General features: G+C 41.6%; 2 protein-coding genes and 2 long non-coding RNA genes across 5 annotated transcripts in view; 3 read left to right on the top strand and 1 right to left on the bottom strand.

The window, feature by feature from the left end:
* Positions 1 to 1,501, bottom strand: part of VSNL1 (visinin like 1) — a 108,621-nt gene extending 107,120 nt beyond the window's left edge. The window contains exon 1 of the mRNA XM_083495777.1: positions 1,215 to 1,501. The gene's annotated coding sequence lies outside the window, so the exon portion shown is untranslated. The remainder of the gene's footprint in view (positions 1 to 1,214) is intronic.
* Positions 1,502 to 3,274: 1,773 nt separating this feature from the next.
* LOC310703470 lies at positions 3,275 to 7,944 on the top strand. The gene is made up of 2 exons (XR_014524162.1): positions 3,275 to 3,986; positions 5,308 to 7,944. It is a non-coding gene; the product is annotated as an uncharacterized lncRNA (long non-coding RNA).
* A 25,544-nt stretch (positions 7,945 to 33,488) lies between these two features.
* Positions 33,489 to 43,141, top strand: RAD51AP2 (RAD51 associated protein 2). The gene is made up of 6 exons (XM_083495548.1): positions 33,489 to 34,874; positions 35,806 to 35,897; positions 37,634 to 40,429; positions 41,020 to 41,121; positions 41,246 to 41,296; positions 42,919 to 43,141. The coding sequence occupies exons 3-6, from the start codon at positions 37,666 to 37,668 to the stop codon at positions 42,966 to 42,968; spliced, it is 2,967 nt and encodes a 988-aa protein (XP_083351674.1). The 5' UTR covers positions 33,489 to 34,874; positions 35,806 to 35,897; positions 37,634 to 37,665; the 3' UTR covers positions 42,969 to 43,141.
* A 9,824-nt stretch (positions 43,142 to 52,965) lies between these two features.
* On the top strand, positions 52,966 to 70,680 carry LOC310703472. Of its 2 annotated transcripts, XR_014524165.1 has the most exons (4): positions 52,966 to 53,172; positions 65,722 to 65,806; positions 68,841 to 68,949; positions 69,402 to 70,680. It is a non-coding gene; the product is annotated as an uncharacterized lncRNA (long non-coding RNA). The 2 variants fall into 2 exon arrangements; XR_014524166.1 differs by lacking the exon at positions 52,966 to 53,172 and having other exon boundaries at positions 64,829 to 65,806.
* Positions 70,681 to 72,089: the final 1,409 nt, after the last annotated feature.

Here is a 72,089-nt window from a genome sequence, read left to right as displayed (position 1 = left end):
CCTCTGTCTCCAACACCCACCAAGCAGTTGCAGCACTGGTGAAGGGCTCCCCGTCTCTCACACCTCTGTTCACGCACAAACACGCGCACGGTCTCTCGCACACATTGAATATATAGATCTACAATGCCAGCCTCGGTTCCTTAAAATATGCTGCACGTGCAGCAGTCGCGTGCCGCTAGGAAGAGGCGATCGATCACTTCAAAAGCAAGAATGCCAAGGAAGCAACCTCACTAAACAGTGTGTGTGTGTGTGTGTGTGTGTGTTTAAACAAATAATCACAACGAGTTGGATGACCTTGCGGAGAATGATCTTTTCATGCAAACTCTTTCTACTGGAAAACAACACAGCATTGGCATTTTCTTTGGATGCTTCTCAGGGGGAAAAGTGCCTGGGAATGTCAGAGGCTTTCATCTGACATCAGTGCCTTTAAAAAAAAATATGCAAATTATTAACCTACACTATTTTGATGTCTTTCTTGGGGGGGGGGGTTGGGTTGGTGTTTCGAAATGCCAGATCATTTGGGTGGTACATCTTAAAACAAGCTCAGGGCGATTTGTTGTGGGTACCTGCCCCCCCCACCTCTCAATTTGACACACACACACACACAAGAAAACTCCAAACCACCCAAAAACACAGCACACAAAAGGGGGGGACTTTACAAAGATTATTTCTAAGCACTCCACGAAAAAGGAGTGGGGGCGGCGGAGAGATAACCGAAACACGCTGCTTTAAGCTTCTAAGTACCAACATATGGCACACAAGCCCAGTATCTAGATACGTGTCTCAATCTCGCCCTTCTCATCCAAATGCCTCTGACCATTGGGGGGCTGCGGAAGCCAGAGATAAGGAAGACGAGGAAGGGACCGACAGCTTTGACATCCATTCGACAGTCTCCTTTCACACCCCGGGGTTGCATCGATGCGAGTCTAAACAACTTTGCCAGATCTGCATCTTCTTCCTAGAGATCGGTGTCTACGTGGGGGGGCTAAGCTCCTATTTATAGGGATTTACAAGCCACTGGCAATTACCTCCCGCCTGTTTTCTATTTCTTCCTCTCTCCCTCCCGCGCACTCCTCGCAAGAGCAAAACCAAACACAAAAAAGCAAACCTCAAAACTCCCTTTTGGGTCACCGTTTCCAAGCTGCTTGCCGCCCAAGCCAACAATGTGATGCGCAAAGGAAAAGCCTAAATATTTGAGTACCTGGACCACTTACAGTTTGCGATGTCCTCTGAAGATCGAGACGGAACGGTGCAGGGTTTTTAAAAAATAATTTAAAAATGCTAATAATTAAAGTCTGCTTAAGGGTCTCAAGGAAGAAACGGATCCGTGCTTTTGCCTCTCCGGTTTAAAATCCCGTTTCGGATCGCTTGCGCGAAGCCGGTAGGTTAGCAGCTGCAACACGTTCCTGCGCTTTTTGCTCTGCACTGCAGATCAGCAAATCCCGGAGAAATTCAAGGTTCCCTTGGCTGGAGGGAGCCGCCGTGCGCACGCGCTCGCCGGCAAAGCCACTTCTGGCCTGCCCAGGAGGTGGGGTTGCGGGCTTCACGCCCATCCCCCACGTGAGCGGGGGCTGGTTTCAGCCCCCGCAAGAGCAAGGGAATCCCTGCCGTATCTGCCCTACTTAGGGCCGGGCAGAGGGGGCTCGCCCTCTTTTAGCCGGCTAGCCCCCACGTTTGTTTCCCGCATATCAGCTGTTCCTGTTTGTCGGGGATCTTATCTGCGTTGCCTGGAGCGTTCCTGCCTTGCTTCTTTGTTCTTGAGCTGCAGGGCACCTCGTGGAATTTGCTGTAGCTTCACAGAAAAAGCTCCTTTTCTTTTACAGAGAATTTCCAGCATTCGCGGCTGGTGTTGCTTGATTTCTAAACTGCTTGATGTTCAGGAGTTCTTGTCTCTAGTTTTGGAGCTGAAACCAATTTGGGGCTTTTCTCCTTCTGGGGGTTTCCCCCTTTGCGCTCCATTCCAGCTGCTGCAGTTTAACACCGGAGCTGTAATTGAGCTAAAATCACTGTGTGTGTGTTTGTGTGCTTTCCTTCCAGCATCTCTTTCACGTCTACAGTTTTACAGGGAGCTCTGTGTGTTGCGGTGCAAGTTCCCTGCCCTCAGGAGCTTCTCGTGCCTGCTGCTGCATGCCCCCTTCAGAGGAATTTAATTCATTTTTGTGGAGCTTTTTCTGCTGATCCGTTGCTTGCCCTCGGCTGTTGACTGCCTGTTCTGCAAGGAGCTCCTCTTCGTTATTTCCACGGAGGACGCAGCGCACCCATCCAATCAGGTTTTGCTGTTAGGGCTTCAGGTTTTAGCTAGGGGTTTGTGCAGGGGAGTGTGGTGCAATTATGCAGAACGGCAGCTGCGGGAGGAGAGCGGGCTGCATTTTGTGCCGGTTGTGTTTCATTTTCTTGCCGGGGTGAGGGGCAGAATTTCTTGTTAAATAATCATTTCAGCAGCATTCTTGAGGGGGTGAGTGGCTTCCACAGAGCATCGCTTCCTCTACAGGCTGTTTTATTTTCGCGCGGAAGCTTAGACTTGGAAAGCCTCGGTAGCAGCTGCGCCGTTGCCGGGCAACCAGCGCGCCCCGCCCGCCATTTCATCCGCCCATGTGCCCTTCCGGGCGGCCGCCATTTTACTATAGGCATTCCACGTGGGAAGTAACTTTACAAACCCTCCCTTTTAAGCTTAACCGGCGAGAAAACCAGGGGAATAAATAACGTTCATAAGGGTTACGTGGGGAATGCCTGCAGGTTTTGCTCTTGAGGCTGCGGAATTTTTCAGTGTTAAAGGGCTAGCGTTAAGTGTTTTCGCACGTGTTCATTGTCGCTAGGCAACGGCCGCGATTTTGATTGCCCACGTGGCCTTGTGGCGGCAGCCATTTTATGAGAGGCAAAACCACGTGGGAGCTATCTCCTTTTCGAGTGCCCCTCACTTTCTCGTTGGTTATAAATTCAAAAGCAATATAAGCAAAGGAAATAAACATAAGCAATATAAACAAAGGATGATGGCGCAATTAAGAGCCTAGCTTAAATAAGAGCGCACAAGGGGCTGCAGGGAGCCCTTCCTCTTGGTGCATAAGCTTGTATAGAGCTGGCTACAGCATCTCTGGCTAGGCTGATCTTAGAATTGATATCCTATAATTAATTTGACTGCTTTTGTTTATACTTACACTCTTGAGAATTTCATTAGTCAATTCATAGTTATAAGGAAAAAGATATCCGGGTTTTATATCATTTGATTTATTAAAGGGCTTCTTCGCCTGCAAAATAATCTTTGCATACAGGCCAAACAGGTTTTGCAGGGGGCTTGTGTGCTGTTTTGAATACCTGCGCCAAACATTTGACCAGAGGCAACTGAAATCACAAGAGAAGTATGTGGCAAAGGCGACTGCTTTCAATTCACTGTAAAAATGTGCCTTGTGACTATTTGCATCAGTATATGAACTGACGTTATGCTCTTCATTGGCACCCATCTGTCTTGGGAGACAATGGAAGAGAGAGCCTTTGGGGGCAAAGCCAACATTATGTTATGGTTTTATTTATATTCCGCTTTCTTTTGCCGCCGAAACAGTGGCCATATGAGAGAAAGATGCAATCAAAGTATGGAAATGCAACCAAAGGTAAAAGGTAAAGGACCCCTGGATGGTTAAGTCCCATCAAAGGCGACTATGGGGTTGCGGTGCTCATCTAGATTTCAGGCCGAGGAAGCCGGCGTTTGTCCACAGACAGCTTTCCAGGTCATGTGGCCAGCATGACTCAACTATTTCTGCCGCAAGGGAACACCGTGGTGGAAACCAGAGCACACGGAAGTGCCATTTACCTTCCCGCCGCAGTGGTACCTATTTATCTACTCAAACTGGTGTGCTTTCAAACTGCTAGGTTGGCAGGAGCTGGGACAGCAACAGGAGCTCACACCGTTGTGGGGATTCAAACCGCCGACCTTCTGATCAGCAAGCCCAAGAGGCTCAGTGATTTAGACCACAGCGCCACCCGCATCCCAGGTACAACCCGATCGTCCACTGTATAAATGCTATGAAATAAACCAATAAGCTGCCCACACACCCCGGAAACCACCACCGATATGTGAAAGTTCTTACTTGTCTTCATGGGTAGAGCTAGCTGGCCAAACCTGACACCTCCAGCAGACTGCTATTCTGCAGCAAGATAGTATCCACCTCCCAGCCAGCGATAGTCTTGCTGCTGTTCCTTGCCTCCTGTCAGTTATGGGGTTGTTGGTAAATTTTGCATATGTGTCAGATCATGGAAAGGTAACAGTAAAAGCATACTGTATAGAAGGGATAAAATGCAAAAATGTTTTACAAGTCAATTGCTTCTTTTTTTTGTTTTGCATTTTTTCTTCTATGGTATGTCTAGTATGCTTATTTCAGAGCTTTCCTGGCATGTTTTTTGCCCGTTCCTATCCTTCACCAGCCACGCTTCAACCTTATTTACCTTTGGCTTAATTGTATGTCTGTCCGTTTGTTTACTTGTATTGCCATTTTTACCCTGCCTTTCTGTGGCAAGCATCTGCAAGGCAGTTTACAGTGCAAAAATCACCAATCAAAAAACGGGTTGAAATGCGGTCAAAGCCATAACAGAACAGCAACGTACTCTATGAAACATCATAGGTAAAGGTAAAGGGACCCCTGACCGTTAAGTCCAGTCGTGGCCGACTCTGGGGTTGCGGCGCTCATCTCACTTTACTGGCCGAGGGAGCCGGCGTTTGTCCGCAGACAGTTTTTCCGGGTCATGTGGTCGGTATGACTAAGCCGCTTCTGGCAAAGCAGAGCAGCGCACGGAAACGCCATTTACCTTCCTGCCAGAGTGGTACCTATTTATCTACTTTCACTTTGATGTGCTTTCGAACTGCTAGGTTGGCAAGGAGCTCACCCCGTCGTGGGGATTCAAACCGCCGACCTTATCAGCTAGCCCTAGGCTCTGTGGTTTAGACCACAGCGCCACTCACGTCCCTTAAAACATTATAGTGCACAGCAAAATAAAAGAAAAACTTTTAAGGAAAAGGCGCCTGCCTGAAAAAGTGCAGTAAACCCGCAACTTATGTGCATTTAACTTGTGTGTGTTCAGCTTTATGCTCTTTGCAAATTTTTTAAAAAGAGAGAAAAGGGCTGCGGCAGGTGTCCAGGGAAAAAGACTTTGACCATTCTGCCCACCATTGAACCCAATATGTTCTGACTATACGCAATTTTGGCTTTAGGCATGATACCTGGAATGCTACTCCCACATAAGTTGTGGGCTTACTGTATCTGAAAGATCCCATTTCAAAACAGATTAAAAAAACTCTCCTTGTTGGCTGTTCTACAGTTTGGGTGCCCCGATGGCAAATTCTCTTGCTCGAATCCCCCATACTTGGTGTGGCGAGGGGACCATGCCTTCAGAAACAGAGCACAGATCTCATGGAGGCTCATACAGAAGAAGGTGAGTTGCTCTCGGGAACAAATCCAATTCAATATGCATCATGCCAAATGTATTTCCTGGCCTTACTAAGGGAATCCTGTCCATTTTTTTACTGCCAAACAAGACGGGAAGACAGTTCTTTGAAATGGCAAAGATTCCTTTATGTCTATACTGCAAAGCCACTAATTGAAGAAGAAAAGGGAGAGGCTTGGCTCCAGACCCAGGCATGACGATGACCTGGTTTGAATGTAATGTTAAATCATACTTTTGAGATGGGTATTTAAGCCCATTTTATTCAAGTGGGGCATTAAAAAAAGTTTTGTTTTTTTACTTAAACCTTGGAACTCATTCACTTGGTACTAAATTATGATTTAGTGTTACATCTGAATGCAGCTGTTATGTGGAGAGAGATGGGCTACAAGTTGATATGTACTCATTTAGCCCACAATTACTGGCTGATCCCGTGATTTCATGGGTTCACTTCCTCCCCCTCCCCCCCCCCCCCGTTCCAATATCATAATCTCCCATTCCCTTATTCTTTAGAGAAATGAGAGCATTATTATTTTTCCATATCCAGAAGAATATTGTGTCCTGAATACTGGGGGAATTTGGCGTTTTCGTAACGGCATCAGGAGGAGTTATGTATGTTCAGATCATGTGCGACCAACATGCTGCCATAAACTGTGCAGATCATCCCCAAGAGATGGCCGGACGGAATAATTCCACCATGTTGTTGGCACATATTAACATCAAGGAGACAGCAATAAAAAGGTCTATACTCTGATCCCATGGCAAGAGGTCTGGTTTCACAGCAGCCTCTTTACTGCATAACACTTTTATGACTAAGTAAAAGCTAAAAGTAGCAACTTAAGCATTGGCGAGTAATGGTTAAGGCAAACTTGATTGCTGACTCAGTTATATTCAGGTAAATGACAGGCTGAGTTCTCATCACTTTTGACTCTCCCACTTAGTGCAAACATTTCCTGACTTATTTTAAGATCGGGAGTTATTATGTATGACTTTAGAGATGACTGATGTCCTCCAGTGGTGTCCAAATGTTTTCAATTACCTTTGATCCAGCAGTGGGGATTATCATTTCACTTCTCCTAACCTCGTGTTCTTTCATACTTATGTCAGAACTGGTCTGCAGCTATTCTCTCAACTACACTTTATTAAATCTGCTTCTCCCTCAGAGACATTTCACAAAGCTGTTTTAAAATATACAGGGGGGCAATCCAGATAATGTTAAATACACTTCAGTACCCTTGAAACCAACATTGAATGTATGCTTAGATCCCATTAGTTTCAATTGGAAACAGGAAATCAGGAGCCCAGATTTTACACTTCCTGGGCAATACCCAGCTAAGGAATACTCAAAATAGATGTGCTGAAACCAGTGGACTGGATTTCAATAGGTCTACGGTATGAATAACATTTCAGATATTGATTCCTTCCACAGTTCTATTTTCTAATGACACATACAATACCATCCTAAAGCTGCACTCCTATAATACCTACCTGGGAGTAAATCCCATTGGGAAATACTTCTGAGTAGACATGCATAGGATTTATCTTCCAAATGAGTACTTCTAAGTAGGGTAAATATTTTAAGTAAATATTGGCAATTATCAGAAAGTTAAAAATGACCCTTTTTAAAGTAATTTAAATGCCATTGTTTTCATCAGGACTAAAATGTGACTAACAGTAAAAAAATCTTTGCAAGTTTACTTAGAAGTGAAGTCCACTGAGTTCACCAGGGCTTACTCTCACATGCGTATACATAGAGTATACCTTGAGTCTCTGTTAGGGGAAAAGGTGGGATACAAATAATAATAATAACAACAATAATTAGGATTGAAGAGTAACTTTCTCTAGACTGGGTCCAAAAATGCACCCCAGGCTGCTACTAGAGTTAATTCTCTCTGCTTATCCATCCTGGAAAGTAGCAAAAGTGATTAAGGAACATTATCAAAATGAGAGTGAACGTTAAAGTGGGGCGGGGGGGACAACCTCCAAACCCTCTCAAATAGGAGAAGTGGAAAGAGAGTTAAGAAGGGAGTTTGAAACATAGAATTCTCTATTTCAGGTTTTAAAAACCTTTTTTCTAAGATTTCTCCTACACACACAAAAATAAAACCAGCAGGGGCACAAATGCAATTTCCTGTCCTATCTTTTCCCCCAGTTCATCTTCTGTCTTAGCTATAGTGGTTAAACGCTACAAGAGGTTTTCATCAATAATTAACAATTTGTGAGAAATGTTAAGGCTTTGCTATGATGAACTACCTTAATTGTCAAGAACAGACCTATACTCCACCAACAGCATACAAATCAATATGGCTAACCTGATCCAAAACACCCACCCACCTCACTCACACACGAAAACAAAGATCACCACAGCCAATCACAAGCAAACAATCACACCCTAGGCCAACCCCAACCTCTCTCACCACCAAAGGAACACAAGTGAACAACACAAGCAACGCTGACACCAAACTCTACATACATTAAACATAATAGAAACACCGCCACCCGACCCCACCCCCATCCATCTTCCCTCTCTCCACCCCCCCTTTCTTTTTTCTTTTTTCTTCTCTCCCTAATGCCTCAACAAATGAAACGGATTTGTAAAAATGTTACCTGGAAGAAAAACACACACGAGGCATTACACTTCTGTAAAACAAGAAAATCCTTAATAAAATATTTTTTTTAAAAAAAAGAACAGACCTATACTCCAGACTTTTTTTCAGGGGGAACTCACTGGAACCCAGTTCCAGCCCCTCTTGGGTGGGTGCCATTGCCACTCTAAGAGAAAGAGGGAGATGTTCATAGTGAGTTCCTGCACCTCTTTTTCTAGAAAAATAGCACTGCCCATACATGGATGGCTTGTACACCCCAGGTAGTGTGGTTGCTGACCTTGAGCCAGACATCCTGCAGAGTGAAGTCAAATGGGCCTTAGAAAGCACTGCTGATAACAAGGCCAGTGGAAGTGATGGTATTCCAGCTGAACTATTTAAAATTTTACAAGATGATGCTGTTAAGGTGCTACACTCAATATGCCAGCAAGTTTGGAAAACTCAGCAGTGGCCAGAGGATTGGAGAAGATCAGTCTACATCCCAATCCCAAAGAAGGGCAGTGCCAAAGAATGCTCCAACTACCCCACAATTGGACTCATTTCACACGCTAGCAAGGTTATGCTTAAAATTCTACAAGGCAGGCTCAAGCAGTATGTGGACCGAGAACTCCCAGAAATGCAAGCTGGATTTAGAAGAGGCAGAGGAAGCAGAGACCAAATTACAAACATGCGCTGGATTATGGAGAAAGCTAGAGAGTTCCAGAAAGACATCTACTTCTGCTTCATTGACTATGCAAAAGCCTTTGACTGTGTCGACCACAGCAAACTATGGCAAGTTCTTAAAGAAATGGGAGTGCCTGATCACCTCATCTGTCTCCTGAGAAATCTCTATGTGGGACAAGAAGCTACAGTTAGAACTGGGTATGGAACAACTGATTGGTTCAAAATTGGGAAAGGAGTCCGACAAGGCTGTATATTGTCTCCCTGCTTATTTAACTTATATGCAGAATTCATCATGCGAAAGGCTGGGCTGGATGAATCCCAAGCCGGAATTAAGATTGCCGGAAGAAATATCAACAACCTCACATATGCAGATGACACAACCTTGATGGCAAAAAGTGAGGAGAAATTAAAGAAGCTTTTAATGAGGGTGAAAGAGCGCAAAATATGGTCTGAAGCTTAACATCAAAAAAACGAAGATCATGGCCACTGGTCCCATCACCACCTGGCAAATAGAAGGGGAAGAAATGGAGGCAGTGAGAGATTTTACTTTCTTGGGCTCCATGAATTTGGTGACGGCAGTCACGAAATTAAAAGACGCCTGCTCCTTGGGAGAAAGGTGATGGCAAACCTAGACAGCATCTTAAAAAGCAGAGACATCACCTTGCCAACAAAGGTCCGTATAGTTAAAGCTAGGGTTTTCCCGGTAGTGATATATGGAAGTGAGAGCTGGACCATAAAGAAGGCTGATCGCCGAAGAATTGATGCTTTTGAATTATGGTGCTGGAGGAGACTCTTGAGAGTCCCATGGACTGCAAGAAGATCAAATGTCTCCATTCTGAAGGAAATCAGCCCGGTTGCTCACTGGAAGGACAGATCGTGAAGCTGAGGCTCCAATACTTTGGCCACCTCATGAGAAGAGAAGACTCGCTGGAAAAGACCCTGATGTTGGGAAAGATGGAGGGCACAAGGAGAAGGGGACGACAGAGGATGTGATGGTTGGATAGTGTTCTCGAAGCTACCAGCATGAGTTTGACCAAAATGCAGGAGGCAGTGGAAGACAGGAGTGCCTGGCGTGCTCTGGTCCATGGGGTCACGAAGAGTCGGACACGACTAAACGACTAAACAACAACAGCAGCATACTCGGTGTATTTTCATGGAATGATGCCATCTACCATCCCTTACTGTTAAAAGCATGCTCTACAAAGCTGTTAAATCAGAGAACTTTGATAACTGCCAATTTTATTCTCTTGAAGGAAACAGGACAACAGGACTGAACTGAAGGGTTCCTATATATCTTGGTTCTGGATAACAGCCTAAGTGATTTATTCAATGCGTTTTAGAGAGCCTTGCTTATGACAGGCTCTGTTAACACAAACGTGAAACGCAGTGCCACAATCCAGCCAGGAGTTTCCAGAACACTTACTTTAGTTAACATAAAATAACTTGGTACCCAACGATGAGCAATTAGATGTCCACTCTGATAAACACCTGGACTACAAAAGGTGCTGAATCATTATCTTTTTGTAAACAAAATTTACAAAATAGGGACAACGGAGAGGGGATTATTGCATCTGGATTTTTATTAACGCAACGATTCCACCTCCTTATGCTTTAGCGCTAAATATATCTTTATGGTACTCACACTCCACCTTGGTGATGATAATGCTCTGAATTATTTTATGCGACCAGCTGCTTTTGTTTTTGTACTCCTTATCACTTCTACAAACCAGGGACATATTAACTGTTATCAGGTATCGCAGTACAGTGTGGCACCCCCCTTATTCTCATTAAGGTTTTACATTCTCAAGTGGGGGGCTTGTTTTCTCTTGCTCAGCCACTTTCTGAGACGTGGCAGGAAGCTGTGTGTCAGCAATATTATATTTGGTTTCAAACATCCATGGAGAGAGGGTGATTTTTGAAATGAGCTCAGAGTATAATGGATCCCATGGCAGAATGAAGCTTTCACAATGTACTGTACTGTGGTTGGGAGGAAGTCAGTATTCTGTCACTTATCTAATCAGGTATGATACACATTTTTTAGGATTGCTGTAAGTCTATGCTGACTTGAATGAAGGCATAATATAAGACCAAGAGGTTTGTCTTTTAAACATCTGGGTGTCCCAGGCTAATAAGGTTCTGATCTACTATGGAGGACAAGGCAGTGGGGACCACTTCACATTCAAAACACACACACACTCACACCTCCAGCCACAGCTATTAAGATAAGCTCAGAGAGTCCTTTTCACATGTACAGTACCCAGTCTGAAGGGCTGGAACACACATTTTGTGTGTTCTTGGTGGCTATTTCAGTTGTAGGACTCTTGTCCCTATAAGTCCACAGAAGTCCATATTCAAATGAGTTTAAAGGAATGGGGAAATTCATACAGGAAGTTCAAGGAAGTTAATGTACTGATTGATTAATCAGTTAAAGCCCATATGGATAATCGACTAAGTTTAATAACTAAATCTCATATGGAAGCTGCTTACAAAACCCCAAGAGCCATCTCACATTATGCCTGCAGCAGCAGCCACTGCAGCCCATCTCCTTCCTCCATGACCAGGATTCCTAATTTTTGGCATTTCTTTCCCATCTCCTCCCCAATCTGTATGTACTATTCTGTTCTTAGTTAAAGGCTGCATACACAACTCTCTCCCCTCCCCCCCCAAAAAAAATATATATTCAGGGATTCTTTCTCTGTGGATTTGTTCCAGCTAATTTGTTAGTTTTTACTCTAAACTGCTATTTTTAGGAAACGCGGGTATAATTGCAGATTGCTTGTTTCAAAGGGTGGAATTAATTTCGCTGCATGAAAACATGCTAAATTTTCCTAGTAGCATATTTTCAGTCTATATATAACATGATGCATTCCAAGGAACAAAACATATGATCGATAGCTGGAGGGGAAATTTATGGCATTGCATGTTAAATAAAAACGCTTTCTAATGCAGATTTCCAAAACAGAAGGCAGCATTCATAGGCAAACCGTTCCCTGTGTATTTACCATGCTATTTTGGCATCAGATCTGTAAGGAAAGGGAAATACAACAAACAGCAGCTAGAAAAACTGATGCTCCAGAGGAGAAAACAATGTGGGTTCCTCTTCTTAGGCTACAGTATGTACCCATTTATAGCACAAAAAATAATAATTTTTCCTTACCTGGAGACATTCACACTTGTCTCCAACGTTCTGCTTTCAATCTAGATTGATTCTAGATCCCACTGTACATAATAATAATATTATAATAATTTATTATTTATACCCCGCCCATCTGGCTGGGCTTCCCCAGCCACTCTGGGCGGCTTTCAACAAAATATCAAAATACAGTAATACCTGCAGCCATTCAGTTGTCTTCTCAGTTTTGTGTGCCCGTTCATTTCAGTGAAGGGTGTGCATGCAAAGGAAGGCATGTAAAGCTCAGCTCCTTCAGTTTAAATGAGCTTGAAGGTTCATATACAGGAGGTCCAGGGAACTTCATGTATTCATTCGGTCACCTGCACTCATTACTACTTAATGGACTCTATGGGCATGACCCAACCAAAGTTAAGAAGTTTGAATTTAAGTTGAGGGACTTCGTTGAAATCTCTTCCCCCTGAAACCCATGGCATTTGCAAGGGCTCAATTATGTTTTGTGTTCCACTCACATCACATCAGCTTATCGTGACCAGTGCTTGCTTACTAAATAAATGCTAAACACATTGTGGTTGTTTTCCTGTGGTTGGTTACCTGGGCTGGAGTGCTGAATCCCTTATATCTTGCAAGTGCCACCCCCACCCTCATCTTTGTTTTGTACACAAAAGCCATTCCAGTTGGCAAATACGTGCAGCGCAATGGCCCCGTAACATATTGACACATCAATCTAAAGCATTACTCGACACCAGAAAAGGACAGTCCTCCTAAATCATGGCCCTTAACTTGCTCAATGACTGCTGCAGTGATCTGACTGCCACAGCGCTTGTTACAGATCTAGATCAATACCTTGTGGAGGCTTAGGGTGCGCAAACTGCATTTCCTTAAGCGCATAGTTGCTTAGATCTAGCACAAAAAGCATTTGGCATTAATCACCTTGGCAAGCTGGATATATGTTTCAATCAGACCTTTTGTGTCAAGGCTACAAAGAACGTCAATGCCACCCTTAACTCCCACCACATGCTGGTTATCAGGCAATCTCGGAGAAACAAATCTTTTTATTAATCAAACAACCTCCTGGATCTGACCTGAGAACAACAAAACATTAAACAAAACCCCATAGCCATGCCAGCCAGCATTCTTTATCCTTATTCAGAAAAATAGAAAAATGTATCATCTTTGTTTTCCAACGCATTTGTGAATTCTCAAAACAAAAATATTTTAACATTTTCAATCTAATCAGAACAGGCAAGGGTACATAACATGTAAAATATGCGTCCTAAATCCCAACTATCAAATCCGTTTATCTGAGATGGAGAAGAAAACAAAAAGCATAACAATACCAATCAAACATGCATAAACCCCTCAACAGATTCCCTCAAAATTATCCAGAATTATCCCCGAAAGGGTGGGGGGTCGAATCTCTTACGAGCCTAAGTGCATAATGAAAACCTTATATTCATCTAAATTTTGAATACAGATTAAAAATAATGGAAATGGGGATTCCCTGAAAAAGTCATTAGTTCTGGGGATCACAAATTTTAATGATCTTTATTTATTTGGGTCACTGAGTAACTTCAAATGAAAGCTAAGTTAAAAATTGATGGGAGCACAGTTCCTTATTTCTGAAATAAAAGTTCACTATTATATAATTTTACCAAACCATCCCTTTGGGCTTCTTATTTGAATCTGACCATCCGAAGCCTAAGTTTGTTCAGTAAGTTCAGCCTCAGTTTGTTCTGTGCCCCATCTCTAAAGTGAACTTAATATATTAATACATGATATTAACACTTTCCTTTCTACCCCTTCAGGCACTCCCCTAATAGTTTAGCTTTATTACTATACTGGCCAGAGTCCATAACAGAATCGCAAAAACACAACCCATACATAAAATGGTTAAAAATATTACTCATATCTGAGAAATTGTTTCCCAGAAGAAATGTGAGGTTGTTCTTATTACTGTGATGATGACTGCAGACTCTCTAAATCATGCAAAAGATTTGGCTGGGTAGTTCCATTCAATATCTGAAATTCTTCCCCTTTAGGGTCTGGCCTACTTTTTAAGACATCCTTATCCTTAGCTTCAGAATGCTCCCTTATATTCTGGGTACTTTCAGACTGTTAGCATTTTGCAGGAGGTATTCAAGCACAAGCTGAGAAATATGGCTTTGCGAATTAAAATGTACTAAAGTGCTCTGTTGCCCCTGGTGCAACAAATTCACTTCAAATAAAACTGGACCGTTTGCAGTTTGGAAAGTGACGGGGAATTGCAATGAAAAGTGTGGAGTGAATGAATGATTGACAGGAAGATGTACAAAGACCCTGCCTGCAAGCCCTTGGAGTGACCACAAGCCCTACCTGCTTCCCACACACCTTCTGGCTTCCTCTTTCTTCCCTGTCCTTTGCACCCTGGACTCTCTCACTCTCTGAAGGGATGCAAAGCAGGCAGATGAAGCAGGAATGGAGAGACAATGCACCCTCCCAGTGACCCCACCCTCTCTGACCTACTGGATTGTTGATTGAGAGGCTTCATTGCAACAAGCAAAAGACAAGAGATTTACAGCACCTTTTATTATCTGAATTTCCCAGCTGCTCAGTTAATTTATTAACAAGAGCAACTCCTGAACTTTAATCTCATCCTTGAGTCCAGCGCTGCAAGTTTCCATTTCCTTCTGCACTTTTTCTGTGCAGAAAAGGTGCTTATTTGCAAAAGCCATCACAACGTTACTAATAGCTTTACTTTTTGCAGAAAACTTAGCCAAAGAAAGCAATTTTGTGCTCCGTGAGATTTTAGCTGCCTCGATTCTGCCAAAATGAAACCCTTCCGTTAAGTAAGGGTTAAAGTAAGTTGGGGAACAGATGTTCGTATCTATGGGGATACCCTGGAAAAAGAAGGTGGCATTTAATATATAGTTATTTAAAGGCGCTGTGGTCTAAACCACTGAGCCTAGGGCTTGCCGATCAGAAGGTCGGTTGTTCGAATCCCCGCGACGGGGTGAGCTCCCGTTGCTCGGTCCCTGCTCCTGCCCATCTAGCAGTTCGAAAGCATGTCAAAGTGCAAGTAGATAAATAGGTACCGCTCCGGCGAGAAGGTAAACGGCGTTTCCGTGCGCTGCTCTGGTTCGCCAGAAGCGGCTTAGTCATGCTGGCCACATGACCCGGAAGCTGTACGCCGGCTCCCTCTGCCAATAAAGCGAGATGAGCACCGCAACCCCAGAGTCAGTCACGACTGGACCTAATGGTCAGGGGTCCCTTTACCTTTATTCTGCTCTTTCAGCTGAAAGAAGCTCAGACATCTCAATGATAAGACAGCCCATGCTCTCAGGCTTACAACCTAAATGGCACCACATAAAAATGAGACGTATGGGTCGGGTGAGGGAGCACTAGTTCTTGAAACAATATTGAAAGGAGAAATTTGGAAAGGAGCTACCATACGTTGCTGGTCTTTCAGCAGAGCCCTGGTGGCTGTTTCCCCTTTTCTTATCTCCCCAAAGTATCCAGTCAAACAACTGAGTTCCCTCTGCTACAGGAACTGTCCTGAAACTAATTTTGGGTCTGGTCAGTACCCCTGAAATAGGGTTGCCATATTTCAAAAAGTACAAACCAGGACACTCCTGGGTTTTTTAAAAAGTTGTTTAGCTTAGGCAGCCCTACCCTGTAGTAAACAGCCTAGAAGTTGGTTACAGAATGGGCTTGATCCCCATATCGGCCACCTACTTGCAGGGGGGTGGAATAGATGACCTGCAGAGGTCCTTTCCAACTCACCATACCACACCAAATTCAAAAAACAAAAGGCAGATATAAATGTAATGCAGGCATAAATAAAAAATACTGTATAGCAAATTAATCCAATTGGGTATCTTTCCCACAGACAGATCTAACAGATCCACTGACAAGAGCATTTTGTTTTAAAGGACGCATCTCTTATTAAGAAATGAGTGCCTTACACCTACAAGGTTAGAACCAATCCATAAAATCAATTGTTATTGTTTGTTATATGAAAGCCTTACTTTCCAATGTGTCATCATGCCTTGCAAGACAAAATATCTGAAGCCTTGGCAGTATATGCTATTGTAAAACCTCGGGGTTTTTTGTTTTTACTGTTTATTATTCTGGCAAGGGTGTTTATGGCTCAGTGACTTCGCCCAAACAAGTTTCAAGTTTGCTAACAGTCATTATTTTGTCTTCAGGGTGCAATTTATATACATTACAGGGAAAACAAACTCCAGTTGGACCAACGTTAAATATATTAAAAGGCACTTTTAGAAATGTCCAGCCTTGCAAGCAATCTTATAAGTGGAAAGTAACCAACTCCTGAATCAGCACTCTGCTAATTGCTCTTTGCTGGATATCTTCCCTGTAATAAGGACAGGGTAAAGGGGTGCCATGAACATAACCTCTGTAAAATGACTGGAACTGTATCACGTTACTTGCTCAATCTGCAGGTTCTGTGGTTATTGCCCACCAGCAGTTAGTCACTTTGTTTGTATACAGCTTTTCCGTATACACTACGATGGAAGCAGTTCGCAACAAAGCATGAAAAAATCCAACAGAAATATGCAAAATACAAATAAAGAAACACTACATTATCATTCATATTGTCTCTCTATAAGAGACGAAACAAAACAATCTCATAGTAAGTATGTAACAAAAAAGCACTTCTAAATCAAAATAAACAAATTAAAATTCATGACTAAAAAGAGTAAAGAGTAAATGAGCTTAAAAAATACATTTGTAAATGTTTGTATCTCTCATTCTCTCATGCCAGGCAGCTGGGTGCATCGGCAGAAGCTCATCCTGAACAAAGGCCCCACTGATCTATAAATGTATTTCAGGGTTGTAAAAAAGGGAATTACAGGTTGGGAGCAAAGGTTACTAGGTTACTGACCCTACAGAATACAATCAAGCTGTAAAAGCACTAATTACCATGTGTCTCCCATTAGAAACTTGAGCCAAAGGTTAAAAGGGCAAATAAAAATAGCAGCTGAGGCAAAGAAGCTCTCTGAAACTGCTTTGAAGCTTCAGAGAAAATTCTCTAAATTCTCTAAGTTCTCTAAGTTACTTTTCTACTAAAAATCTATATATGTTCTGTATGAAATATATTGGCTTGAATGTAATTATGCAAAAGATTTAGAAAGTAAGAAATGTTAGATTCTTATGTTAGATTCTTATTTCATAGAATCATAGAGTTGGAAGAGACCACAAGGGCCATTGAGTCCGGCCCCCTGCCAGGCAGGAAACACCATCAGAGCACTCCTGACATATGGTTGTTGCTTAAAAACCTCCAAAGAAGGAGATCTTTCATTGATGATGCGTGAGAATGTGAAGATCTCTGACCTCTGTTTAAGATAAAATTAGAACAATTAGCCATCTGTTTTGCAGTGAATAGGGGCAAGAGGGCAAGAGGTGAAATGTTAATTAAGGTGCCTGGTCAGGCAAATCTAAGATATATGGCTACTTGTTTGCCATTTATAGATAGAAGGAAATATAGCTCTTTGTCTCCCATAAAAGGCAATAGGAAATGGGTGTATCTTTTATGATTGGTTCTAGCAAACAGCCAATAGGAATTTCAACCAGGCTGATTGGACAGAGGCAGCCAAAGGAGGAGCAAGGGGGCTGGGCTGAGGGATTATAAGTGCTGGCCATCAGGGCTGGAAGGGCAGAGCATTGGTAACCATATACCACTGTGTCTCTCATTTATTTGTCTGACAAATAAATTATTATTTTAATTTCTCTATTGCTGCGTTGAATATTTCATTCCAGCTAGGCGTTAACCACAAGCAGGGTGCTACATATGTAACCTGAGGTACCACTGTACAAAGTTGACTGCAAATACCTACAAACAATTTGCACATGTGTTGCTGATCAATATGTTCCGGCTAATTATTGGACTCCAGATGCTGTTGGAGTAGAACTCTCATTATTCCTGATCCTTGCCATACTGGCTGGGGCTGATCCGAGTTGGAGTTCAACAACTGAGTGGCGCAGGTTCCCTACTCCTTTGCCAGGCTGTCATCTGCCAATGATTGATAAAAAAATGTCTCACTAAATGAATCCTACTTCCACAACCAAAACGTTGACTAAGCTGTATTCTTGCTCAGTCCACGAGGGAATAGGAAATTTTTATAGAATAGCAATTATGTAAATCCAAGAAAGCATGTTGTGTTTTCCACTCTGAAAGAGGCATATTTGAATTAATCTTAATAGATAAGTAGGGCTATAAACTATTTTTTATATTTTTTTATTCAAAAGCATAACAAGACATATTATCCAAAAACATATCATCCTTATTTCCCCTCCCCCCATTTTTCCTCCCTCCCCCCCCACAAAACCCACCCCCCCCCGACTTCCCTCAGTTCCAGTCTTTGCTTTGTCTAAGAATGCTGTTTTCTGCATGTTATAAAGTTGTATAGATCCTCAAACTATTTAGCTGATTATTATTTGTAGGGCTATAAAGTATTAAAGAATTTGCTATTGATCGTTTTGCATGCCAAGGAAGTGATTCATCAGTTGATCAAATCATTATATTTAACTAAATCTGCATATTAACCAAATCTCAATGAAAGCACCTTTAGAGATACTGAAGAAGCAAGAATGACCATAACTTAGAATACTCCATGCTACAAAGAGGCAGTGGGGCGGGGGAATCTTTAATGCTTTGTTTGTCACTTTTGGGTTGGAGTGTTGTTTGAGACCTTTTGTTGTGGGGGTTGCTGATGCTGGTTTTTTTGTATCTATTTTAGATCTTTTTGTGATTTATGTGGAAATAGTTTAGTTTCTTTTTGTGTTTTTAATGCTCCGTTTAGTGTTTATGACTACTTTTGTCACGCTATAGTTGTGTATTTTTTTTCATGCTGCAAGCTGCCTTGAGCATGCTTTGAACTAAGGAAAGGTGGCATACAAAAAATATATGTATGTATGTATGTATGTATGTATGTATGTCAATACCTAAAACAGAAACCAGAACCAAAATAATCTAAAACAACCATAAACAAGTGAGCTCTTAAATCACAACCCTCCAATTAAAGTTGAACCTTGCAGATTAAAATTGGTCCATTGGATTGGTTAACTAAAACCTAAAAGATGCACTTAGTTAGAAGGAAGCCCATTGATTTTAATGAGATTTAATTCTGAATAAGCATACATAAGTTTGCTCTGTTAATCTATGAGTCTATTGATCACAATTTGCAGGCCTAATTATTCACTATGACTACATTTGAATGGCGTGCATGGTGCAATGTGAATACGTTGCAGTGAACCTTGGGTTCACATGCTACCCCTCCACTCGTCCTGTGTGGTCAAGTGGGATTCTGGAAACTTTCATTTCTGCTTTTGTTTAACTGTAGCTTGTGTCTGACTCTGAACCAGCATACTGTGGTTAAGAATACATGAACTATGGTTTGTTTGAAACAAACAAACTTGAAACCACAGTTCTTTGTACTTCTGATATATGGCAAATGATTTTCATTACAGCATAGACTCACAGACCATATCATAGAAAGAATGTTGTACTATATTTAAACGTTACAAAGAGTCTTGTGGTACCTTACAAAACTTAACAATTTTTGCTTTAGTCATTAAGGTGCCATGCGGCACTTTGTTGCTTTTGCTATAACAGACTAAGAAAGCACATCCCAGTTCTTGAAGCATGCCATTCTATATTTACAATAAAAATAGTGAATTGTTTGGCAGGTAATATTGTATTCATGATCTTTTACAGTTTCGGGGTGGTGGTGGCAGGGGTATGCATACCCCTAAACATTTTGTGAATCTTTGTACTTTTGTCCATTTACTGTATTTATTTTTCCCGATTTGAACTATAAAATGGTGATTTTCTTAGGTCAAAATGAGAGTGCCCCTAGACATTTTGGCACTGATCCTTTATAAGGAAAATGAAAGGCAGCAAATGAAATTTCTCTGAGCATTCAATGGGTTGAATCTAGATCTTGCCACCCCTAGTGTAGACCTATTGAAATCAACAGAATTCAAATTAGTCATGACTAACTGGTAAAGGTAAAAGGACCCCTGACCAGTAGGTCCAGTCGTGACTGACTCTGGGGTTGCGGCGCTCATCTTGCTTTATTGGCCAAGGGAGCCGGTGTACAGCAGGACTAAGCCGCTTCTGGCGAACCAGAGCAGAGCACGGAAACGCTGTTTACCTTCCCACTGGAGCGGTACCTATTTATCTACTTGCACTTTGACATGCTTTCGAACTGTTAGGTTGCCAGGAGCAGGAACCGAGCAACTGACTAACTGAAGTCCCTTTAATTTCAGTGTGATCCAAGTCTAGCTCCAACCCAACATCTTCCTGCAAAGATTTTTCTTCTATTGATGGTTGGGGTTTTTCTAGAAACAAACATCCAATAATAAGATGAAGAGGTCTTTGAACCAAGGTCATCGCCTTTGCAGAGGCCGGAAGGCTAGAAGGCTTTGAATACCTGCAGAGGACTAAATAAAGCGCAGTATGATTCTATTGCAGCAACACAGGCAGCGGAGTGATATGGTCAAATTCTGTACCAGGCGATGGAAGAACCAGTTGTCAAAGATGCCAGATTCAATCAAGAATATATCTGGCTCAAAGTGACAGGTGTCAAATATACAGAGAACATGGGAAGAGAACCTAATTTCTTCCTGACAGAGAAACAAAAAGGGTCATAAAAGAGAATATTACTACTAGTCTTTCAGCTAAATGGTAGCATTCAGATTCTAGCCAGCACCAGAGAAATTCAGTTGACATTACACCTGAATGCTGTCTCTTTTCCTGCCAGCAAAGATGATGAAAGGAGGAAGATGAACTGTAGAGGAAAATACACTACACATCCAATTTCTTCAACCTTTCCTCATAGGCTGGTTTACAGACCCCTCACCATCTCCACTGCATTCTTCTGAACACATTCCAGTTTCTCGATATCCCTCTAAAATAGCAAAACCCAGAAGGATACAGGGAGGAATTCGACGTCATGCTCTTCGGATTGCTCTGTCAGGGTAAACAGGGGAGCATACCATTTGGGGGTTCTCCTGACCCTCCAGAATGGATTTAGGGGAGGCATAGTGCAGAGAGAGCCATTGCACTATGAGAAGCCCTTGTGCTGGCTTCTACTAGTGTGCCAGATTAGTTGCATCATATAGCCCACACTGTACCAGCTTCCCATGAAGAGTATCACAGGGGATATTGTAAAAAAAAACTTGCTAGTAATTCCATCAAAAAGGGAGAAAAGGTTAGTCTACCACAAGGGTGTCCAGGCTTTTTTCAAAGGGGGCCAGATTTGATGAGGTGAAGGGCTGTGAGGGCTGACCAAAGGGCCAACCGAAGTTGTTGACTTTTTTAGGATTGAAGTTGCTGAGGAGCTTTTTTTAGGATTGAACTGCCACAAGGGCTGGATTAAACTGACCAGCAGGCCGGATTAGGGCCCCAAAACAGACTTTGGACATGCCTGGTATAGCATGACATATTCTTAAGAAACACATACAGTGGTACCTTGGGTTTAGTACTTAATTCGTTCCGGAGGTCCGTACTTAACCTGAAACTGTTCTTAACCTGAAGAACCACTTTAGCTAATGGGGCCTCCCGCTGCCGCTGCGCCGCCACTGCACAATTTCTGTTCTCATCCTGAAGCAAAGGTCTTAACCTGAGGTACTATTTCTGGGTTAGCGGAGTCTGTAACCTGAAGCGTATGTAACCTGAAGCGTAAGTAACCGGAGGTACCACTGTATGAGCTCCTTGTAACCATAGAGGGCTTTCCCCCTAAATATGTAGAGACAATGGGCAATGGATTTTGGGTATAACATCAAGTATGATGCTTGGGTGAAATTGTGGAATGAGAGTTTAAAACTCACAGCATGTAGCACCTTAAAAGAAAATGTACTGAAAATGATGTACCTCTGGTACCTAACACCTGTCAAGCTAGCAAAAATGTATAAGATGAGCAGTAAAATATGTGTAAAATATGATGGGAGAGGAAAAAGAAAAAGTAGACCATTTATGTATGCTACGACTGCTGCTAGAACTTTGTTAGCCCAAAAATGGAAAGTACAGGAATTACCAACAGTGAAGGAGTGGCAGACGAAGATGGTGGATTACGCGGAACTAGCAAAACTGACCTACAGGACCCATAACCAGGAGGAAACAAAGTTCTGAAGAGAGTGGAGTAAATTTGCGGAGTATATAACTAATAACTGTATAAGTCTGAAGACATTAAAGGTAAAGGTAAAGGTACCCCTGACCATTAGGTCCAGTCGTGACCGACTCTGAGGTTGCGGCGCTCATCTTGCTTTATTGGCTGAGGGAGACGGTGTACAGCTTCCGGGTCATGTGGCCAGCATGACTAAGCTGCTTCTAGCAAACCAGAGCAGCGCACAGAAACACCTTTTACCTTCCCGCCGGAGTGGTACCTATTTATCTACTTGCACTTTGACGTGCTAGGTTGGCAGGAGCAGGGATCGAGCAACGGGAGCTCACCCCATCGTGGGGATTCGAACCGTCGACTGTCTGATCGGCAAGTCCTAGGCTTTGTGGTTTAACCCACAGCGCCACCCACGTCCCCTGAAGACATTAGCAGCACTGAAATAAATCTTAGGATGTGGACTGGATATTATTGTGAAACTGTGGAAAGGGGATTGTAGTAAGAAAACCTGCTGAAGGGAGGGAGGGAAGTCAGTGCTCGGCAGAGTGTTGAGAAAGAAAGTGGGTATATGATCATGGAATAGTATTGTATTTGGTTTGTTTATATGAAATGAAAAAATAATAAAAAGCATTTAAACAAATATGTAGAGACTGATCTACATATGATCTATTCTAAAATTATTATTTTTTTAAATTCCAGGTATTGATGTTAAGCTGACTGGTTGATATTTACCTGGACGGACATGTCTGCATCCTTCAAAGATCAAAGGAAGAAAGAGAGGAACAGGGAGTACTATATGCTCCTTTCTCTTCAATATAGGAGGGGAAATGACATCACACAGAGCCCTCTCTACCAATTGCATTTCTATGGTTTGAGTATCTGCCTATCAACAATACAGCTCTGTGGACTTAGCCCCTTCTCATGCTAACTAGTAAGAATATGCATTTGTTAGGTTTGGCTGCTAAACTCCCACAAGGACAACATTTATCCACCTCCACTTTCAATCTCACTGCACTTTGCTCATTCTCCGGTAATTTTTGAAAATGATAGACAGACACTGCAAGATCATAATTCAGAAGTGTCAGATGCAATAGCACTTCGTATTGTGGTGGTAACCCGGAAAATGGGAATTGAATTTAACAAGCCCAACTTGGGACATATGGTTCCCCCTGAGGGTTCTTCCACAGCTTTTGGGTAGCATGAACACCAGGGAATTGCTGCATAACTGCTAGTCTCCCCACAGGAAAAGATGAACCAGCTGGAAAAGCTTTAGCGATCTTATCTATGCCTCGGGGAACCTGTGTTTGTGTTCACAGCCAATAACCTTATGTTAGTTGGGAAGCTTTCCAGTTCCTCCTCACTGTTATTGTTTGGTTTCCCTCATTCCCTAGGAGATTAAATACAGGAAAATAGGATCTAAGCTGATCAAATTCAGCAGGCTGCTTCGGAGATTTTTTTTTTATCCCTTTTGAGGTTACCAGAAGAAAGGTATATAAAGGATATATTTCCTGGTTCCTACACAAAGAAATAAATTGTCAAACAAAGATATCATGCTATTTTGCTACTTTTTTAAAAAATATATATATTATTCAGAAATTTCCAGGTTATTACAATAAAGAGTGTAATTGTTTGAAATCAATAATGGTTCTTAATAAAATTAGTGTTGGAAAATTCATTACTTTGAGGAAAGGGGAAAGGGTAGGATGAAGGAGAAATGTGTTTCCCTTAAACTCTCTTTCTCAACTCCATACACAGAAACTGCCCCACTTGTCTGCAGGATGTCTTTATTTCATCCCCCCCTGCCTTTGGCTCCAAGACCAAACACAGCAAGACAAGTTCATTACCGGAGTCCTAGTTTTATTTTATTCTATTGGAACTTTGAGACAAACTCTACCTAAGCCCTGCTAGCTGCTAACAAGGCAGCATACTAGTGTGAATTTTCTGCAGGTGGCCCTGCTCAGTTACTCAAGTTGCTTTTGGAGAGTAAAACACTTCCCTACTCCTGAATTCCCAGGCATAATATGAGCATTAAATAAGACACCCTGCCAATCCCTACAGTTATGTTACTTAGGCGTTATAATGCCAGAGTAGGAAGCAACTGAGGTTTGGCATGACTCTGCGGTGGAAGGGAATTATTTAAGCTTTAATCAAAGTTGATCTAAAGTGATGTGTATAGAGAGGAATTATTTTGAGTTTTCCCTAAAGGGATAGGTTAATTTACTCAACCCTAATGTTTCTCTTAGAATTAGCTGCTTCTTATCTGCTATCCCCATGGAGAAAATTAAAATATATGTCTGAAAAATCTGATGTCTCCTTCACTGACTGCTAGTGAAAATCATAAAAGATTTTTTTAAAGATATGCATAATTTGACAATGGAATAGCATTTCAGGAACAAAGCAGGTATCAAGTTTTTGTTTTAGTAAGCCTTTTGTTTTAGTAAGCCTTTTGTGTTCCCATTTTGTATTTTTATGCTGTGAACTGCCCTGTGATCTTCAGATGAAAAATGGTATACAAATTTAATAAATAATAGGAAAGGTGGTTGCTGCGCCAGGCAGCAAGTTCAGGGTACTTGCTTGGATTCACAGCAGGGTTCAAAATTCTAGCAGATGTTCAAAATTAAGTGGCAAAAAAAGAGTGTGTGCTCAATGCATTAGCTGGATTACTTTTTAATATATTTCCCTTACAGAGCTACACTCCCTATAGTTCCTGGGAAAATGGATTGTTAAACCACTTTGTGAATTGCAGCTGTGTGCAGGGAATAGGAGTTTCCTAACAATTCTCAGCATCTTTACCAAACTAAATTGCTCTGCGACCCCGTCGAAACCGGGCCCCTTGGTTTACTGAGGAGCTCTGGAAAATGAAGCGGGATCTCAGACGGCTAGAGCGAGTATGGCGACGGACTCGTGATGGAGCCTCAAGAACATCTTATAGGACACTTATGAAAGCCTATGAGATGGCTATGAAAGCTGCTAAGAAATCTTACTTTGCAGCTTCCATTGTATCCGCTAGCTCTCGCCCGGCACAACTTTTTAGAATAATTAGATCAATAACGTCCTTAGGAGGACAACCAAATTTGAGCACAAATTCGACCCACAGCTGTGAGGCATTCACGAGCTTTTTTGCGGAGAAAGTCCTGTTGCTCTGCCATCACCTCCCTGCCAATTTAGATACAGTGACTGAACTGGAGGCCCCTCGACAGACTTCAGGTCCAGTGTTGGACCATTTCGATTGAATACTCCCTGCTGATATGGATAGATTCCTCCAAGTTGGTAGGCCCACCACCTGCCTCCTTGATCCGTGTCCGTCTTGGCTGATTAGGGAGTGTCCAGATGTTGCACGGACCCCCCTGGTTGAAATTATCAATTTGTCCCTTGACACGGGGACATTCCCAGGGGAACTGAAGGAAGCAGTGGTATGTCCACTCTTAAAGAAAACTTCATTAGATCCCTTAGACCTATCCAATTACCGCCCAGTTTCAAATCTTCCATATCTGGGTAAGGTAATTGAGAGAGTGGTTGCTGAACAGCTTGGTAGGTTTCTGGAGGAAACATCGGCTTTAGATCCATTTCAGTCCGGTTTCTGTCCTGGTTTTGGGACCGAGACGGCTCTGGTTGCCCTAACAGACGATCTCCGTAGACAGCTGGATCGAGGCGGGTCAGGACTGGTGATCCTTTTAGATTTGTCAGCAGCCTTTGACATGGTCGATCATGATCTTCTGGACCACCGCCTCGCAGACGTGGGGATACAGGGCATAGCCTGTAACTGGCTGTGCTCTTTTATCTCTGGTCGGGGACAGAGGGTGGCACTAGGGAGGGAAATGTCGTCGCGCCACTCCTTGGTTTGTGGAGTGCCGCAGGGCGCAATCCTCTCCCCAATGCTTTTTAACATCTTTATGCGCCCCCTTGCCCAGATTATCCGGAGCTTTGGGCTGGGTTGTCACCAATATGCTGATGACACTCAGCTCTATCTGCTGATGGATGGCCACACTGACTCGGCCCCGAACGCACTGACGAGATGCTTGGAAGCTGTGGCTGGATGGTTTTGTGGGAGCCGATTGAAACTAAATCCTTCGAAGACAGAGGTCCTATGGCTGGGTCAGGATGGCGGGGGCCCAATTAGTGCCATTGCCTTCCGTTAAGAGTTTGGGTGTAATCCTTGACGCCTCCCTTTCCATGGAGGCGCAAGTTACAGCAACAGCCAAGGCGACATTTTTCCACCTTCGCCGCATCAAGCAGTTGGTCCCTTACCTGGGACCAACCTGGCCACAGTGATCCATGCGACGGTCATCTCCAGGCTTGACTACTGTAATTCGCTCTACGCGGGGCTGCCCTTGAAGCTGTCCCAGAAACTCCAGCGGGTGCAGAATGCTGCAGCGAGGCTCCTCACGGGGTCTCTGCCATGGGAGCATATTCACCCAGTGCTTTTCAAGCTGCACTGGCTCCCGGTGGAATACAGGATCAGATTTAAGGTGCTGCTTTTGACCTTTAAAGCCCTTCACGGCCTGGGACCCTCGTACCTACGGGACCGCCTCTCCCGGTATGCCCCACGAAGAGCCTCAAGGTCTATAAATAGCAACACCCTAGTGGTCCCGGGCCCTAAGGAAATTAGATTGGCTTCAACCAGAGCCAGGGCCTTTTCAACTCTGGCTCCCATCTGGTGGAATGCTCTGCCTCATGAGACCAGGGCCCTGCAGGATCTGATTTTTTTCCGCAGGGCCCATAAGACAGAGTTGTTCCGCTTGGCCTTTGTCTTGGAGCCAATTTGATTCCCTCCCTCTCTTTTTTCTTTTCCTTCTCCTCCTGCGATGAGGCTACATTTTAATATTTTAATGTTTCAATATTTTAATGTTGTATTTTTAATTTTGTTTTTAAGTTGTAATCATTTAACTTGTTTTTATTATTGCTTGTAAGCCGCTCTGAGCCCGGCCTTGGCTGGGGAGGGCGGTGTATAAATAAAAATTACTATTATTATTATTATTATTAAATTTCCCAGGATTCTTTGAACAAGGCCATTACTCTTTTAAAGTAACTTTAAATGTAGAATGCACTGGGTAACTAGAACTAGCTTACTATAATAGCAGTTTTCAAACCTTCATTATATTAATGTAAGGTAAAGGTAAAGGGACCCCTGACCATTAGGTCCAGTCGTGGCCGACTCTGGAGCTCATCTCGCTTTATTGGCCGAGGGAGCTGGCATACAGCTTCCGGGTCATGTGGCCAGCATGACTAAGCCGCTTCTGGCACATGGAAACGCCGTTTACCTTCCCACCCGAGCGGTACCAATTTATCTACTTGCACTTTGACATGCTTTCGAACTGCTAGGTTGGCAGGAGCAGGGACTGAGCAATGGGAGCTCACCCCATCGCGGGGATTCGAACCGCCAACTTTCTGATCGGCAAGTCCTAGGCTCTGTGGTTTAACCCACCGCGCCACCTGCGTCCCAATGTATATTAATGTTTCCAAGGGACAGAACATGCCTTTAAAATGATCTAAATGCTTTCAGAGCTGCTTAACAAATAATATAAGTAAATAACACAAAATAGAGCATCGTTGTAAAACAAAGCATCAAGACTAATTAAGTTTGGATGCTAGCGAGCTGCTAACAACCCCCTCATCTCTTTGGACTCTTTACTATTTCCACTGTTTTCTTTTAATTATTTCATTATTATTATTATTTATTAATATCTTTCCTCCAAAGAGCTCATGGTAGTATAAACAGCTCTTTCCTTTCCCGTTTTACTCTCACAACAACCCTGGTAAGTTAGGTTAAGCTGAAAGGCTGAGACTGGCCCAAGAATACCCAGTAAACTTCATGGCTGAGTTGGAATTTGAACCCTGGTCTCCCAGTCCAACCAGCACTCTAAATGCTACACCACAATGGCTCTTCTACCACATGCTGACAGCTAGGGCAAACAAATCCTCGATTTTCCAATCGGAGAGAATTCCATAATTATGGACCAATAGTAGAGAATGGTTCTTAGTGTGTGTGTCTCTTCCCCTATACACATCCTTGCAAACTTTTGTTATAAGGACTTAGAGCAATGTAACTACAAAGGTGACTTACTTCCAGCTATGTGGGTATAAGAATGCATCCTCAGTTGACCCTAGAGATTGTAATTAGAGAAGAGGATTTATGTAAGTATATAAAGCCTAAATCATTAGGGACTTTAGAGTCAAAACCACCATTGCATCAAAACCATAACTTTGTCTGGAAAACATATTTATGGCTTGTTGTATATTGAAAGAAAACTACATGAAAATGATGTGCCGTTGGTATTTGATTCCAGTAGAATTAGCGAAAATGTATAAAACACCTCCAACGTACGTTGGAAGCATAAAGATAAAGAAGGTACTTTTTACCACATGTGGTGGACATGTAAAATAGAAAAAGACTTCTGGGAAATGATATATAATGAATTGAAAAAAATGTTTAAGATAACTTTTATCAAAAAAACTAGAAGCCTCCTTACTAGGGTTAACAGGGGATGAAATATCAAAAGATTTAAAAAGACTCTATGTATGCGACAACAGCCACAAGAATGCTACTTGCCCAGAAGTGGAAGGAAGAGAAAGTGCCAACTAAAGAAGAATGGATAACGAAGATGATGGACTATGCTGAAATGGCAAAGATGACCGTGAGGATCAGGCACCAAGATGACATGAAATTCAGTCAAGAGAGAAAAAAGTTTATAGAGTATCTGAAAGCCCACTGTATATGCTTAAAAATGTTAGCAGGATTGTTGTAATATGAGTCAAAGTAAAACAGGAGATAAAATGGATTAGAAAAATGTAATTAGATGTAAAAAAAAAATGGGGGGGGGATTGAAAACCAGGGGTGTGGGGGGAAGTCTGAGGAGTGTAAAGTTTGAAAGGATGTGAATGTATAAGAAGACTGTTTAAAAAATGAAAATTATATATATATGTGTGTGTGTGTGTGTGTGTGGAAAACAATAGCCATGACAGATGCATGGTGTTCACAATGAAAAATTATTGTCATGACATGAACTGTCCTGTTCTATACCAGCTACACTTCTTCCCATAGGATTTTTCCTTTGGTAGAATCCACTTGGTTTTCAGTTAACTGCAAATGTCAGTGGAATCAAACCATTTGCATGGAAACTTTTGTGTATGAAAACGGAAGGAATAGTCTAGTTCCAAAAATAATGCAATCTAAATTAATGTGCCTTTTTTTGAGTTGTTGGCAGTTAATGTTGGCCTGGGAACTGTATTATCAATTCCTGCTGTGAGAAACGATATGATAAACTGCTGCTTCGCTGTTGTGGATTAATTAAGAGAAAAATTAAAGAAAACTACCTACATAAAAAACCATGTTTGTCTTTGAGGTTTTGTAAAACTGATACAAGAAAACCACTGTAGAAAAAACATTTTGCAAAAAATTGTTTAATCTAGTTCAGCAACACTGTGTCACTGGCTTATTTATTCACGCCTAATAGGTTTTTTTTGCAAATACCATAGACTTTTGGATGCCTTTGATGGAAGGCCAAGGATTAAAAAAAAAAAATCTTTGCATTGTGTATTGCTCACATCCTCTCCTAAAGTAAGTACAACTGCTTGCCGTGGGACAAACTGCAGATATTTCACAACACTGAAAATATAACCCCTGTCCATGTTTGTAGTAACAGCACTGTTATTCATTAATGATTTTTTTTATATCATGCTTTCCATGAGACAATGTACCAGAAAAGGTAAACTCCTAATTTTATGGTCTATCTTCATAGGATATTCAACTGACAGTCAAGATTTGTTTTTATCATCTTGTATAATGGCCAGTATATTGGTGCTTGCAAGCATCATGGCAATGTTTCAAACCTGAGATTCCTAGGCCCCCATGAATTGATTCCCTATTTCTAATTCTTGATTTCTTGCCCTATGACATCCTTTATTCTTCTCTTTTGCTATTTAGGCAATTCTCTAAAGTATATTGTTTTGTGGGGAACCATAGAGATATGGCCATTTTCACTACAGTGATCCTTCCCAACCATTTTTCACAAATTCTGAGGCAGAACTGGGTTGTAAATTTTAAATAACAACATTGCTGTGCCTGCCCAGTTGGATCAGGGCTGAGACACAAAGCACTGGAACTTTTCTTTACGATAAAGGAATGCTAGAATACCAGAATAAACAACCAGGCCAGAAATGAAGGTTCAAAACTTTATGTGCCACAAGGACTCTCCAGCTCTCTCCTGCCATTTCCGGATTTGAATTAAAATATTTATTTATTTCCTACCACCATATAGCCGCTCTGAGCCCGGCCTTGGCTGGGGAGGGCGGGGTATAAATAAATTTATTATTATTATTATTATTATTATTATTATTATTATTATTATTAGTGTACATGGTCGGAAGTGGGTTGCTTGTGTGTAAGTGGGGGGGGGGGAGAACGCCTGTATAATACAGAATAAATATATCATAAGGGTATCCAAGAAACACTAACACATCAGGTTGTCAAATACATATGCTGTCCCTAGTGTTTCTGCTTGTTAAGGGCTGCCAATCTACTACAATCTTGTTTAAAAAGACAACATGAATTTTAATCATGGCACAGTTCCCTTTGACCATTTACCTATATAGCTTTTCTTTCGTTGCTTGTTAGACGTTTGTAATTTTCAGATTTTAGGAATGATCACTCCAATACATTTTTGGGAATGTGCCCATTTTAAAACCCAATGATTCCTGTAACTTTTTACCATCGGGATTCATATTAAAGTGAAGAACTCCGGATATTTTAAAATTAATTTGCTAATTTTGTTGTGTACCTATTGTTTCCTCAGGGATACCAATCTTTTTATTTGTCAGGTTTATTCTAACCCCTTTGCTAGAGGTTCTTTAGCCAGGACAAATAATGAGGGGGGAGCCTTTTTTTGCTGCCCCATTCAACACATTCAATTCCTCTAATCTTCAAACACTGCTTTCCATTCTGATACAAGCACTCATAAGATACACAAACTAATTGCTGATATCCGCTCTTTCAACAATTCAAATTAACACTTCCATTCCAATTTATCAAGCACCTTAATGGCATCCCAAGGGAGCATTGCTAATGGTTGTTTGTATATTTCCTTGTATTAAGTTGTCTTCAGATAGGCTGTTTATCTTTTCCTTACAAACCATACATGATCTTTGTGCATGTAATTAGAGGCTATATTTACCAATTGTTCCACTAGGAGGCTAGTAAAACATGGAAGTGAAGTTGTTACCAGGGAGATAGGGCGATAAAATGCCACTACTTAATTATCTTTATTGGCTTTCACTAAGACTATAATCCTTGTTCGTCTCCGAGAACTAATAACTGATCCCCCTTCTTTTATTTTATTAAGTAATTTGGCCAGAAGAGAGCTTACTAAATATTTTGCAAAAAAACCTACTTAGGTATGTGCCCAATCCTGGCACAGTATTCAGTTGAACGTTCTTTTATTACCAAGGAACTACATGTGACATTCCAAGGGGGGACCTATTGGGTTGTTTTTATTTTTATTATGTATTTTGAGGTTTTATATATTGATCTTATTCTGTGAACCACCCTGAGACCCCCTGGTATAGGGTGGTATATAAATTGAATGAAGAAGAAAAGAAGAAGATAACCTTGCAAAAGTACAATAGGTATTGTGAGAAGGAGAAGAAGAAGAAGAAAAAGAAGAAGAAGAAGAAGATAACCCATCTTGGGGGAGCAGCACATTGAATACCCCATGATCTGTGGGTTCAGGCCAGAGGATATACCTCAAGTTTATTCTCTTATCCAAACATAAGCAAGTACAAACATAACCCATCGAGAGAAACGACGTCAGACCAAAAGCACTTTGCGGACTAAATACTTTTCACCAGTGCTGGCAGGTTGGTCTTTCTAAAGCAGCAAAACGAAACATGAATCCTAAGATTGTGATGTACTTTGATTGAAGAAATTAATTTTAAGCACAGAATAAACACCATGAAAATACTGTGCCTCTCTGTCAAGAACAATATGACCTAAAATTGTGCCAGAAGACTAAGCTTTGCAACGAATTTTTTGTTGGGTGTGTTACATTTTCTGTTTTTCTTCACTTAAAATATTTTTACAATCCTGCTTAGTTTGAATTGCATTGCTACATAGAATGCCTTTTCATGCAGGTTTAATTTCTTTCTAGAATCCCTGTGATATTTATTTGTTGAATTTATATCCTGTCCTGCCTTCCAAAGTGGTATTTGTTTTGCGGAGGAATGATCCAAATTTAAGAGTGTTTTATGAAAAACCACAAAATTCATACAACAATAAAGATTGTTGATGGGAACGGCATGTATGCAGCTTGTGGGTATTCCTTGATCTAGCTTTATTAATTTATTTAAATATTTCTATCCTGCCCTGTACAATTTATTAAAACATTTCTATCCTGCCCTGTATAATTTATTAAAATGTTTCTATCCTGCCCTCTCTAATATGACCCACCAAATGTTGGATTCCCAATTTCCACCATCCCTGACCATGACTATTGGCCATGAGATCTGAAAATTAAGAGGATCTCACTTACAGCCCATCATTTCCAGGAGACCACAGCTTCCGATCTGTACATTATACATATTTAGCACACATATTTAGCGGTACAGCCTCTTTAATTCACTTAGGTCAGCAAAAAGCCTTTAGGGGATCTGCGACTGGATACTAAGCTGTTTCTAAGGACATACGCCTTAACCACTTGCTTTGTACAATACCTTTGGTAATAGCAAAATGCATAATTGTATTATATGGAAAAAAACTCCACGTATTCATTATTAATACATTATAAATTAAAAACAGATCCAAACAGACAGCATTTTGCTGAGAGCCGCTAAAGGATCAGGCATGCGCTAGATATGGCTTTTACTGTTAATGAAGTTCAGAGGGCACTTATTTTAGCAGAATGCCATTTGTTCAGGATTAATGCAATGATCTTTGGTTTTAAGTGAATAAACATTACATACTGGACCAGCTGAATTCGGGATTTGAGAGTCCCAAACTAAATTTAAAGAAATGAACATGTTCTCTCTGCTCCACCCCCACCCCCTTTTCAAAATGTGACATGAAGCACAAAAGTAGAAAGATAAATAAAACGGGCACAGAAAATAGAACATGGAAGCTTTATATTTTGGAACTGTGAGCAATAGTAACATGGTCAAAATCCCCAGTCAGCCCTATCCTATAAATGTTTACTCAGGTGTAAGTCCCACAGAGGTCCAGTGTGGTTTACTCTCAAGTAAGTGGACACAGGCTTGCAGCCTAAGCCATGTTTCCCTTCAACAAATCTTCTGACAGAGAAGATGGAAGGAAAGCGAAAGGCCTGCTTTTCTTTCAAACTGATTCTTCCAAGCAGGAAATATTGGAGGAGAAACTCCTCAACTACAACGGCCATCTTCTACCCACTTTTTTGGGGGGGAAGTCCCACTGAGAATTACTCCCAAGTAAAAGACGCTAAAAACATGAAGGAAAAATGGGTCACTATTGGGGGGGGGGGGAATACCAACTTTTTTTGTCATTCCTGTCAGGTTTTATGATTTATGGGGGGGGGGGTTTCGTAAGAGAAAAATAAAATTTGTGTTTAAAAACAACTACATAGAAACCAGGTGCTTAATTGTCACAACTTTTCTCTTTGTGAGGAAAGAGGGAAGATTACCCTCCACACACACACACACCATGATGGTGCTTGCGCTTAATTTTTTTCCGAACAGAAGGGCGGGGGGACAAGAGCCTTCGTTTCACATTAATCTGAATTTGAGCCCCACTGAGTTAAATAGGATTAACTCCCATGTAACTGTGTACAGGATTGCAGCTTAGGGCAAAGTCCCCATTTTCTGTCCCTCCTCCTGTGTCGCCAAACGCCTCACGACGTTTTCCCGCCTAAATGAGTCCTCATGCTGGAGGCAGTAGAAACACAGAGAAATAATAATCCGAGCAGTCATTGCTTGAAGACGGATCTTCAGGGTGCTTTTATGCACCCCCTTTTTTCCCTTTTTTATTTTGGCTTCCACTTAGAAGTAATAAAATCCCTCTTTTTGCTGACCCCCCCCCCTCGGGTGGGCGAGGTGTTGCTCGACCACAGCTAGCAGTGCCATCTTGCATTTCTGGCTATTGTTTTCTATGAAAGGTCATAACTTCCAGTCTTGGGGAGGACAGGGGTCAAGGGTCTGAAGGAACATAAAAGTTGGAAGTTTTTTTGTAAGACCGACGCAAAGTCTGGCTGTTTCCAGAAAGGGCACCGCCGCCTCAGAGTACACACGGTTTCTAAAAGCCACAATTCCTGTACATCGCAACACCAGGATTACCTGTGCACTTCTATATATTTATCTCTAACCAACTCTGTTTGTATAAGTATGCTCAGAGACTATATAAATAACCAAGCAAACTCGACATTATAATAGCACCTCAATTTTGAACCATCGGCATGTAGACTTTTGTGTATAAAAAGGGAAGGGATAGTTTAGTTCCAGAGTAATGCAATCTCAATTTCTATGCACACAAATATGCAAAAAGAATCACATTACATGAAAAAAAAGATTACAAACTACTATGGGGGGGGCATCTTCATGGTACATTTATATTACTCAGGAATTTATTTATTTTTTATATTACTCAGGAACTGTCACAATTAGAGGGAGGGGATCATGCTCCAAATCTCTTAGCCTCATCTGCCAAGAAGTGATCACAATAAATTGCTATGATGCCTGAAAAGGTTATTTTTTGCAGGTTCCTCCTCACAATCTGTCCACTGAGTTTTGGGTTTTTTGAGGGGGATTGAGTTTCATTCTTGTTCTGTTCTTGCTTCAGAGGCTGCACCATTGCCCTTATAGAAGTAAAACATGGTGAAACTGAATTCCTCAATTCTGAGGCGGAGAAGGAGCTGGCTGAGGAGGCAGCTGGTTTAAATTGTCCCAGGTTCTGCAACAAGAGGCTTGCCATACGTCAGAAAAATTCCTGCCATGTCCTGGTTTTCGGGCATAAAAATGGTGTCAGGGGGGCGGCGGGGCGGGCAATTTTGCCAAACTGGCAAAATGTCAGGGAAAACGCAGACGTTTTGCGGCCTTCTTTAAAAAAAAAAAAAAAAGCTCAAGAACTTTGTGGGTGTTAGGAATTTTACTTTTTGAAATATGGACACCCTATGCAACAAGTAGCATTTGGTAACAAGAATCCATGAAAGCCCAGAGAACAGTGAAGGTGTTACAACAAATGCCCCATGGCGGAATTCCCTTGTTCCTTTCTCTCTTATTTTTTTTTACCTCAGCACAGTAACATAACAATGTGGGTGTTCTAGGGTTGCCGTATTTCAAAAAGTAAAAACCAGGACACCCTAAATGTTGTTGAGATTTTTTTTAGTAGACAAATAGTGGTGCAACAACGTTATATTTCATTTTCAGACAAGCAGTTTACTTTTCAAATGTTATCAGAAGAACCAGAATTCAGGGTCAAATAATTTCACAGAAACCGCTTCTTAAAATGCTATCGGAATATTAATGCTTAATTAATTAATTAAATTCATTTATAACCAATGAGCTAGGCCAGGACTGAGGCAGTAGTCCTAAACACACTTACTAGGGAGTAAGCCCCATTAAAAGAAAATGAAGCTTACTTCCAGTAACACACATAAGATTGTGCTTCAAATCAGTTGCGCCTATGTGCTATTGCAATCGATGTGAAAAATTAGTCACCGCTAACTTGCCCGATTGAATTGAACAGGAACTAAGTGCAACACACTTACTCTAAATCCAACCCAGTATGGTTTCAATATGTCTTGCATTACGTTATTACAGTACAAGGACATTTTATTTCATTGTAGAATGCATGCCTCAGCCAGTCAGTGCAATTAAATGTTTTTTAATGTCTCTTTTTTAAAAGCAAAACAAAACTGCAGAGAGGAAGGATCAGAAGTTTGCAGTGACTGAAGAGTAATAGCACCGTTATTCCTGAACTCTTGATTTGTGTGAAAGGTTACGTATTTAAAACATTTTTATACTATTCTTCAACAATAGTGCCATGAAAGCTACTCTAGGATGTTCTGAAGCCAGCTAAAAAGTCCTCTCTTCCATTGCTGAGTACTGCACCCCTGATAGAGGAAGTATCTGAAATAGGACTTTCTGAAGGTATCTGAAACAGAGACCTTCTGTTAGTCTCAAAATGTGGGTTAGATTAGCATGGGAAGAAGCACTCTTTCAGGTTTCATAAGTAGGGACACATGATGGAGTATGCAGGGAATGGCTAAAAGCGCTATCAGCCAGAAGGCCCATTTGAATTAAGCAAATATACTTGGGGCTGTTTTCAGAAAGTGGTTAACAGTGCCCATTGTGTGCTGGTGATGTTCTCAACCCACAGTGACCAAGAGCTATTAGCTACCATCTACATGGGGTATAGGGACGTGGGTGGTGCTGTGGGTTAAACCACAGAGCCTAGGGCTTGCCGATCAGAAGTTTGGCGGTTCGAATCCCCGCGACGGGGTGAGCTCCCATTGCTCGGCCCCTGCTCCTGCCAACCTAGCAGTTCAAAAGCATGTCAAAGTGCAAGTAGATAAATAGGTACCGCTCCGGCGGGAAGGTAAACGGCATTTCCGTGCGCTGCTCTGGTTCACCAGAAGCGGCTTAGTCATGCTGGCCACATGACACGGAAGCTGTACGCCAGCTCCCTCAGCCAATAAAGCGAGATGAGTGCCATAACCCCAGAGTCGGCCAAAACTGGACCTAATGGTCAGGGGTCCCTTTACCTTTTACATGGGGTATGCAGTTTTAGCCCACTCCATGTTACTATAGTAGCTATACCGATCAGTAATGGGAAGACTCTCTTCCATTTTTATTGCAATATGGGAACTATGTGTGGCCTTCTCTGGTGGAATCCACACAAATATAAAAAATGTCATGGAAATGCTTTAAAAAAAAAAAAGTTTTGAAAAACACATTGAATTTTGCGTAGCTCACTGACACCATCTAGTGTCACATTTGTATATTGCACTTTACAACACATTTAAAACGTTTTATTTGCAGCTGTGCCCTCTGTTTATTGCAAAAAACTATGGCTTTCTCCACATTAGAGAGTACTCTGGGATATCCCTCACTCCAAACTTAAATTAAGATTTTCACGAATAGTGGTGGAACCACTCAGGGCTTTTTTTCGAGAAAAATAGTTGCCGGTACTCACCATGAAGTTGTTACAGTAAGGGCCACACTTTTTAACATCAAAAAAGATGTGCTGTTACTGCATACCCTTTAGTGCCCCCCTTAAAAAAAACACTGGAACTACTGTATATTTCTGTTCTTAAAATGTAAAAAAGTAAACAGAGAAGTAAAGCCTACCATGCTGAATGACTGAAATACTGATCATTGCTTTTTTCTTTTTTCAAGAAATGAATCATGCCTAGTGCTGTGGCCCTAAGCAAGTTTATGGGGAAATAAGTTTACTTTAAATGTGTGGCCTCTTATTCCAAGTAACTATGTTTAGTACTTTTCTTTAAAAGCTCTGTAATTATATTTTTCATCTTTTAGCACACTCCTATGGTAACTGAAGATCAAATGAAAATGATGTCATTGCTATTGTCTCATATGGAAAAATGATAAACATGAATAAGAGAGCACCATGTTACTCAAAATGCATTTTGTTAAATGTATGTTGCTAATGCTTAAAATACACAAATAGTTTGCATAATTTTAATTATAAGTTGGTTTAAATTTCAGAAAAGGTCTCATCAAGTTTTGTTACTCAGAACTGAACATGGAAAGTTTACAAACACTTCTATCCATATCAGAAGAGATGGAAGAACCATGGCCAAAGAAACTCAAAACAGATAGTCAAGTGAGCTCAAATGAGCAGAGGCAGCTGCTTAAAAGTTTATGCTATGCAGAAAAGAAATCACCAGACACACATCTAGGTTTTCCTGAAGGTTTTTGGGATTTTAGTCAAAACGATTTGGAATTGCAAGAGAAAAACAGCACAAAAACCAGCTTAAGACAGGATCTACGTTTTAGACTTTGTATGAATGCCCATTTGCATTCCAGATTGTTAGGAAATACACTATTCATAGAAAAATGGGCACTTGAAAATGATTACTGTAGCAATTTAAAAGATTCTGGTTCTGAATTTAATGAAAATATTAATTCATTGGTCACAAAACCTAAGCCTTGGACCATTTTTGCTAAAGAAAAAGAAAAATCAATAGACAGTGGCAACATTTCAAAGGAGATTGCGTTACCATCAGTAAATATACTTTCTTACGATATCTTGGCAGAAAATATTGTTGCAAGACAAGAATATTTACTTACAGATGTGCCAGCATTTCAAACTAATGAAAATGGCACAGGTTGTCATCATGTACATGGAGAAAAAAACCATATTCCCAAACCAGTTGCAGATGGTGGAAGCATCAGTGACAAAATCCCACTGCTATGTTTGTTAGCTGGCAATTTTATGAAAGGAAGAAAATCAAACATTGGATCGTTCTTATATGAATATAAAAATGTGGGTGAGGATGAAAATATTTTATTCCGCAAAAAGCAAACAAGTGCCTTGGCAAAGAATAACTTAAGAAGGAACAAAGTATATAAGCACATGTATATATCTTATTCAAGAAGCTGTGGAGTTGTAAATACCAAATTAGTAAAATGTGCTGCTTTTGAGTTATTTTTACATGATTGCAGCACTGCAGTTGAAAAGAATGCCTCAATATTCAGTCATTTTTTTCTGCTCAATACCCAACAAAGGGAAATATCCAATGGCACCAGTACCATGGAACACTTTGAATTTTCCAGATATACTCTAGAAGATGGTAGCTTTTCAGTAGTTGGTAATGAAAAAGAACAAATGGCAAGGCAACTTATAATTTCTAACAAACACATTTTCCCAGAGAATGATTTTCGCTGCTCTACTTTATGGGGGGGGAGGTTGTGTAGTCCTACAGTGCACAACCTGTCAGCAAACTTCAGATTATTTAACTATTTGACTTCAGCTCCACTCAAATTTGGGAAGTGCAGTATTCAACAATCAAATCTTCCAATGGTGAGTACAATGGAACCAAATATACAAAAGAGAACTGGAAAATTCTTCAATGAAAACAAATCTTTTCCTGTTAAAAAATTTAAAGCTTCTCATTTTATTCCAAGAGCACATAGCAAAGCACAAACAAGCAAAAGCAAACGTGTCCCAGAATATAGAAGAACTTGTAGCAGAGCAATGATGAACAAAACAAGGAATGGTAATTGTGAAGACTGTGGTTCTACTGAAATGAAAGTCAATTTTTATCCATTTGACACATATAAACAAATTTGCCTCAGTACTGATTCAGAGGAAATTTTATTTATAGGAAATGTGATCTTTAATGTTGAAAATAATAAAAAAGATAGCAAAGGATATTTTGTTCCTGATAAAAGAATAACTTGCAGTGGCTCTGATACATTGACTTCTAATTGTGTTCTCCCACAGTTATATACAATTTGCAATCCTTTTTTGGAACAGAAAAGCAAAAGTAAAAATTCTAAGTATCCCAAAGATATAAACAACAATAGTAAAAGGCACACATGTGAAGACAACAACATGCACTTCCCTATTAATGGCCTTAATTCTGGAAATGTACTCAAATATAATGGTGACCAGTATTTTACTTCAACTGTTTCTTATGATATTTGCATAGATCAAAATAGACCAGTGAGTGTCAAAGCTCAGAGTTACAAGATTTCCCGGCATGGAAAAAAAAGAAAACTAAGTGGCTTTGTATTTGAAAATAGTAATAGTGTTTTACCATACCCTGTTTGTAGTTCTAGAATCTCTAAGAACTTGAAACATCCTATAGTTAAAAAAGTAGAAAATCTGAATTTATTTAGTATTTTACTAAACAGCACACATAATTCAGAGCTAACGTCTGTGAAACAAAATGCCAAAGATGTGGATAAGAAAGAAAAGTCAACTTTTGAGCAGAGTTATGTAAGCAAAACAAACCAACCTCAGAATATAACTACGCTATGTTTCAATTATGGATGTGGGGAAAGGGTTAGTTCTAAAGACACATTAACAATGACTGCATGCACAATGAAACAAGGCCATTTTGAAGATGCCATAGAAAAGCATTTATCTTCTGAAATTAAAAGCAGGCACGAGTTTGAACTGAAAAATCAATTTGATCTGGTACTGGAAGAGCTTTTCATGTTTAATGAAATTAGTAAGGAAAATGTGGGAAAAGAAATGTGGAAATGTAGGGACAGAAATTTTTTGGAGAAAGATCCCCTTGTATTTAATCATTCTGACAGCATACTAGATGAAGACTCCAGAAATATTTTTGAAAATAAAGCGAATGCGACCTTCACCACTACTGGTAGTACTGTGAACAGTACTATTGTAAAGCATACAACTGGGATGAAGCCAACTATGAATGAAGAAAGTTTATTTAAGAACACAGTGATAAAAAGTCCTGGAGAGCAAGAAGTACCACATGACCACTGTCCTTCGAGTGTAACAGATGAAGAAATGTTCTATGCACCCTCTCAAGGTAACTATATTATTATGCAGTATGATCACATAGTTGAATTGGCCTTCTGTTGCATGTGAATCAAGAGGAAAAGGATGTGTCAGACCTTTCTGAATGTGCTAATGCAGATGACATTTTCAAAGTAACTAGTAGGGCTGGTTTCAGGCTTGAGGGGCTTTGGTGGGACCCATTCTCTATTGGTCCAGGCCAACTTACCGGGCAGAAGTGACAGCTGGCAGCAGTGTCACGTGGCTGAAGGACACCATTTAAGATTTCAACAGTGTCACAGAATGACACTAAGGTTGCATTCCCATCCCGACTTACTTGGGAGTAATTCAGTAGTCCTTACTTTTGAGTAGATATGGTAAATATAGGGGAAGTGTAGGCATCAGGAGTAGACTGGGTCAGGGTACTGGTGACCGGGAAGCTGTCTGGAGGTTCAATGTGCTGTTTCTGGTCCTGATAACTGATTAAAGGCATCAAAAGGTTATCTGGCATGGCATCATACTTTGCTGTGTAATGTGCAGTGTGCATTTGCTAGAGCAAAACACCAGTTCAACTTTAAAAAAATAAATATAATACTAATTGTGAGTTTATTTTTTACATTTAAGAACATGGCGATTCTCCTTGTAAACAACCTTTCACTTGGAGCCCAGCATTTGTACCTCATACATTTATGGAAGAAAGAAGCTGCGATTTAAGAAATGAAAGAGGTAAATTATTCTGATTTTAGTTATTTACCATAGAAAAGTTGTTACCTTATATTTATTTTTCAGTGTAAATCACAGCAAGTAGACATTTTGCAATATGGGATTGTTTGTCTTGTTTGTGTTCCAGGTTCAATGGTAGAAAATGAAGCATATTTTGCTCACCGAAATGACAAAAAAGGTACGAAATATATGGAGTGAATATAAAAATGGTTAATGTCTTCTCTATTTTGCTACATTTTGGTCAACTGTATTTGCTCCTCCATTAGATATTTATTACAATATGAGCCAAAGTACAAACTTTTCAGGAGAAAAATTAGCCTAAATAATCAAGTAATCAGCGTTATTCATAATTGGGCAGCCCTGCCTGAGGGCTCCTCTGCCCAGATTCGGTTCCCTGATTGGCGATTTCAGTCTTTTGAAGTCTGCTTGCAGCCGTGGTTTGGATTCACACTGCATCTGCAAACAGAGAAAGCAGGTCTCTCTGACAACATCAGTTGGTTGATTTGCACTGACAGTGAGCCCTCTTAGCTGCACTAGGCTAGGGGATTCCTTAGTGCCCCCAATCAAAATAGGACTTTCTGAAAGCAGAGATCAGCTGATCAGCTCCATCAGTGAACCCAGCTTGAATAGGAACAATTGGAGGTTAACTTTAAGCTCCCAATAGTTCCGTTGTTGTCACATCATTGTAGTCACCAGGCAGAGGGCCTTCTCGGTAGTGGCACCCACCCTGTGGAATGCCCTCCCATCAGATGTCTAGGAAATAAACAACTACCTGACTTTTAGAAGACATCTGAAGGGAAGTTTTAAATGTTAGGTGTTTTATCGTGTTTTTAATATTCTGTTGGAAGCCTCCCAGAGAGGCTGGGGAAACTCAGCCAGATGGGTGGGGTATGTATATATGTATGTACAAACAAACAAACAAACAAACAAACAAACAAACTATTATTATTATTATTATTATTATTATTATTATTATTATTATTATTAATCTGCCTCATACTGTGTGGGGCAGGTCAGTGTGGTCTTTTTTTTGGGGGGGGGAGGGCATTGTGTGCCAATCTGGGACCTGTGCCTCACCTAATTAGTACTGTGGGCCAGATAACAACCCTCTCCTGATGACAGCTCTCCTCTGTGTCATATTCCCATCTTCCATTCCTCTCCCCCCCCCTGTGGTTTTCTGCCCATGAAGCTAAAAGCAACTGTGGGATGGGGGATCTGGAGGAAAAATCAGAGTAGTGAGGGCTAAAATTCCATTTTCCTCTTCTATCTAAGGATGGGGGAAGGAATGCTTTTAAAATGAATTTATACATGGAATTTGGCAGATCTGACTTGATTGAGCATTGTGGTTGTTGGACCACCTCTTGAATGATTGCTTATGTCAGAGTCATGTGTGCATTATCTCAGCCAGATGGGTGGGGTATAAATAATAAATTATTATTATTATTATTATTATTATTATTATTATTATTATTATTATTATTATTATTTTAAAAAGAGAAAGCCTGGCTAATTATATTCAAAATCATACACAAGCAATAGGCACATTATATGTATAATACGTGTAGAACAGTCAAGCCCTCTGCAGTACTATATTTCCGTAGCACAATTTTGTAAATATAAGTGTTTGTGTACAGTTATATGAATTGCTGCATGAATCTGTTTATGTACCGGCTACTTTAGGAAACTTGGACTGTATATGTATAATAATATTGTAGATATACTAATGCATATAGTATGTAAGAATTGTAATTATCACCACAATATTAATGTTGGAAATTCCAATATCAGTATTTGATCTAGGTAAGAAGAAGAAGAAGATTGTATTATTTCTCTTGGATACTGTACAATAGATGCCCATGATGCACACCAAAATATACATATATTTATTTGTGGTGGTGGTATTCATAATTCTGCAGCCTTGATTTGGCTTGGACTAAGAAAAACTTCAAACTCTCTTAATGAGAAACTATGGTGAGACAGGGATACACATACAAAGTGCTTTCAGTTTTCATAATGCAGTTTCATATTTTTTTATACAGATTTTTTATTGGATGGAATTGTAAGAGTACAGCCTCTTAAAACATGTCGTGGTCCTTTAAGAGTTGGATTATCAAAGAAAGCTAAGCCAAAACAACTTCATCCATATTTGAAATAGTTCAATATACCATGTTTTAAAAAGCACTTTTTGAACCAAAACCATTTACAGTTTTTAGTACATTATATATATGTTATAAATATTTTTTGGTTTAAAAGGTTTTAATAATAAAAGTCCTGTACAATGATATACTAAGATATGAGTGCTTCATAATGTAGTTTTACAGCATTTATTTATATAAGGATTCTGTGAAATTTCTAAACTTTAATATTTAATATGATGCAAATTCATTGGATAAATGCATTGTCTTTGTTTAAGCTATTCTTGTTTCTTAAAGTACACTAACAAAATGTAGCAGCTTATAGCATTTTATTAAATAATCAGCCATTTTTAATTATGTAGATCAGCTTTAATTCATTATAGAATACACTGGTCAATAATGATTTAAAGTCATATCATTCACACAAGGACTTCCTGTTGCACAACATAACTTTTTCTTTTATCCGCAAAGACCCCCATAATCTGCTATGGAGGGTTGGGGAACTCCCAGAACAGGTTTTGGGGGTGCAGGGGAGGAGGAGAGGGGGGGAGAAGCTTTGTTGCATAAGCAGACATCCTTGTGAGAATGAAGTGACTTCATTGGATAAGAACCCATAGCCTTCCTTATTTATTATATTCATATATTCTTCTTAAGAGAACTTGTGTCTTGATCAGCACAAACTAGGCTATATGCATGGCTACTGCATATTAGAATCTCTGCACAACTAAATAGTTGTTTGGAGCTACTACCTGTCACAGAGTTGGGAATGGAAGGGGAAAAGATTGTATTCACTTTTCCCACTTTTCATATTCTGGCAAATGTTTTAGCAGTGTATTCCCCATTTTATAAGAATTCTCATAAAGGTTGTTGCCTGCTCACCTTTGCGCATTCCATGAGCTATTTTAATCCAAATAAATAGAATATCTCAATTTGGGATGACAGGGTACTATAGAGTTGTTTTACTGCACATGCCATTAGTATAAGGATCACACATTTAGTTGCATATGTGGCTTAGCTGACAATTCATGAATATTCAAAGCCAATGACAAATAAAGAGAATTGCTTCCTATTAACAATTAACATTCACATAATGGGCAACCCCATTCCCCTTCCCAGCTGCTGCCAATCTCAGAAACTTTATAGATAGTCTTTCCCCTGCCACAGCATGCCACCAAAGTTGTGTTAACAATTGTATTATCTGTGATAAAATCCTAAAGGCAATTGGACCAAAGTTAGTTGTGAATGAGTAACTTATTCCGTTGTTTTTAGTGAGGCAGTGCAATCCCATAAATGTATATTCAGAAGTAAGTTGCATTAAACTAAAGGAGACTTACTTCTGAGTAGACATGAATAGGAGTGCACTGTTAGGCACAGGTGACTTTAACTAGATGGGAACCAATAACTTCAAACCCAGTTCCAAAACAATCACATTGTTTGTCTCATTGAAACATAGGAGCTAAATAGTCTTACTTTACCTTGCTTTGTGTTTAAGACCAGTTTACTGAGTGATTCCTAAACTCTGCGTCTCAGCTAGAGCATGTTATGTAACTTCCAACTGTTAGCACTGGAATAATGAAAAACAGTTGATTAATGGTGTCTATGTTCACATGTTTTCTGGAGTTATGGGTAATTCAAAGTAAGCATATTTGTTATTAAGCCCTTTTATAAGCATTTTAGTAGCTATTGCACTAAGTTGATATTGAAATTTCCTATTTACGTAAGCACGTTATGTTGAAACTGAGCCTGCAATTGTTCATATTACCTAACTGTCTTTTTCAGTCAGATTGACTTATCTTTTAAATAAAACATTAGCAAAAACCAAAATAAAACACAATGGCAAAAAATGGTAACACCAAATAAGACAGCTAATTAAGATCTGAGAGCGAAATAAAGGATTTTAACAATTTAAACTATTCTTTTCTATTTCTTCAGTGTTTTCAAATATCTGGGTACTTGTAATTTAACAAAGAGCAAGTCCTAAGCTATGTAACAGGACTGGAATGTAGAACTTTAATTGCAGATTGAATATCAATTTTAGATAAAGGAGAATTGGATTATGCAAAATTACACCAGCTGCATAAAACAAATTATGCAACGACAAGCTATTTTTAAATCTCTGGACCTTGGCAGGATGTTTCCTTTTGATTTCAACAATGGCATCTGAAACAGAAGAATATAGCAACCCTCTAAACCCTCTATATAAAGCATCTATTATATATTCTGTTCCTCATTAGATTTTATGCCAGTAAATTGTGGGTGTAAACTGCTGGCATCAGTGGGAAGAGGGACACAAGAGATATACATTATGCTTATTCACTTTGTGGAAATAAGGCTGAAGGTGGAGCTACACATTACACACAAACAGGTGGAGCACAAGCTCAACTGCATTTAGGGAAAAACAGCTTTGGAACAGGGTGGGGACAGCAGAAAGGGAGTATGTTTAATCTGTTCCTACAGACCACCTTGCCACAACAAAATCTTCCTTAAACAACTTCCTTTCTGGGTTCCAGGCATATATTTAATTCTTGCAAACTTACACCTGGTACTTTCATGGAGGGAGGAATACATTGGGGGCATTTTCATTGGAAAAGTGGCAGGAGAAAGGGCTAACCACCAGGGGAAGGCAACCTAAGGCCCGGGGGCTGGATGAGGCCCAATTGCCTTCTCAATCCGGCCCATGGATGGTCTGGGAATCAGCGTGTTTTTACATGAGTAGCATGTGTCCCTTTATTTAAAATGCATCTCAGGGTTATTTGTGGGGCATAGGAATCCATTCATCCCCCCCCCATATAGTCCGGCCCACCACATGGTCTGAGGGACGGTGGACTGCTGAAAAAGGTTGCTGACCCCTGGCTAACCACCCTCAGCTGCATTTTAGCTCCAAATTGGCTTGTTATGAGGTTGTTTTTCCTACACGAAACAGCCACTGATGTTGCACCATGTTGCTCCTCTCTGAATGCTAGGTAGTAAGTTTCTGTTTTGTGAACCATTTTTTAAAAAACCTCAACATAATAATTGCAAAACGCCATTCACATTTTGTGAGTAACGATGGGATGTTTCCCCCGTTCCAACGAAAAGGTCCATCAATCTGGATTCATTTCCCAGGCATCTGCTAGAGATCCAAAAGTAATCAGATTTAAAATTGGATCAGTTCTGACTGATCTTGACCACTAAACCTGACTGTATTCCTCATTAAATCCACTGGGAATATGACACAGTCAGGAAGCTTCCCTGTCACCGCATTCAGGAGGGAGGAAGAACAGAAGAAGAGCTTTACTGGATCCGGAAAAAGGCCCATCTAGGCCAGGATCCTGTTCTTATAGCAGCCAGCCAGATGTCAATGGGAAGTCTACATGCAGGACCAGAGCACAACAGCATTTCTCCCTCTTGCAGTTCCCAGCAACAGGCAATGAAATGCATATTGCCTTTGATGATGGAGGTAGAGCATAGTCACTGTGGCTAGCAGGCATCAATAGCCTCATCTTCCATGATTTTTTTCTGATTCTCTTTTAAAACCATTGGTCATGACTACATATTGTGGGATATATCTTATTGGAAATGGAGCATTTGGCAGGTTTGTTCTGGGCCAGAGACTTTCAGATAAAAGTTCAGATTCTGTTCTAGCTTAGGGAGAAGAAAATACAGCCCACCCCCCCAGGGTTTGGTTCAATGTGGCTCCCTAATTATTATGATAAATACATCTGAAGATTTCATCCTAGTTTTAGATGAAAGAGTGCATTTGTAGCATAGCCATACATAAATTAAAATGAATGATGCTTATATTAAACATTCTAAATGTTGGATGGGTAGTTACATTAAATATTCATATATAATAATTCTGTACATTTCCTTATCTCATATAAAGAAATATATGAATGAGAATTTAAAATCCTTCTTTGGTATTATGTATACTTACACACACACAACATTTTCACCAATATTTTTTTAATGGGACTGTTTAAAATTTATGAGTTATCGAGTTATGTGATTTCGATAGCTAGCAGCAGTAATTCTGGATTCATTTTGTATGAATGATAGTAATTAATAAATTGTTGCAAATTTTTCATAAGAGAGTGATAAAAATGCAGCTTTAAGATTTAACAAGCAATAAATTGTAACAAATGTCTGCAAAGAGAAATGGGACTGGAATAGATAATGGACCCACTTGAGCTCCTGCTAGGCCAGAAAATGTTACCAAGAAAATCTGTCCATGTAATTGCAGGAAGGAGGCAAATAATAAAGATCAGGGTTAGTTACTAAGATTAAATAATCCTAGCCCATGTGTTTGTAAAGCCAAGCTCTAGAAGAAACTGCAAAACTGCAGAAGAAACTGCAAAAATTGCAGGAGAGCTTTTTGGATAAAGTGCAAGATCATAGATGGAAGCAAATCATTCCATTATCTGCCCCTGTAACTGTGTCATGTGAAAAAATTGTATTAACTTTCTTAGCTATTTGGCAATGGGGAGGGCTCTTTAAAGGGCTATAGTGAGTAAAACTAAAAAAAAAGTTGTGAAATAAGAAACTTTCTGAATTGGTCTATCACTCTATATTAAAGGAGTTTAGTAAAATAGCCTTTCAATGAGTTTCCAAATTAAAATTAAAAAGTGATGTAAGTGATTTCCCCACTGCAACAAAATAAATCAAAGCAATTGCAAGGCTATGCTGGTATTTGTAGACATTTGTTTCTACGATGGGGTTTAGAGCCTTAAATGTAAGTTATATGTCTCAAGGACTGTTGTTGGCAAGTTCTCCAGATGATATTTTCCAAACTAACCCATTGTAACAGGAGATGCCATATTTGGACACTTAGACCTCATGTGTTTTCATGCCCTGTATCTCGGATCAAACTGAATTTCAAACTACTGTACCTTATTTCCTTGTGGAAACATTCTAGAATGGTGTCTCTTTTGGATGTGCCTTTACAGTACCATGTTTGATCAAGTAATTATGCATGCTGGAGATCATTCAAGCTTCCAGATCAGATCTTAAGTCCTTTCCTTAACGGTGGTGATATTGATTATAGGGGCACTTCCCAGAAACATGACAAGCTACCAAAAGCAACAGCATAGGGCAAACATTTCCAGCTGCTGCTATGTAGCTCCATCATACCATGTTTGCATTTCTGTTCCCTCTCTAAACATTTTATCACCGCTGCCAAGGGATGTTCACAATAACTATGCATGCCGTTAAATTAATTTTCTGATAGAGGGAGGCTTGTTAATATTCATTCACTGGATTTTTACAAAGGTCAGCATTAAAATAATGTGTCAGGATGGCTGAACAACATAATTTACAAGACGTCACATTTTCATATGAAGAAGGCAGAAGGAAGCTTTTTCAGATAAGGGCAGAAATAGATTATCAGAAAGCAGGAGAGTTGTTGTTCCTGATAGAAGACTAGAAGCCAAACTGGAAGAAAAAGAAAGAAAGGAAATCTGTGCCAGTGAAGGGAACTCACTAAATATATGGAAGAATAAGGCCATGGGCTTTAATATACCTGCTGAAATGCAGGTAAAGAATACAGGCTAAGAGTTGCTGGGGAGTGCTTGAATGCTGACCTGAAAAGTGATTAATCTTCTACCCTGAAAACTTATTTTTCAGTACTGTAGTGCACATTCTTATTAAGCAGTGAAAGTTTTGGACTACCCTTTGTGTCTGACCTTGTAATGTATCACTGCGGTCAAACAAATTCATTCACTAAAGCAGATTCTAGAGTAGGCCTTTGGTCACCTTTGCAAGGGAACGCTTTCTGATTTCCAGCTCTTACGGCAGATGCTTCAAGGCCTCATTAATGCTCTCTGCACCGAAGCCTTTCCAAGTGAAATCTGACTCGCTGATCAAACCCTGTGCGTGCTGCAAGTCTAGTTGTTTTAAACAACAAAAGTTGAAATGTTTTAACGCCTTCCTTAGGACCATAGAATTGCAAGGGTCATCTAGTCCAATGCAGGAACCACAGCCAAAGCATCCATGACAGATGGCCCCTTGACCTCTGCTGAAAAACCTCCAAGTAAGGAGGGTCCACAAGCCCCATGGTTAGAACTCAGCCTGTGCTATGTGGTATGTTCACAACAAGTGTCAGAATGGTGAGTTTTCTACCTGCATTATATCAACGGCTCAAATGAAACAACAGCAGTCCTCGCTCTGTGCTTGTGACCATTACAGGGCGAGTTTCTTCATTCACACCAGTGGCAGCCAATGTCATGTTTGTCAGGGAGTCCACTACAGTGGTACCTCGGGTTACACACTTAATTCGTTCGGGAGGTCTGTACTTAACCTGAAACTGTTCTTAACCTGAACCACCACTTTGGCTAATTAGGTCTCCTGCTGCCGCCGTGCTGCTGGAGCCCAATTTCTGTTCTTATCCTGAAGCAAAGTTCTTAACCTGAAGCACTACTTCTAGTTTAGCAGAGTGTGTAATCTGAAGCATATGCAACCTGAAGCGTATGTAACCAGAGGTACCACTGTATTTGATCTGTGCCTGTTCAAGCTGTAACTGCTGCTATACATTGCACAGAAAGGCTGTTTTTTTAAAAAAGGTGTGCATTTAAATTAACTGTGCACATGCCCTGATGGTACTTAGCTAGCATGAAATCAGAGCTTTTTTCAGCCAGAACTTGCTTAAAAAACTCAGTTTTTTAAGAGCACCTCTCAGGCGAGTGCCATTGCCGTTCTAAAAGAACGAGGGAAGTGTTCATGGTGAGTTCCAGCACCGTTTTTTCTAGAAAAACGGCACTGCATAAAAGAATCAACAAATTAGAAAAGTGGGGATGAACAAAACGGAACACCTACTTGCAATAAAAGGGGAGGACTAAACCACCTCCTCAAAAACAAATTCTAATGCAAGCAGAAATAGTGGATTAACAGCTACGTAATACTCAACTGAGGACAAGCCCTGAGTGAATATTGGCCTCCTAGCTACTACAATTTCAATGGGAACATTTTATAAGTGGCAGGCAGAAAATATACTGGAAAATTATCTTCAGTTTCCTACTTCTCATTTAGATCTCCATCAAGCAACAATATAAAATTGGAAGATCTACCTTGCCACTGTTTCCCACCTTTCTAACTACATAGCAACAGACTTTTAATGTTCCAATAGAAAAGAATGAGAATAGGTTACAATGCTACATGGCATGGAAATATTTAGATGACTACAAACAGTGTATTTCTCTAAAATTGTACTAACATACATTGTTATTGGGGGGACACAGGTGGGTTAAACCACAGAGCCTAGGACTTGCCGATCTGAAGGTCGGCAGTTCGAATCCCCACGACAGGGTGAGCTCCCGTTGCTTGGTCCCTGCTCCTGCCAACCTAGCAGTTCGAAAGCACGCCAGTGCAAGTAGATAAATAGGTACCGCTCTGGCGGGAAGGTAAATGGTGTTTCCGTGCGCTGCTCTGGTTTGCCAGAGGCGGCTTAGTCATGCTGGCCATGTGACCCAGAAGCTGTACGCCAGCTCCCTCGGCCAATAAAGCGAGATGAGCACCGCAACCCCAGAGTCGGTCACAACTGGACCTAATGGTAAGGGGTCCCATTACCTTTACTTTACATTGTTATTATTAATTGTTTAAATTTGCATACCATAGACCTCGGAATGGTTCTCAACATAAGAATAAAAAAAGAGAAAATGCATAATAAAAACAAGAAGAACAAACCAACAACCCACTCACACAACACATTTAAAAGGGCATCAGATGTCAATCAGCCCAAGGCCCAGTTGAAGACGAACGTTTTCTTCTGGCACCTCAAGAAGTATAATGAAGGTGCCAGCTGAAGCTGCTTAGGGAGAGCATTCCACAAATGGGGAGCCATTACAGAAAAGTCCCATTCTCGTGCTGCCACCATCCAGATCTCTTGTGGAGGAGGCAGATGAAGAAGGGCCTCAGATGATGATCGGATCATATGGAGAGAGGTGGTCCTGGTTAAAAAGGAATGTTTTTTCCAAATTTACAGAAGCTGTCCCAGTTTCTGATTTGATCCTGGAATGTCCTGCTGTTCTTTAGGACCTCCCTATTTTAAACATTCCCTAAGACTGTCAGGGAGCATTATCAGCACAGAATGCAGATGCTGATGAGAAAGTCTACTTACATCTCCATCCACTTTCTTTCTCACTCGCTGAATGATCAAACCAAAAGAGATCGCTATGCCTCTAGAGCCCTAGTGACCAAGGAGCCAGCAGAGGGAGGTGTCACAATGAAGGGTGTGTCACAAGGACCTCCGCAACCTAGCAACCACCAGCACTCAACTGACACTACTAAGTTTCTTTATATGGCTTTTAATCCATGTTCAGCCCCAACACATTTTAAAAGGATATAGGATGAAAATCAGATCACCCAAAGGCCTGGTTAAAAAGGAATGCTTTTGCCTGGCGTCTAAAGGTGTATAATGAAGGCGCCAGGCAAACTTTCCTGGGGAGAGCATTCAACAGATGGGGAGTCACTGCAGAGAAGGCCCGTCAAATGGTGAGAAATGGGACTCACCGTACTCTCCTGATCTACATCCCTAAACTGGTTTGAACATTCACGACTCAAAGCTCAAGATGAATTCACTTTCCTAGGCAATCATTATGGGTATCCTGTGAAGAGAGTGCTTGAATACTGTAGCCAGAATAGCATCCTCTGGATATTATAAGACAATTCTCATCATCTCATTGAAAGAGATGGGTTTGCTTAGTGTGGAGAAGGGATGTTTAAAAGGGAAACATCAAATACCACATACAGCATCAGCATGCTGAAGGGTTTTCTACCTTGGCTGTTCTTTGAAAGATGGGCCCTGGGAGGCAGGAAGGGGAGGAAGACAAGCAAGATATCACCCTCTCTAGAGGGCATGCTTAATGCTCCCATGGCGAGTTATAAGCGACTCTTGTGTCACTAGCCCAAAAAGAACACCCTTTTATAAGGTGTGATATCTTATTACCGTATTTTTCGCCCTATAGGACGCACTTTTCCTCCTCCAAAAGTGAAGGGGAAATGTGTGTGCATCCTATGGGGCAAATGCAGGCTCCTTGGCTTCAGCGATAGCAACGCGAAGCCTAGGAAACCTGCGCTCCAGAGGCTTCGCGTTGCTTTCGCTGAAGCCAGAAGAGTCTGCTCTTTGAGGCTGGCGGTGGGGGAAAGCAGCGCTTCCCCCCATCGCCAGCCTCAGAGGATCGGAGGGCAGTGGGAAGGCGCATGACTGGACGAGTACAACCCTTCTCCCTCCTGTGGGCTTTTGCGGGAGATGGGGGAATTCCCCCACCTCCCGCAAAAGCCGCACGCTCTTTAAAGGGGCTGTGCGGCTTCTGCTGGCTTTTTTAGGAGGTGGGGGAATTCCGCCACCTCCCGCAAAAGCAGGAAGAAGGTCTTGGAGTAGCGCACAGACTGTGTGCAGCCTGTCCGGTGCTCCCAGAGCTGCGGGGGGGGGATCATATTTCCCCCTTGATTCCCCCCCCCTGAAAACTAGGTGCATCCTATGGGTCGGTGCGCCCTATAGGGCAAAAAGTACGGTAGTTTTCCTTTTCTATTGTGTAAGCAGAATCCACACTCACTTCCCTTCACTGTTACAAAACAGTGGGTGGAGTCATAAAGATGCCCAAAAGGGCTGGATGAAGCATTTATATTATTCCTGATCTTAATCTTTTAAATGTTCCCTAAGACTCTCATGGAGCATTATCAGCACAGAATACAGATGCTGATGAGAAAGTCTACTTACATCTCCATCCACTTTCTCTCTCACTCGCTGAATGATCAAACCAAAGGAGATGGCTATGCTTCTAGAGCCGTAGTGACCAAGGAGCCAGCAGAGGGAGGTGTCACAATGAAGGGCGTGTCACAAGGACCTCCGCAACCTAGCAACCACCAGCACTCAACTTACACTCCTCTCAACTGACACTACTAAGTTTCCTTATATGGCTTTTAATCCATGTTCAGCTTTTTACAAGTATGTAAAATGAAATTTATCCCTTTATAGCCAAGCTTCCATTGTTCCTGCACCTACTGAGCATTAGCTATCTAATCTACCTCTCTGCCTCTTTCGTCCTATATTGATGAACAGTGGAAAACCAGAAATCACCCCGTGTGTATTTATTAATTTTATTACCCCTCTTCACTAGCAGTCCCAGGGCAAGTTACAGCCATCTAAATTATTGTTGTTAGTAATTAAATTTGTATACCCCCCTATACCCACAGGTTTCAGGGAAGTTCACAGAAGAAGATCACAATATAAAAATACAAAATACATAACAACAACAAAAATAAAAACAACCCAATAACATGCCCCCCAACACATTTTAAAAGGGCATTGGGTGTCAATCATATCGATCAAAGACCTGGTTAAAAAGGAACGTTTTTGCCTGGCGCATAAAGGTGTAAAATGAAGGCGCCAGGTGAACTTCCCTGGGGAGAGTATTCCACAGAAGGGGAGCCACTGCAGAAAAGGCCCATTCTCATGTTGCCACCCTCCGGGCCACTCAAGGAGGAGGCACATGAAGAAGGGCTTTGGAAGATGATCTCAGGGTCTAGTTCATATGGGAAGAGGTGGTCCTTGAGGTATTGTGGTCCTGAGCTGTTTAAGGCTTTATAGGTCAAAACCAGCACTTTGAATTGGGCCCAGAAACTAATTGGCAAGCCAGAGCAGGTGGGCCAGGATCAGTGTAATAGGCTCAAACGACCTTGCCTTAGTGAGCAACCTGGCTGCCAAATTCTGCACCAGCTGAAGTGTCCAAACTATCTTAAGAGGCAGCCCAACATGTAACACATTGCAGTAATCTAACGTAGTGGTTACCATTTCGTTTTAAATTTTAGTGCTTGGCTAAAATGTAGGGAACTGTTTCACTAAACAGTGGAGGAGTTGGAACAGGGGGTGAAACTTTTGGCCATAACCATTTTTAACGAAAATGATCCACAACAGAATTCTGTATGCTCCTTCCCTCTTTCGTGTCAAACTGCTTGCCAAGAGAAAAGGATGGAGGATCGTGCTGAGCACTGTTCAAGATGAAAACTGATTTCCCCCCTACAATGGGTGGCTTGTATTTTGGCAGGAACTTTTGTGTGCGCGCACATAGCTTCTGCCAAGTTGTGTGCTGAAAAGAAAACCCACAAACATCCAGCACAGCGATGCTCTGTTCATTACATGACACTAATCTGCCGAGATATATTTTTCGTGGTTGCTAAAGTCAGATTGCTATTTGATAACATGTTTGTTACTGAGTGTAAAATGAAAAAGGCAGTCTACTAGGGTTTTAAGATATCACAAATTTTAAGGGATGCCTATCTCTGGATAGATGCGGGTGGCGCTGTGGGTAAAACCTCAGCGCCTAGGACTTGCCGATCGCATGGTCGGCGGTTCGAATCCCTGCAGCGGGGTGAGCTCCCGTCATTCGGTCCCAGCTCCTGCCCACCTAGCAGTTCGAAAGCACCCTTAAGTGCAAGTAGATAAATAGGTACCGCTTTATAGCAGGAAGGTAAACGGCGTTTCCGTGTGCTGCGCTGGTGCAGGCTCGCCAGAGCAGCTTCGTCATGCTGGCCACGTGACCCGGAAGTGTCTGCGGACAGCGCTGGCCCCCAGCCTCTTAAGTGAGATGGGCGCACAACCCCAGAGTCGGACACGACTGGCCCGTACGGGCAGGGGTACCTTTACCTTTACCTTTTTATCTCTGGAAGGGGAAATCTTCATTCTGTAATAATGCAGGCCAACAGACAGTTGTAAATTGAGCTGAAATCTAGGATGGTGTTTCATAAATTATTATAACCACAGGTAATAGCCAGGTTTTTGCCTGAGATTAGAAATACATTCAGGATGAAAAGAACGGAAAATAAATTCATCCCTCTTATTTAAGCCTTGTATTCCCATTGATGAATTGGTTATATATTGTTAGCTACAATCCATCAGAAAGCTCCAAGCCCTTTAAATCCACATTGATTTCAGTGAGATTTAAGAGCGCAAAATTGTGGATTGGATCATGATCTCTGGTATTGTTTTCATTGTTATCTTGCCCTGATGTCAGAACAGTAACATACAGCATGGTGAGTGGCAAGATGTATCTCCGATCAAACAAGAAGATAAAACAGAATAGTTTTTCTATTTAAAAAAGCGGCTCATGCATTCAATTTCCTTTATCTTCCTGGCACTGATAGAGTTTGACTCATCAAAGCTTTTCATTTGAGGATATGTTGAATTAAAAAAAACCTTTGACATTCACATTTGCTTCTGCAAAGCAAACTTCAAGTTTGCTCTCCTTAACATAAGCACAAACCCATTAGCAGGTAGTGTTTAGTTGTGACTTTCTACATCCTGATGCCTTAGTATTGGTGGACAAAGCCAACTCTTTCATGAATAGATCATTTTTCTCTCTATGCCACCACATTTAAAAAAGGAAAATCTGAAGTAGCATTCTCTTGGTGGCAGCTATATTATATGCATCCATTCTTAGATTCAGGGCATGGCTGGCAAGTCCCCAGGAGAATATGCATGTGAGACAACAAGATCAGTTCTGTACTTAACCTTGCATCCCAAATTAAGGATGCTGGAGAATTCAGGTAGAAAAGGAAGAGGAAATTACTTCAGTTCACATGCTTGTCTGTGGTCAGGAATGGAAATCACTGAAATGAGTATGATGCGATCCATCTGTGGTAAGTTTGTGATCTGGTCCAGACTGCTATCTTATCAGCTTAAGGCTATTGGTTAAGAGGTTTATTTAAGGCAGGAATACTGTTCCTGAAAGATTTACACATATCTTTTTATTCACACGTATTTTTTCCCCTATGTCAAAGTTAAGAAGGAGATATTCTGTAGCTCTTCATAGTCAGAATTTTTGAACTGAACATCCAGGAGCTCTTTCTATTGAAATTGTATAGAAAGGAAATCCTAAAGGGGATTTCTGCACTGAAAATGAAATTGGCTTCATGATGCAAATATTTAAAAAGATGTAAAGGCAGTTCATTTTGTGTGTGTTGCTGAGCTCCGGAGCTATGCCAACATGAACACTGTGCCTCCTCACATGCACCAGAATGGTTAGCAGGCACTGAGAAGCATAAAATATCGCCATGCAATCCTATCAACTAGTTCTTGTTCAGGAGCTTATAAATTGACTATAAGGTTTAAAAATCAGCATGCCTTGGTATAGGATTAGCAAAGTAGACATGCTTTTAAAATGAGGCCAACACAAAAATGCTCATTCATACGCATTTTTGCTGCTGTAAAAGTGAAAAGAGTTATTTCGCCAAGCATGTATATAATTATTATAATGCACTTGCCACAATCTTACTAAATCATTATTAATGACTGTCCTGGTGCCTTCATTATTCACCTTTAGGTGCCAGACAAAAACTTTCCTCTTCAACTAGGCCTTTGGCTGACTAACATCCTATATCGTTTTAAATTTGTTTGTGGGGATGGGTGAAGGGGGTTACTGGTTTGTTTTGCTTTTATTATGTATTTTTATCTTGTATATTTATGTTATGAACTGTCCTGAGATGTATGGATGAAGGGTGGTATACAAATTTAATAGATAATAATAAACAACATTAGGAAGCTTCTTAAAAGCCAAGTTGTTCATGGTAGAACTTCTTGGATGACGTGTGCAATGCAGCTTTCAAAAATTCTCTGCTTTTCTGTTCAGAAGCAATCAGTGATAAGCTTTATTCTCTTATCTACTATACTAGGTTTTTGGCCAGTGGAATTTCGGTGAAATAAATGAGAATTTGTCGGTATATGGAGAGAATCACAATACAGCTGCTCACCACCTGATTGATACAAGCAGAAGAGAACATATTGTTGTGATTTGCCAGGGGCGGGTGGCGGAAGGGGTTAGGCTGTATGATCCCTTTTAATTTCTTTTGGAGGATCCATTTGGAGGATCCCATTGAAAGATTTGAAGAGCTGGTTTAACAACCCAGAAGCAAATCAATAAGGCTTTTCCAGCTAGGTATTTTTTTTATCAGCGCAGAGCGGTAATTGTAAGCTTGTAGTGCTAGCCTTTAAAGCAAAAGCATGGTAATTGCATATTAAAAGCATAATCAATCTGTTTGAATGAAGTTTAAGTGAGGAAAGGAGGATAATCGTGTTTTCTCATTGACCCATAACCAGTAGTACTGTGAAAATAGCATTCATTGATACACAGAATGCCAGACACTAAGGTAAAATAGGTATACCTCATGCAGTTCGGTGCATGCTGTGTATGATACATTACATCAGTGTTCAGGGTACGGCTGTGTGTCTGTCTTCCTGTCCCAGAGCAAGGCTCCATTGCCCTATCTCCTGCACCATTAAGGCCATATTCTACTACATGCCTTGGAAGTGGAACTATGTTCCTCAAAGGGCCAACTAGGCTGCAATACCAGCTGCCCTATCTGACTTGGAACTCAGTCAGCTGTCAGTCCTTAGGACCAATCCAGCCTCATCCTTTTAAACAACTTGTCTTGCTAGGACAAGATCCTGCACTGCCCTCTCTGCTGCTGCTATAACTGTCCCCCTCGATAATTTGAAATTCGGTGAAAGCAATAACAAATTGAACAGTTAAAACCATACAGCACCTTGTCTTCGCACATGCTGCTGCCTTTAGCACTCCCTGATGACCACCAATGTTTCCATCTCGGAATACATAGCACTGGTTCGAAATGGATGCTTACATAAAACAACGTGTACATTAAGGGGGAAAAGGTAGCTGGAAAACAGTAGCTCAGGGAGGAGCAGCTGCAAAGGATTAAAATGGTGGAAATAGCCAAGGAAACTGGGCATCTCTGAGTCAAAGTTTGGGAGAGCCCCTTCCAACTTTAGGGTTCAGGCCAGACAGCCAGTTGACCAACCTACCAATTAAAGCCTGAAGCCCAACGTGATGTCTTCAAGAATTTGCTTGACTACAATTCCCATCAATCCTGGAAAATTGGCCATGCTGAGAGGGAGCTGTAGCCTACAATACCGGAAGGCACCTTGTTGGGAACCTCCAACATGAGCCTTACTCATATGTGTGGTATGACTTAAAGTGAAAGACTAGGACCAGGGAGGGTAAGTTCTCTACCTAGCTGTGAATTCACTGAAGAACTTTTGTTTAACTGACCAATTCTTAGGCTAGCATACATCACGGGATTGTTTTGATCATAGAATCATAGAATCATAGAGTTGGAAGAGACCACAAGGGCCATCGAGTCCAACCCCCTGCCAAGCAGGAAACACCATCAGAGCACTCCTGACATATGGTTGTCAAGCCTCTGCTTAAAGACCTCCAAAGTAGGAGACTCCACCACACTCCTTGGCAGCAAATTCCACTCTCGAACAGCTCTTACTGTCAGGAAGTTCTTCCTAATGTTTAGGTGGAATCTTCTTTCTTGTAGTTTGGATCCATTGCTCCGTGTCGGCTTCTCTGGAGCAGCAGAAAACAACCTTTCTCCCTCCTCTATGTGACATCCTTTTATATATTTGAACATGGCTATCATATCACCCCTTAACCTCCTCTTCTCCAGGCTAAACATGCCCAGCTCCCTTAACCGTTCCTCATAAGGCATCATTTCCAGGCCTTTGACCATTTTGGTTGCCCTCCTCTGGACACGTTCCAGTTTGTCAGTGTCCTTCTTGAATTGTGGTGCCCAGAACTGGACACAGTACTCCAGGTGAGGTCTGACCAGAGCAGAATACAGTGGCACTATTACTTCCCTTGATCTAGATGCTATACTCCTATTGATGCAGCCCAGAATTGCATTGGCTTTTTTAGCTGCCGCGTCACACTGTTGGCTCATGTCAAGTTTGTGGTCAACCAAGACTCCTAGATCCTTTTCACATGTACTGCTCTCAAGCCAGGTGTCACCCATGATTAAGGGGATTGATGATTAAGGGGATTGTCTGTACACAATTGTGAGCTCCTTGGAAGAAGAGAATACAACTGTAAGAAATTTATTTAGATTATTATACCCCCCTGGGCTAATTTGGAGGATGAAAATAGTCAACTCATGAATAATGTTATAAGCTGGGCCTCTTGAATAATGTTATGTATGAATCAAATGATGTTAAATATGTTCCCTGAAGGTGGAGGACTACGTTTTAGCTATGGGATATAATGAAAATTACAAATTAACAGTAGATAAGAAAGCAAGTGTTTGGCGAAAAAAATGCATAAAGGATAGAGAGCAAATACTAGCCTCCACTGGAATTACAGATGCTTTGAACAAACAACTTGTCACGTTAGAAGATCAAAAATATATCAAGCCACTAGAAAAGCAATTTCACAGCGTAATGAACAACAAATGCATTGAGGGTGAAGATGTTTAATTAAATGGCAAAACTCTCCAGTTCATCCCTACTAATCTTGCCCAAAGCCTCAGTAATCAACCTTTATGTAAAACATGAAGTAGTGCAGGCCAGCTCCCCCTGAACTCAAGAGAGACACTCCATTGACTACATTGTCCTTTGGTTTACATCCCAAGTGGCATTTGGTAGAGGTCTTGAAACTGCTTTTGTCTCACTGTTCCTGCATTATTCACAAACCACAAAGCTATTTACTCATACATATTTTAATTTGCCTAACCAAGTGGAACTGAGCTGTGAAGTTACATTATTCAAAGCCGAGAGTGCGTCATAATGCTTACTGTGTACGGATGATACCCTAATAGCACCCTGCAATTCGCTTTGTTATACATGTGCTTATTTAGACATATCGAATGAAAAAACCCCCCACACACAACCCACATCATATTCACCACTTCCTGTTAATATCAGTCTTAACTTTCATCCATTGAAATTAATGGGACTTATCTTTGGGTAGATTGAGGTCAACAAGGGAGATTATAGTTCTGGATAGATCCAGTTTAAAGTGGTACCTCGGGTTACGAACTTAATTCGTTTCGGAAGTCCATTCTTAACCCGAAGCATTCTTAACCCGAGACGCGCATTCTCTACATAGGCCTCCCACGGCCCCAGAAGTGGATTGAGCTTGTATCCCAGGGCAAAGTTCGCAACCCGGGACACCTACTTCCGGGTTTGTGCAGTTCGTAACCCGAAGTGTTCGTAAGCAGGACTGTTCGTACCCCGAGGTACAACCGTACTATCTAATTTGGTATAATAATTTATTATTTATACCCTGCCCATCTGGCTGGGTTTCCCCAACCACTCTGGGCGGCTTCCAACCGAATATTAAAAACAATACAGTGTCAGACATAAAAAACATCCCTAAACAAGGCCGTCTTCAGTTGTCTTTTAAAAGTAAAATAGTTGTTTATTGCCTTGACATCTGCTGGGAGGGCGTTCCACAGGGCAGGCGCCACTACCGAGAAGGCCCTCTGCCTGGTTCCCTGTAACCTCACTTCTCACAGCGAGGGAACTGCCAGAAGGCCCTCGGTGCTGGACCTCAGTGTTCGGACTGGATGGTGGGGGTGGAGACGCTCCTTCAGGTATACTGGGCAAAGGCCATTTAGGGCTTTAAAGGTCATCACCGACACTTTGAATTGTGCTCGGAAACGTACTGGGAGCCAATGAAGATCTTTCAGGGCCGGTGTTATATGGTCTCGGCAGCCACTCCCAGTCACCAGTCTAGCTGCCGCATTCTAGATTAATTGCAGTTTGCGAGTCACCTTCAAAGGTAGCCCCCACGTAGAGCACATTGCAGTAGTCCAAGCGGGAGATAACCAGAGCATCCACCACTCTGGCAAGACAGTCTGAGGGCAGTTATGGTCTCAGTCTGCATTCCAGATGGAGCTGGTAAACAGCTGGTATTTATCCAGGGAAGGCAGGTCCATTAGTATGAATGAAACACTGCCCCATTAACCAGTCCCCACAACTACCCCAGGGAATGTCATTGCTTGTTAGCTTTCTCTTCCTTGGATTCCTTGTGAAACAGAGCTCTTGAGGATATATATATTTGTTCTCAGAAAGTGTCTTCACAGTTCACTTTCATTCTCCAACCTCCTCCCACTAGGGCATGCAATTTTAGTGGGGTGAAACTTATTCTTTTGCACATTTCTTCAGTGAGGGGCTGTAAAAGTACGTTTCTTGGGTGCGAGGAATTCAAATCTACTATTATTTTTTTGGGGTGGGACAACATTTAGCTTGGCAGGTCTACATTTGATGAAGAAGCACATAAACTGCTTTTGGAAAACCAAAGACTTTTGATGTTACCTTCTGAAAATATCAGGTAGTGCTAAATAAATAGAAAAATAATGTAACGGCAAATAGCTGGCAATCGTTTTGATGCACTTTTACAAACATTTTACTTACCAAGCAAAACTAAATTATATTAATTTAACCAAAATATATTTTGTATTCCCAAGTCATGTTACAACATTTTAGCACCCCTCATTTGGGGAATTTGAAAACTGAAAAATTCAACACACCCTACCCACCTTGATCTCTTTAGCAAAAACACCACAAAGAGCCTGAAAATTGGGTAAGTGAGGAGAAAAACAGAAACCTTTCTCCCTGCAAATAAATACACCAATTGCTACACAAACCTCATAACTGCTTCTTGATCTCAAGCTCAAATGACACATTATGTGGGAAATCTGTGACTGGAACACTCAATAAAAGTAATAAACCTGAAATACAGTTCTGTGAGCTTCGGTTGATCTGGTGCCAGGGTTCAATGGGCCCTTGGCTTAGTGCTACCAATTGCAGAACCGCAGAATTGTAAAGTTGGAAGGAACCACATCCCTGAGACGAAGAGTCTCGTGTTCTACTGTCTCAAGCTATCCCGGCTGTCACCCAAACACTGGGTGATCCCCGCTACCACTCTGGCATTGCTATTGGACTGGTCACCTGGCACCACTTTGGCATGCTGGTGGAACCCCACTCCTGCTGGATAGGCAAACCTGGTTAAAAATGCACTATAAAAATGTGACACCAGTGGGCGATACAGAGCAGCAATCTTTTGGCAATGGGAAATTGCATTGAGAGCTATATAACCTTTTTTATAGCCTTTTATAGCATTTTTATAGATCAGTGTAGATCCAGCCCTGTTGTCTTCACTATAGTGGAATGAGAATTGAGTGGCTGCTTGGCTGCACTTGGTGCTGGGAAATCACCGTGTTTTATGTCTCACAATGTAATGTCATGCATCTGACATTAATAATAATAATAATAATAATAATAATAATAATAATAATAATAATTATTATTATTATTATTATTATTATTATTATTATTATTATTTATATGCCACCTAGGCTGAACTGTCAGTTTGCATTTCTTAGTGCAGAAAGTATTGATCTGATATGTAGATATTTTTCCTATTCTACTTAATTCAAGAGGCTTCTGGAAGCTTCTCTGTATGAAAGAAGCAAGCAGAAGGCTTCATGATGTTTGGGTTATTCCTTCCGAGAAGCTGAGTACAGCTGGTTTAAACTGGTTCTGTTATCTATAAGACTAAGGCCAGAAGGAGCCTGAGTTTCACTTTTTCTTTCTATCTCCCTTCCTTCTGGTGTGGTGTTCTGTACATAATATGCTATACAGTAGTACCTTGGGTTAAGTCCTTAATTCGTTCCGGAGGTCCGTTCTTAACCTGAAACTGTTCTTAACCTGAAGCACCACTTTAGCTAATGGGGCCTCCTGCTGCTGCTGCCTCGCCGCCACTGCACGATTTCTGTTCTCATCCTGAAGCAAAGTTCTTAACCTGAGGTACTATTTCTGGGTTAGCGGAGTCTGTAACCTGAAGTGTATGTAACCTGTAGCGCATGTAACCCAAGGTACCACTGTAATGTTAAGGTTTAGACTTATGTTATTGTAAGTTTAAGTTAAGTCTGCTGCAACTGGATTTCTTATGGACAGTGCCAATTCTGAATGTATTGGATTTGTGGCCATTATGCTCATTTGCCTTCAGCAGCAGTAAAGCTCTGCTGGATGAAATACAATTGCCACTGGTCAATTTTTTGGGGAATCCTGCAACGTGTTTAAGTTTTTACTCTGCTAACTATGCAGATCAATATTGAGAAGAATTTTCATGGCAGGTCATGCACCCATAATGTTTTTTCTTTTTCCTGCGCTGATGGGTTCCTGAGGCTGAGCAGAGTCCTGAGGAGGTCTGGCTGTGCGGGATCCATTGTGCACTGAAACGTATCTTACTGCCCCACCTTGAATGTGAGAGGAGCCTCACCACAAAGGATGCAGGCTTGTACCTAAGTAACATTTCATAACAAAAGCCATGGATGGATAATTCCTGGCCTTGCAGAGTTGAGTTAATTAACTGTCAGGCCACAGGGTGAAAGCCTGGCCACGTGGGCAGCCCATTTATTCAATCTATTTCTAGCTGGGTACTCTTGCCTTTTGCTGGAAAAAAGATGATCTTTAGAAGTTCTCAGAAATGCAAAGAAATACCTGGCCTAATTAACACAATCTAGCGGCAACGTGGTCGCATCCAGGCTGACAGGGAATGAACTCCCTTTCTTGAGAAATGAAAAAGGATATTTAATTACTGTGGGACATGCTTGTCAGTGGATAATCATTTGTTCCTAATGAGCGGTCATCTGCCGATTTAAGGCTGTTACTTGTATTTTGAGACGGCGTTGGGTTCTGAAATTAATTAGCCACCAGGGATGTGCAGGGATTATCACCACCATGCACACTAGGGTCTTCCCCCAGCCACGCCAAGAAAACTCTCTCATGGCTCGGAGCAAAGGCAAATCACATACGCAGTCTTGGGCCACGTGCAGAGTTCCAGCTGAACCAAGCTTTTCTGCAAGTGTGAGTTGTTGGTCATTGGTGGTGGTCCCCAGCTCACCGTTTGAGATACAACACATTGATTGGGAAATCTCATCTGAGGGTGGGGTTGGGAGATCAATGGTGGCTGGCAGCTGCATGCCTTGCTGGGGTGGGTCAGAACCAGTGGCAGCCTAAGGGGGAATTTGTAGGGGGGTGGTATTAGAACATGTGTCAGCCCTGGTAGAATCTGCTGAGGTGTATCAGCTCTGGTAGCTCCCAAGTAGGCCTGGGATGCCTGCATTTAGAAATTGTTCCGCGTTGCTCCTGTAGGCAAATAAATAATAATAATAATAATAATAATAATAATAATAATAATAATAATAATAATAATAATAATTTATTATTTATACCCCGCCCATCTGGCTGGGCTTCCCCAGCCACTCTGGGCGGCTTCCAAGAAATATCAAATACTGTAAAATCAAATACCTCAAACATTAAAAGCCTCCCTAAACAGGGCTGCCTTCAGATGTCTTCTAAAAGTCTGGTAGTTGTTGTTCTCTTTGACATCTGGTGGGAGGGCATTCCACAGGGAGGGAGCCACTACCGAGAAGGCCCTCTGCCTGGTTCCCTGTAACTTGGCTTCTCGCAGTGAGGGAACCGCAAGAAGGCCCTTGGAGCTGGACCTCAGTGTCCGGGTAGAACGATGGGGGTGGAGACGCTCCTTCAGGTCTACTGGACTGAGGCCATTTAGGGCTGTAAAGGTCAGCACCGACACATTGAATTGTGCTCGGAAACGTACTGGGAGCCAATGTAGGTCTTTCAAGACTGGTGTTATATGGTCTCGGCGGCCACTTCCAGTCATATGGATTAGTCATTGAAAGCAAATTTAAAAAAATCAATCACTGTATAGTTCGTACCCCAAATGCTTTCAGTTTCTGGATTGCATATTTAGAGGCAATGAATATGCATTCAGAGGACTTCCACAACACTTAAGATTTTGACATCTGCTTCACTCATGGGTTCTGTAGTGGTTCTACCTGAAAAATATCTCTCTCCTCATGTCCATTTGGAAATGCCCCCAAATCAATTCATTCTTCCCCTCCATATCTTTCTTCATTCCTCTGTATCAGGCACCCCCAAACTCCCTATGTTTTGGGACTACAATTCCTATCATCCCTGACCACTGGTTCTGTCAGCTAGGGATGATGGGAGTTGTAGTCCCAAAACATCTGGAGGTCCGAGTTTGGGGATGCCTGCTCTGTATTTTACCCAAGAAAACCTTCTTCACCAAAGCCTATACTCTGTGCACTCATCCACTGAAGGGCTGCAATAAGTAGAACTGTTCAGCCATTTTTTTTAAAGCTAAGGTATTGCCATTCCTTCACACACTTTTGCTGCACCTGATGACACAAGAGAGAACCACAAGAAACAGTCCACCTTCCTTACATGATTCCTCTTTGCAGCTGTTATGTGTCACACCACCAACCTATTAATCTGATGGTGGTTATACAGTGTTGTTCACACTGACCATTTCCAGGAAGCGCACCTTTTCCTTACATAACAGCCAGCATGGCTGACTTACTTTTAGCAGATGCTGGCTTCCTGCTGGAAAATACGCTGCATTTAATGCTGATTCAGTTTGGCAGGTGTGATAATCAGCCTCCAGGATCACAGACTAGACTATTCAGAGACAGAAATTCTCCAGTAGCGGGAAGTCTAGGAAGGAGCCTAGCCTGAGGAAAAGCTGGCTTGCAATTTCTTCTCTAGACGAAATATTTTCTCGCGGAGATATTTTCTACCTCCAGCTTGGGGCTGAAGAATTGTAGCAATATGTCTGAGTCAGACAGTAACTCTCTCTCTTTTTTTAAAAAGGTCTCTGATCTCCACACATGTACTTCCTTCCATGTTCCAAGCATTAAGATTTCCTGCTGATGTGAGGGAAACTTGTTACTAAAAGGTAAAGGTAAAGGACGCTGGACGGTTAAGTCCAGTCACAGGTGACAATGGGGTTGTGGCGCTCATCTTGCTTCCAGGCTGAGGGAGCCAGCGTTTGTCCACAGACAGCTTTCCAGGTCATGTGGCCAACACGACTAAACCACTTCTTGTGCAATGGAACACTGTGACGGAAACAAGAGCGCACAGAAACTTTCCCACCACAGTTGTACCTATTTATCTACTTGCACTGGCGTGCTTTCGAACTGCTAGATTGGCAGGAGCTACGGGAGCTCACTCCGTCATGGGGATTCGAACCGCTGACCTTCTGACCGGCAAGCCCAAGAGGCTCAGTGGTTTAGACCTGAGCGTCACCCACATCCCAAACTGGTTACTAACCTGTTTACTAACCTTGCAAAACTGCAGACGGTAAGACGTTAAATCTTGCGAGGGAAAGAGCTCTGCGTAGGTGGAGATTGCAAACCTGGTGTAAATATGAAGTGTCTTGTCCAAACAAGAGTGGAATTTCCAGCCCAAATGGGAAAGGTTTTATTGGCAGCACTGCAAAGGGTCTGGAATTCAATCTCTAGGATTCTCCACTTGATTGTCTGGAATGCTTCCAACTGTGGGAGCATAAGAAGCGACTCAAATGAGAGGCCACAGGGTCTGATTTTGCTCTCAATGCAAGCTAGCCGTTTGGAGTGGTGGGATTCTGCCAGCATGTGGAAAGTCAAAGAAGACGGATCAGAAATGAAATGTAGGCAGAGCCATAATTTTAAAGAGGTGAGCCACACTTTGGTTTCCAGCAGCCTTTGTCCAGTTTCCAGACACATGGCTGCATATGGCACACAATTCGGCAGCCCCAGGATTTTGCGCAGAAATTTGGACCGGATGCGTTCCAGCAGTTGGTTAACTGCACTGATCCATAACGGAATGACACACAGGAGTTTGGGGGCTACTTTGGTGTTAAAGACCTGGAACCAACTGATTTCCTCTGTTTGAGAAGAAACGGTTGATAGCCAGAGCTAGAGTATATCTGCTCCATTAAATGCAAGCTTACAAATCCAGTCGAAACAAGAATTTGAACATATTGTAATAATAATAATAATAATAATAATAATAATAATAATAATAATAATAATTTATTATTTATACCCCGCCCATCTGGCTGGGTTTCCCCAGCCACTCTGGGCGGCTTCCACAAAGACCAAAAATACACTAAGATGTCACACATTAAAAACTTCCCTAAACAGGGTTGCCTTAAGATGTCTTCTGAATGTCAGGTAGTTGTTTATCTCTTTGACATCTGATGGGAGGGCATTCCACAGGACGGGCGCCACTACTGAGAAGGCCCTCTGCCTTGTTCCCTTGTAGCTTTGCCTCTCACAATGAGGGAACCGCCAGAAGGCCCTCGGCGCTGGACCTCAGCGTTCGGGCAGAACGATGGGGGTGGAGATGCTCCTTCAGGTATACTGGGCCGAGGCCGTTTAGGGCTTTAAAGGTCAACACCAGCACTTTGAATTGTGCTCGGAAACGTACTGGGAGCCAATGTAGGTCTTTCAAGACCGGTGTTATGTGGTCTTGGCGGCCACTCCCAGTCGCCAGTCTAGCTGCCGCATTCTGGATTAGTTGTAGTTTCCGGGTCACCTTCAAAGGTAGCCCCACGTAGAGCGCATTGCAGTAGTCCAAGAGGGAAATAACTAGAGCATGCACCACTCTGGCAAGACAGTCCGCGGGCAGGTAGGGTCTCAGCCGGTGTACCAGGTGGAGCTGATAGAGAGCTGCCCTGGATACAGAATTGACCAGTGCCTCCATGAACAGCTGTGAGTCCAAAATGACTCCCAATATTAATACATTCCTAGCTGCATTGTACTTTTGGCATCACCCATGTAATCCTGCTTTGCAGCATAAATGGCAAAGGCTGGAGACAGTGGAGTGGCAAAGAGCTGCATTAACTCCTTATTCTATCGTTTTGCTAGAGGCTCCAGACCCAGATGTGTGTCTGCTTTGCCCCTCTGCAAATGGCATCTGCTCTGGTCCTTGCATATCAGCTGTGCCTCCAAGGAATGTTAATAATCTGGCTGTCATACAGATGCCTTTTGAAACTGCGATACTCTGCGTCTATCATACTCCAGGCCATTTAGCCTTCCTTCCCCCTTAACGAAAACGCCATTTTAATTGGACGCTGATTATTTATGATTAATGCGATAACAGGTTTGAATATAACCTTCAGATATATTCATGCACCAAAGAACTTCCATGGCAAGCACACGTTTTCAAAATCAGACATTTATCATATAATTACTGAGGGCTTGAAGTGCCTAGCTTGCATCCATGTCAGTGCTTTATGTATATTTTGTTATAATTTCCAGAACGGTAGCGGCAGCCAGAGCAGGAAAGGGCCTTGTGGCATTTTAAAAATGTATTATGACATAAGCTTTCATGGACATGAATGTATTTCATTGGATGCATGCAATGTAATCCAGAGTTGACAGGTAATATCCACATGGACATAAAGGCAAGGAAACCTATAGGACCTGAATGGGAGTTGAATGCAAAAAGAAGAAGAAGAAGAGTTTGGATTTGATATCCCGCCTTTCACTCCCTTTAAGGAGTCTCAAAGCGGCTAACATTCTCCTTTCCCTTCCTCCCTCACAACAAACACTCTGTGAGGTGAGTGGGGCTGAGAGACTTCACAGAAGTGTGACTGGCCCAAGGTCACCCAGCAGCTGCATGTGGAGGAGCGGAGACGCGAACCCGGTTCCCAAGATTACGAGACTACCGCTCTTAACCACTACACCACACTGGCTCACAGGTGCATTCTGTCAATTTTAGTTTCCCATTTTTTCAATCTTAAGTTTAGTTCCCCATGTTTGCATCAGTTTGCATTTTTTAAAGAAACAAAACCCTGGTGAAAACTCATCAGTGGATTTCTCCTAATCTACATATCTTCGTATGCAACATTGTCTATGAAGCACATTTGCACAAAGCAATTCCCCTCAGTAAAATGCATTTTTGTATTCTTTTCACTAATATGTGCATGTTTATACGCACTTTAGGACATAGATTTTTGTACACATTACTTGGCATTGCAAAATTCAGAGGAGTGTGAATTGCAAAGGATGGCTCGGTTTCGACTTGCATATTGTGTCTGAAGGCGTGAGTCAGGTAGGATCACCTTTAAATCTCCTTTTCTTTAATAATAATAATAATAATAATAATAATAATAATAATAATAATACAATAATGAAATAAATAGTTAACAATTTGCTGCCCTTTTATGACATATAAAACCAGCTGTTTAAGATGGCGGGGCTGCTTGGCTGGGTTGGCGCTTTCTATCGACTGCTGCAGAATTATCCCTCCGGTTGGCAATATTCATTGAGAGATAGCTGTGAAGTACTTGCCCTGGTACTTTACAGAACAGCAAAGGCAGGTGAATTACATCATACCTTTTATGGCATCAGTTAGGTGTTCAAAGAAACTGTAGGCTGGAATTCCTCAACAGATCTATTCAGGTAACAATTCTGAGTGGAAAGACCTCTGAAATCACCCTTTCGCAGTAAACAAATCTCCCGAAGCAGATTCTAGAGTACCTTTAACACAATGTCCTTGTCCAGGGTGCTGAACAAAGACAAGTTGCCATGTGAACCATTGCGTTTCGTCAAGGACAGAGGCTGTTTAGCGGGTACAGATTTTTGCAGGATAGTCACAGAAAATGTACTTCAATGGCATTTGTGCATTAAATAAGGAGCTCCACAAATCAGTTACCTATTACAATGGTACCTCGGGTTACATACGCTTCAGGTTACATATGCTTCAGGTTACAGACTCCACTAACCCAGAAATAGTGCTTCAGGTTAAGAACTTAGCTTCAGGATAAGAACAGAAATCGGGCTCCGGTGGCGCGGTGGCAGCAGGAGGCCCCATTAGCTAAAGTGGTGCTTCAGGTTAAGAACAGTTTCAGGTTAAGAACAGACCTCCGGAACGAATTAAGTACTTAACCCGAGGTACCACTGTACATAACTTTCCCCCCTCTGTAGTCTCTTCTGAATGAGGTGGTGACTCCTGTATAACTTGCATTTTCTGCTTAAAGAAATAACAAAGCCCTGGATGGAATTCAGTGTTGAACGATGATGGATGTTTCAACTGCACAAGCATTTCAACTTGCCAGATGAAATGATCGCCCCTCTCCTCTCTCCATGCATTATTCCGTGGGTTCTCCTGATCTTCTCCAGACCCAATTGCAAGGGGCATGTGAGGGGAGGAAAGCTCCACTATGCAAGCAGTAGTCCTTGCTCAGAGCTTCCACTGATAGGGTCCGGTAGGGGAATCCAGCGCCCTTGGTTTCATTTCCTCAGTGCACTTTTGCTAAAGAAAACAAGAGTCGCATTCATTCTTCCCATTGAGGTTGGCAGGAGGTTTCCCAATTTTTTTATCTCATCCCTTGACTCGGCTATTTACATTTTCCCCTTCAGATTTATGAAATGATGTCTCTGGAATAGACCAGTATAGGTCATGTGGGTCTGTTCTGTTCATTCCAATCTCCCAAGGCTTTAGTTAATGCTTTCATTTGTGGCGCTTTCATCTTATTTTCCACCCTAGTATTCATTTTACCCATTACATCAAAGAGAGGGTCTAATGAGGTTCTGACTGATTCATCCAACTGTTGTCTTTTGGCCACTAATGACAGCAACTCTAAAGAAAATCTTGATGAGGTTTGCTATGTGAAAAATAGAAGCTTTGAGCTTAAAAATATATATAATCCTATGTGCTTCATTTTAATTTTGGTTCCTAGGCAACTTTCCTCATTCTGACAGCTGCAGCGAGCTGGATAGTGCCTCAGGCCAAGGATAGAATCCTATTTTAGTTAAAGCCCAAGCAAACATATTTCTGAAATTGGCCCATTTTGTGGAAGATTATCTTTCTGCTTTCTCCATCAAAAACTGAAAAGAAAACAGAATAAGATTTGTCATCCTAATTTTTATTGTAATTCAGGTTTAGTATTTTATCTTCGGTTGGTTTCTGAGGAAACTGGGTAAGGCCCAGATGTTCAGGTATTTGAAACACACAGTCTCTTGCCTCTGATGAAGTGGGCTCTGGGTCACAAATGCTTACGTTAAAAAACATATTTCATATGCCACAAGAATCTCTGTGGGTTTTGCTGCAATGGACGGAGGCTCAAAGCTGACAGCTAGCCAGAAGCCAGCTGAGGGGTTAGGGAGCTCAGGAACATGTCCTCTGCTGGTGGAGAGAAACTCCATCCATGGAATAACACCCGTATTTCTGGAGGAGCCTCCCATTTGCCCAAGGAAAGCTCTGCAGGTGCAGATGGTGGTGGCGGTGGCAAGTGGTGTGTGTGGAGGAACCAAGGCCACCTTACACTCACAAAATACAAAAAGGGGGATGGGCCACAACAATACCAAACCTGAAGCTGGTGTAGTTCATACCCCCCACTGGAATACTGTGTCCCATTCTGAGCGCCACAGTTTAAGAAGGATGTTGACAAGCTGGAACGTGTGCAGAGAAGAGCGACCAAGATGACCAAGGGTCTGGAAACCAAGTCTTATGAGGAACGGATGAGGGAGCTGGATGTGTTTAGCCTGGAAAAGAGGAGACTGAGAGGAGATCTGACAGCCATCTTCAAATCTCTCAAGGGCGGTCACATGGATGATGGCTCAAGCTTGTTTCCTCCTGCTCCAGAGGGTCAGAACTGAACCAGTGGCTTCAAGTTACAAGAAAGGAGATTTCGACTAAACATCAGGAAGAACTTTCTGACAGTAAGAGCTGTTTGATAGTGGAACAGTCTTCCTTGGGAGGTTTTGGACTCTCCTTCATCTGTGGTTTTGAAGCAAAGGTTGGATGGCCATCAGTCATGGGGCTATGGCTGAGATTCCTGCATTGCATGGGCTTGGACTAGATTATCCTCAGGGTCCCTTCCAGCTCTATGGTTCTCTGATTCTGTGGTGTGCATGGAAGGCAAAATAAATCAGAAAATAAAAGGCTGCCCTTTGCCTCTCTCTCTGACCACAAGGATTTTGCAGGCTATAGGATGTGGCAGTAGCATTCTCCCACAGCCCTTCCCAAACCCACCAGCTGACCCTCTGATACACTCTCACAAACGGTGTACTGTGGTACCTCAGGTTACATACGCTTCAGATTACAGACACTTCAGGTTACAGACTCTGCTAACCCAGAAATAGTACCTCAGCTTAAGAACTTTGCTTCAGGATGAGAACAGAAATCGTGCTCCGGCGGCGCAGCAGCAGCAGGAGGCCCCATTAGCTAAAGTGGTGCCTCAGGTTAAG

Source organism: Podarcis liolepis, assembly GCF_965112155.1.
Source record: "Podarcis liolepis genome assembly, chromosome: 3".
NCBI classification, from domain to species: Eukaryota; Metazoa; Chordata; class Lepidosauria; order Squamata; family Lacertidae; genus Podarcis; species Podarcis liolepis.
The sequence above is the reverse complement of the archived record's forward strand: the minus strand, read 5'-3'. Positions and strand labels throughout refer to the sequence as shown.

Coding starts and splice junctions, on each gene's coding strand:
- RAD51AP2 (XM_083495548.1), top strand. CDS start 37,666: ATGGAAAGTTTACAAACACTTCTATCCATATCAGAAGAGATGGAAGAA. Junction 40,430..41,019: donor GTTCTATGCACCCTCTCAAG/GTAACTATATTA, acceptor TTTACATTTAAG/AACATGGCGATTCTCCTTGT. Junction 41,297..42,918: donor TCACCGAAATGACAAAAAAG/GTACGAAATATA, acceptor TATTTGATCTAG/GTAAGAAGAAGAAGAAGATT.